Source organism: Gymnodraco acuticeps, unplaced genomic scaffold (assembly GCF_902827175.1).
Source record: "Gymnodraco acuticeps unplaced genomic scaffold, fGymAcu1.1, whole genome shotgun sequence".
Classification (NCBI taxonomy): domain Eukaryota; kingdom Metazoa; phylum Chordata; class Actinopteri; order Perciformes; family Bathydraconidae; genus Gymnodraco; species Gymnodraco acuticeps.
The window spans coordinates 1,249,462-1,321,550 of NW_022990622.1; the positions used below are offsets into that span (position 1 = coordinate 1,249,462).

Below are 72,089 nucleotides of genomic sequence, written 5' to 3' on the forward strand. Positions count from 1 at the left end.
TCCCAAACTTAGCTGAGTGGCCTGAATAAAATATAATACAGGAGGTTTCAAGACTTTTCAACAGAATTTCAATGGATAAGTTCGATGAATTGTAATATACACCAGTAACTCTGGCACTAGACTGTCTTGTCTGTTTCTGCTTACCTGGAGAGTCTGCTCTCATATCTCCTGCAACTGTGACCTTTCCCCCCTGGTGGTGTAGTTGCTGGAAAATCTTCAGCTGATCAGTTTTCCACTTGTGGATAATAGCAGGCTCCAGATAATGCCTAGCATGCCTCCTGAAGGTCTCATACTGGAAGATCTCCAGCTGCATGGCTCTGCATATCTATGAATAAATAGAAAAACAGGACAAGTATTTGAAAAAGTCCACTTCTGTCATTTTTCATATGCTATGGATGTAAGATGGTAAAATACCTTTTTTAGTTGGAAGAAGGAAGCACCAGTGAAGTATGTAGCAGCAGATAATTGTAAGTTGCCAACCGGGGTACTTCCAATGATGGGCTGGCTCTCCCATTGTCTGAAGTAAGTGCAGTTTGGACAACGCTGTTTGAACGCCACAAAAGTCCCATTTTTTCGTTTTTGGACATCACAGTCTGTCTTACAAAACGGACATTTTTCAAACAGCTGTCCGAGGCAGCTTTCAAACACAATGTACTTTGCGTCACTGTGCGTGGATCGTGTCTGAAGTCTAATGTAACAAAACAAAATTAACAATACATGTTAGATGTCAACTCTGAACAACAGTAATAGTAATGTGTACCAAATATACCAAACTTACGATACGTCAGATTCTTCTACAGTATCATCAGGGTGGTAACTCGAATCCAGAGTCTCTTCAAATTCAATCGAAGTCTCTCCTTGTTCCTGCTCCTACTCTAGTCGAGGTCTCTTGCTAGGTCCCAATCCTGGGCCCTTTATTGGTGTAGAGGACAAGGGGATTTCTGTGTAGGTGGAAGTTTTAGTGCCAACACTTTTGAAAGACACCGTGGCCTGGATGCCTGTTAATAAAAAGGGAAAAGTGCATAAATACTATGTACATTAGATAAGACACTAATACATTGTAAAAGGCCAACAACTTGTGTACATCTGACAGATTAATTCATGAAAAATGTACAAACTACAAACAGCACTGTATTTCTTGTAGTCAACATAACAGTATTTCTGTGATATACAATAATATCAAATAAGGTTTTATTTATAGAGCACATTTGAAAAAGATGTTTGGTCGAGCCCAAGTGCTGTACATGTAATAAAAGCACAATTAAGGTAATGTATCTGTGATTTGTCAGTGTTATAGTCTACCTTTGCTTCTCACGTGTGCCGATTTCAGTGTTCCCCGGGCCAACTGTGTAGCAACAGAAATGGCGGACACTTTACATTCCACTGTCTGTGTTCCCACAGACCGTGTCTTACACCCTCTGAGTTCCCACACAAACAGTCTGTGGACGGTCTGTTTGACATCCGACTGTACTGGAGCAGTTGGTATTGTGTTCCTGCTGTGATGTACTCTAAGAAAGATACACATAGTATTCATACAATTCATTTTGTATCCGAGGAAAACAGTCAATTTCATAAAAGCAACACTTTTACAATTACAATGTTCTACAGATCTGCTACGTTCGGTCATTCATTGTAGCTGGCATGAAAACAATGTTTTTCATAACATCTCTAGGTTAGAGCTTCTAGCTTAGCTTATTAATGGTAGCTAGGTAGAATACACGAACTACTGACCGTACGGTTAAATCACCCGGAGTATACTGTCTATGAGTATTTCGTGTGTGTTTGCAGTTATTCTCCTGCTATGAGATATATGTAAGGCCATGTGCTAACATCGGTGTTGAGGTCTGGGAATGCTAGGTAGCCCTCGTGTTTACCTCGGTAGCATAGCATTAGCATAGCATAGCATAGCATTTACACAGTCGTGGTAGATACATTGTTTGTTTTAAACAGAATAAATACACAAACCACAATGAATACTTACAGGTTGTGTACCCGAATCTCCCGCTGGTCCAAACAAAGTAGGAACAGCATCGTCCTCCAATATCAGCTTTGTAAGTCCGAAGCTAAACATTGTTAAGTTTTTAAAGCTTTGGTCCGTGAAATGCCGCGCACACACAACAGTACCGGCTGGTAAATCAGCTGGAACAGTGTTAAAAAGGAATGTCAACCACTGACTTCGTCGTGGTTCTGCCTTCGGTACTGCAAACATTGTGGATTTCTCCACACAATACAGGCAACAGACCCTCCGCGACATGACTGGATAGAGCTTTGAAAATAAGCAGGTTTTACGAAAATTAATATGGTCGGCTGGCAGAGGAAGTGACGTCACGCGGTGCAGCTACGTCACGCGGGGCAGGAAGTAAACAATGGAAACTGAGAAATCTCCAACGAGGCTTTTGGGGGAGGTATTTTCTGTGTTAGAGTTTACTCGCTACAGGGTGTACTTTGAGGGTTTTGACTTTGCAGACTGTTTACATGCATAAAAACCTTCATAACACACAAGGGGACGGGCAATAACCGGAAAAGCATGACATGGGACCTTTAATGGAATTCTTTGTATGTGGAACTCAAAGTTAGAAGTTTTTAAACGTATGAAAGATACATTTTCCAAACCAAAGATAATAAGTTAGCACAACCTTTACTTATTTAAAATGTTAAGTATGCAGAACTCAAAACTTGAAGTTGTACAAAATTTGAATGAGTTGTCTCGACAAAATATAATTAGTTTACTCAATTGAAAAGAGAAACTTAGAAATGTTAGATGGCCTCAAAACTTAAAAATCGTGTGCAGCCTGTTGCCTTGACATTTTGAGTTGTCCTAACTTTTTTTTTTACAGTGTCCTAACTCCCAATAATGTTCTGGAAGTTGCCAGTGAAGGGTGACAATGTGTGAGGTGGTGTCAATTTGCTCCTTTTTCTTTACCCCTAAACCGGAGCGCGTGTGAAGTTCATTACAACTTCTCACTGTTCCGTCCACCGGGATCAGCTCACTGTCTTTTGTGAACTTTCACCCTCACCCAATCACCTGGCCGAACAGGAGTCTCGTCTGGTGTCTCGTCTGGTATCTCTGTGGTATTCCTAGCCTGTGTAGACAAAACTTGGATAATATTACTCAGAGTTCTGACATATTCATTACTTTTATTTGTCTAATATCTAAAACTGGACCACTCCCTCCTTGGAGGAGGCCCAAGCGTCGGCATACCTTTTGTCGTTATGAGACCTATTATTAACTACATGTTATTATTTATTAACTACAACGTCACTGAAATCAATATATCTGTATAATCATGACACTCCCTCCTTTGAGCAGAACATGCTCAATTAATATTGCAATGATTACCCTATTCTGAACAGGACATGTAAAACCCATAACGTTGCACTAAATAAATATAACTTCTCCGTGTACCCATAAGGCGTACAAAATATCGTATGATGTATGGTTTTCTGATGGTATAAAAACATATTCACTAAAATCTGTCATTAGCACAAAAAATGGTTTACTTGTTGCAATAATGGCTTTTGTCCTGGTATTATGCATCATTGTTGCTACGAAAAACAATACCCCTGGTGTCGCTAATGCGTCTCAATAATTCTAGGATTAGAGGATTGTTTGATACTGCTGAACAAAGATATGATAAAATAATATTTCTCTAAACTAGAGAGAAAATACGAACTATTCTCACCGAGGGTGACATGCATGAAGGGCTGGTGGCCCTCACTCAAAATGAGATATTGCCTTACGCACTACATAATAAATCAGTAAAATTACTCAAGAATAAATAAATAAAAACGGATTCTTGAAACTGTTGTAAAAACCCTACAACTTCTTCATCCAAGCTCTCAATCAGTGTTATGTTATTTAATCTGCAGCTCATTGCCTTAAAACAGATACTTGGCTGATTATAAAATGTTGTTTATGAGAAAAATGTAATCTGACTCCATAAATCACATAATTGTTTGACTAAAAAACTACACTTCCACTAACAATAAATGAAGTTCCCCTTTAAACACAGCCTCGGTCTTCTGACGGGGTCTATCTATGTACTGGCTGGAAAATGTTGTGCCAGTCTCTGTCGCTCTGTCACTGTTCTCCCGCTAACAGTCACTCTCTAGTTCTGCTGGGTTCTTGTTGACTTCTTCACTGGTTTGAGACAAGCGACCCTATCGGACACCTCCCTTTGTAGCCAGACTTCACCACAGCAGAAGCAAGTTTGTTTTTTAGGTCTCAACAGCTCCACGTCAGGTGTATTGCCGCCCCTTGAACTGCAGTCGGTATAAACAGGAGGATTTGGTAAGGATCCTCCGTCTTGGGCGAGTACGAGGTTTCCGTCTTCATATTTTTGGGTGGAAACCCCATCGTCTTGGCCTCCCTAGCTGTGTGGACACAATAGTTTTCTGTGTGGGGGAACAACATCACTCGTAATGTCTTTTCCTTCTCATAATTACAAAAATAGTCTGCTAAATGTTCTACTATGTTTTAATCTTCTACTACTCTGTGGATGCTTTATGTGTAAATGCAATATGCTACTCACTAGATACAGTATGGCTCAATGTAGCTGGCTTTCAAAACACCCTTGTGCTGAAGATGCATCACCTGGTGGTCTGGCCCTCTGAGCTTCCTCATTGTTGTGGTTGATACCAGGCTGTCAGTGGCATTTGGTTCATGTTTGGCAATGCTGTTCGTCTTTGACATCCCTGAGACCCCCTGCTTCTGTCATAATCATGGAAACCTCCCCCAGGGTAACTACATGGAGGGCGGTTGTTTGGTGCATGTGGTGGGTGTTGCCTTAGTAGTTGCGGGCAATCTCTGGTCCAATGGTCCATTTGGTTGCAATGGTAACATCCCTCAAACCGTAAACGTCTTCTGCCTGTGCCTCCTTGGAAACCTCCTGGTTGTTGGTTCTGCATCTGATTCTCTGGCACTATCTGAGATTTAACTGTTTGAGGTGTCTGCTCTGCATTCTCTGGTTCTTCCTGAGCTTGAATTGTTGGAGGTGTCTGCCATGCCTTCTCTGGAAGTTTCCCCTCCCTTCTCCTTGTCTTGTTCCTACAAGCTATGGTGTCTTTTGGTGACATGTTTCTTAAATAGGTGAATGGAATTATTAAGTTATCAAAGATGAAGCACCAATCCTCTGACTAGCACCTTCGTTCCTGATACATAATATCCTATGTCATCGGAATTGTAAAATCTTTTATTTTTTTTTTATTTTTTTTTTTTATGATAAATAAATAACTATGGGGGTTATTCCCTATCTTTATTCAAGAGCGTGGTATTTAAATTTGAGAGCATACTTTATGTATTTATTTCCCTCAAACCCTGTCCTGTTATGTTATAAAGCCGTGGAGGGCGGGAGTTTATAAACCAAAGAGTAACCGCCCTTACGGGACGCTGTAATAAGTAAAGCGAACGCACCCGCAAGGACACCTGGCCTCCTATTGGTTGAGGGATTTTGACAGGATTGTTGCACAAAAGTTTCGAGCGAGCACAGAATAAATCTGAGAGCAGAAAAAATCTGTAAGCAGCAATATATCTGAGTGCAAGCGTACAGTTTGAGCAGAAGCAGAGCAAATCTAAGTGCAAGCAGGCACTATTTGAGTGTGAGGACAGGGTTTGAGGGAAATAAATCAATAAAGTATGCTCTCAAATTTAAATACCACGCTCTTGAATAAAGATAGGGAATAACCCCCATAAATAACCCCCATACAAGTTGCGCAACTGATGTGGTATTGCGCTAAACGGAAATTATTTTGAACGGACACTTTGACCGGAGAGATTTAGATTTGCCGGTCTTCAGCATATTTTACCGGTCGTAGTCCGGTAATTACCGGCTAACGGGAACTCTGACTGACACACTGCAGTTTTTGGGTTATTTCGGAAAAGAAAATCCCTAAATGACCATATTTAAAAAACAAAACAGAAATAGTAAAACCACAAATGCTGCATATATATATATATTAAAACCACACATTTACACAAAAATGTCAAGTTCAAAAAAAGAGATGGACTGACTGAAAATATCTAGCTTCTACACGTTACACCTAATTCATTTTATAAATACTGCTGCTGCTACTGCTACTTTTCTACCCAAATGTATACTTTGCAAATTCTAGTATTTTAATTTGAAATCGTGCATGCCCTTTCTCTGATAGTATTCTCTTTTTGTCTCTATCTTTATTTTTGCTGTAACAATGTAAAAGTCCCCTCTGTGACAAACAAAGGAGTTCTGATTCTGAACAATATAGCACCACTATTATATATTGAAAATATGAAGGCAATCAAAACCAAAAGTGTAATTTGTGTTATTTGATCACAATTGTATATTTAGTTTGGTACCCTGTAGCCTTTGTACCTACAGTATGTACCCCTTATGTCAAGGTTTTGTTTCTATTATAATGTGTGTAGAGAGAGAGAGAGAGAGAGAGAGAGAGAGAGAGAGAGAGAGAGAGAGAGAGAGGAGAGAGAGAGAGAGAGAGAGAGAGAGAGAGAGAGAGAGAGAGAGAGAGAGAGAGAGAGAGAGAGAGAGAGAGAGAGAGAGAAAAAAACACGGGGGGGGGCTCTTTTGAACGCGCCTCCTCGCGATGCGCTTGCGACGCTCACTAATCCGCGGAGGCTCCAGGTCGGTGGCAGTTTCCAGAAGAGAGAGGGTGAAACACACAGAGAAACTCGCGAGGCTCTGTGTATCTTACCTTACCTCTTACCGGTCTGTGAGCCCCGGGCAGAGGCAGTCCTCCCTGCGGCCCCTGCTGCAGCCTCTCCCGCGCAGAGAGCGGGATGTGCTGGGTGCTGGAGCGGAGCCCTGAGAGCAGCGGGCTGGGGATGGAGAGCCGCGGGAAGTTCGCTCTCTACTTCCAGACGACGCTCAGTGCTGATTAACGGAGCTATTGCTTTTACTGGAGGGTTGAATAACTTATTACATATTTTCGCTGTAGAATTACTGTAGTTCCTTTTGTTTCTGAGCTGAATTATGGTTTAAAAATGCTCTGGCTCACCCCCGGAGTGTTCCTGCTGCCTGGCTGAGCCGCTGCCTCTGGATCTGTGGTCATATCTGGAGTTATTTATATTTTATTTGACTTGACATTAACAGGACTCAATACATCCAGGTCCAATGACCGTCTAATGTCCGTGCTGAGTGTGACCAGTCTTGTTGTGACATGGAAAAAACGCGACTCTACAGCCTGCTTTACTACTTCATCCTCAATTCGCCATTTATGATTTGTGCAAATGGTAAGTGAGTCCCCGCTGATGAAGCAAATGGAGAAGGGAAGAAATTATTTGACGTCGGAAATAGACAGTGGCTTTAAAAAGCTTTAAATTAAAACAAATGCCACCTGTCTGCAGCATTAAAAATACCCTGCTAGTTTTAAACTAAGCCAGTTGTTTTCTTTCTCTACAATTATTTAATACTTGAGAATTGTAACAATAAATCAACCTGAAAACCACAGAATGACCCAGCTGTGCCCCCATCACAGCATCATGGAACAGATTGCTCTCCATTATTTGATCAAATAAAGCCTGAGGCACATTGCTATGTCTGATGTGCTCTCATAAATCCATGTTAGTCTATAAATCACAGCTAATGGGGACTATTGGAGGAGATCCTAAAAATAGAGGAAGTCTGCATGATGGCAGGGTAATGGATTACCAAACTCTGGATTGTTAGGCTTATGTTTTACACAGCATCTCCACCATGCCATCCCACTCATATTAATGTGCTTCTGGTGTCTTGTGTGTCTCCTCACCCATCATATACCAAAGCTGCATTTACTGAAGTCCCTAAAGATGTGAGTGTGGGGGAGGGAGAGGACGTGGAGATGCCCTGTGCCTTCAAGGCTGTCAGTGCGGCCCCCATGTCTCTGGAGATCCAGTGGTGGTACCTGAAGGAGGACGTGCCTGGAGATCTGCATCACGAGCTGCAGATCAGTGCTCCGGCCCACAGAGCCAAGGTAACTGCACAAGCACCTGAACTCAAGTGTGTGAGTGTGCGTGCGTGTGCGTGCGTGTGCTGTTAGTGCCACAGTGTATATTGTGCTACATCTTTAAAGCAGATCTTACCCAGCAGTGGATGATGTCAGATGCACTTCCACCACACTGAACACACTTCAACGTTGACTTAGATATATAATGTCAACTCATTTCACATGAAAGTAATAATATAAGTTGAACCTTATTTAAACTTAATATTATTGCTTTCAACCAACCTAATGCAGTTATGTGAAATCTGTTGACAACACATTTCATTAAAGTAAACTTTTCAGTTTTTTCAGTGCATGTTTATCTGTCAGCGATCAGCATTGTGCACTATGCATACATGCATTTACAGTGGCCTGTAAAGGTAAATCAAAAGGCTGCACATATTTGGAGATCCTTTGCTATCCTGGCTCCAAAATGGTGGAATGAGCTCCCCATTGACATCAGGACAGCAGAAAGCTTACACACCTTCCGGCGCAAACTGAAAACTCATCTCTTTCGACTCCACTTCGAGCGATAGAATTACTAACAAAGCACTTATATACTAATAAAGGACTGTTACCTAAAGCCAGTTGAGTAGCACTTGAAATGTTTGGCTCTATGAAACCTGATGTACTTATATGATTCTGTTTTCTTCAAGGTTGTGTCTTCCTGGTCGAATGCACTTATTGTAAGTCGCTTTGGATAAAAGCGTCAGCTATATGCAATGTAATGGAGAGTTTTTATATTCATTGGCCTGTTGCAGACAGTTTCTTTAATCTTTTGAGTTTCCTATTTTTTTAAGTAAGGATCCCAGTGTTTGAAAGCGATGCATTCTGAGCATTCCCTCTGTGGTGATGGCTCTCTGGCTGCTGAAAGGGCACTTGTTGGTTATCAACACCATTACATTCCTCTCAGGTCCGCTGCATTAAACCGCCATGATAGAATATTGTGGCAGGGGGAATTTCTTTTCCCTCCAGCATCACAAATCAGTCTTTCTCAGTTGTCAGAGGAGTCAGGTACAATCACATCCGCAGCGTTTTCCTCTGCGGTTTAAGCACATTAAGACATTCAGCGGGGGTAGGAAGAGAGAGAGAGAGAGGTTATCAATGGCGTCTTTGAGAAATGTACGCAGCCAGCTCTACTCACGCTGTATGTATGCTCTCTGCACTAAATGAAAAACACATCACATGTTAATGTTGCTAATAATGTGAATCTTATACTTACTAATGCCACAGCTTTGATTGGTGGACCTGTTTCAATACATGTGATTTACAATGCTTTCTTGTTTCAGGTCGTTCCAAGGGAAGCCACAAAAATAAGTGTAAGTGTCCTCTCTCCTGACTGCACACACTCAAGTGTTTTTTCAAGGACTATGATTGGATAAATGATGTTCATATTAATTCATATATGTTCAGGCTAAATCCCATTCTGAGGGTAGTAGCTCTGACTTTTGTGTTCTCTTTAATGAGAAATATACATCTAAGCATTCCTGTTAATGAAATATATATATATCTTGTCGTATCAGAAGTTAAAGAGATGATTATTATGCATATTTTGCTAATTCTTTTTTGTGACTATTCACCCAGCGTCAGCCTTTCTTAAGGTCAGGATTATGTCAACAGGCTGTGGCAGGCTCAGCTTTGGTTACGTGTTTTGGTGCAGTGATGACGTAGTTTGTAGGCCAACTCTAAAGTTAGCACCACAGGGCTCCCTTTACCAAAAGTAATGGGATTTTCCCATTGGATTTCAGAATATTGCTTAAAAAAATAAGCTCTGTGGGAAACACGTTTATGATACTTAGATGTTTTGTTCAGCAGGATAAGCCAAGAGCAAGGGGCCGACAGATCAGGGTTATTCTCCCAAATATTGAAATAAACCATTATTATTGTGGTGTTTAAAAATAACCATGACGTTATTTTCTATGCAGTATTTCAGGTCTGAAATGACCTAATTGATTTGAGTTATTTCAACCAGATACACTTTTCTGTAAAAAAAAATCCCTTAATGACAATATTTTTCTAAAGGTTTATTTTACTCAAACACATAGTTCTGCCTATAAATAATGAACCCACAGAAGCTGCATCAATATATTTAAATCTCCACATATTGTATGATTTTTTAAGCATAAATGCAATCGCCAGAAGTAAAAAGCTAGCGTTGGACATGAATATAGCTGACGTTGCCACATTTCAGTGTTTCCTTCTTCCTCTGCCTGTATCCAGACTGTGCGTGTCCAGGGCAGCGCCATCTCCCACCGCCTCAGCCTGTCCAAGGTAAAGAAGGAGGAGGAGGGGGTGTACGAGTGCCGCGTGTCCGACCTGTGGGCGGACGAGTCTCAGGATTTTACGGTTCACGCCATGCTGCACGTGTCGCTGGGGGACGGCATGGTGGCCGAGGAGGCGGTGTCACACATCCAGAACCGCTGGCCGCTGAGGAACACCAACACGGCGCTGGGGGGGGGCGCAGGGGGGAGGGCCACCTCGGAGCCTGAACAGGGGCTGGCAGGGGGTCAGAGGGCAGGGCAGGGGAGGCAGCGGGTGCCTCAGCAGGCCCAGCCCGGCCTCCTCCCCTCCATCTCCTCCACCACCATCTCCTCAGTGGCCAAGTCATCCGCTTCCCCCCTGCAGAGGAACGCAGCCATCCTCCGCCAGCAGCTGGGAGCGGGTGAGTGGGAGGTGGAGTAAAGCCACAGTGACCCCTAGTGGGGGCAGGATAGAGGAAGCTGGTGATTTAGGCAGACAGATCAGACATCTGTCTCACTAACTCACCTCTGAGCTCATGTGCTGCTTCAGTCAGACAAACTGTTTCTCTTTGTCTCGTTGTTGTGGACGCTGTTGAAGCCATTTTGCATATTTATAAGATGTGTTGCAGCTGTGGCATTCAGAGGCTCCTCACAGGGACCAGTATGTGCAGCCTTTTATTAGAGATGTCTTGACAGAGTTTAGATGAGATGAGATTAGATACACACTATTGAATTGAAATTATTGTTGGAATTATTTTGCCACAGCAGCATGGTTACAAGGCATTGCAAATGACTTAATATATAATACAATTAAAAATAAAAACAACCATAAAGAAGAAGAAGAAGAAGATTTAAACAGTAAATATATACATATCAACATACAAATACAAATCTGTTGATTATTTTTTGAATCAGAAACACTTTACTAACCCCAGGGGGAAATTGGTTTGTGTGACAGTTTCTTCATTATAGAATAAATAAAAGTTAAAATGATTATAATTTGATGTTAAAGGATGTTTTAGATTTCCCTGTGTATCTATGAATTATAGTGACTGTAGGTGTGGTTTTGGCCCTATACTTTAGGACAGGTGAACTGTACACACCGAATGGAAGGGCAAACAACATTCAACCAAGGGCTTCAAATATTTTGTTAAAAGTTGTTGTACTTTGTGCTTCGTTTTTCTTGAAAGTGGACCTATCATGCTATATTTTAATAATATATTGTAGGGCCATAATGTCTGCAACGTTTTAAAAAAAAATACCAAACAGATCCTGCATTTTAGCCATGCCTCATTTCGCTCTATTTGCTCTTTTTTAGCCCTGTTTTTGCAAGGGCTGATTCTGAGAAGTCTTCTTCGCTGCTTTTGTGGCAGACTACAGCGCCACTTACAGGCCTGGCATATGTACTACAGCGTCTCCAGCGCTTTCGAACGGCAATGGCCGTGGCTGTCTCCTCCTGATAAGTGGAGAGTTGCCCATATAGGCGGAGCTCCTCGTTTCTGAAGTCAGAGAATTTTCAAATCTGTATCAGTCTGTATCAGATCCGTTGCAGCCCCGTTTTTAGAGATTTGGGTATGGAGGAAAAGAGTGAGGGTTGTGTTTTCTGACACTTGGTGAGTTCCCTGACACACCGGGGACACATATTCATGTATAAAAGACGTACAAGAGTGCATTTTGCATGATAGGTCCCCTTTAATTACCGAACGGACCGGATGTGCACTTGGCTCGAAGCAAATCATATCCCCTCCAAATGAATCTCTGAACCTTAAGACAATCATTAGGATCTTCTCAGGCAGAATTCACGACTACGAGGTCAGATACAGTGATTCCTCCAGCATTACATGTATATATTCCCTGACACACCGGGGACACATATTCATGTATAAAAGACGTACAAAAGTGCATTTTGCATGATAGGTCTCCTTTAAATAAACGGACGACAATGGATCATTAAGATGGATGCACGTTGATGTTCTGACAGCTCATAACAGAAGGTGTGAATTACACTGTGGAGGTTTCTGATCAATGGACCTGTTTCTATGTTTTCAAGTGTGTACGGTTAGGGCTGTATACTGTCCATGGTTTAATCGACACTGAATACCTCTTGATAGTATCATCCGTTCATTCAAATATTCTAGAATTACTCTGAGTTCACTGCAGTGTGTTTCATTCAGACATCTTTGAAAAAAGAGAGAGATAGCTATATACTGTAGGAGGCCTTTAAGTTGCCTGCAATATACCCAGCTAGAAATGTTTGGTTCTAAAAACATTCTGAGAATGTTACATTCATTGTTCTAGGAATGTTTTCAGCGGGAAGTTTTATTTTGGTTCCCAGAATGTTCTTCTGAAAGGTAGGGTAACTTTCTCTAAAAACATTCTTAAAATGCTTTAAAACGTTTTCAGCTGCAAGTTAGAGTTTTTTATTAGAATGTTAATATTTTAGAGTATGATAACGTGCTTTATCGCTCCGATTTATCAGAAGTATTTTCTTTTTTTTATAAATGCGACCAGCAGCTAGTACAAGTCACTGTCAGTGTCACATGTACTGGAGGGGACCCAGTATCAGACTCGGAATCAGCTGGTGAAAGTAACATTTGTTTATTAGAAAAGGGGAGCTGGGAGTGGAGGTTGGTTATGGCGGCAGTGGGAAACAGTTGTTCCAGGGTGGGTAGAGAGGCCTGGCTGGTCTTAGGAGTGTGGAAGGCCTTGGGGGGGAGAGACTAACAGGGGTTTCAGGGACGGGCAGTGACAGTCGGTCCGTTCTTCTATATGGCTGTCGGTCTCAAATCTAAAGGGTGCAATAACGATTTTTATCCAATATGCATAAACAGCGGACACTGTTTATACGCAGCCCTCACAAACCACATACGGCCAGATAGCTTATCTACCAGTTAGAACCTACATACGAGACACAACCTTTATAGTCAGAAAAAAGTTGGATTATTTTCGGATATTTTACACACATGATATTATGAATACTGTGGCCCTACATACCTTAGTGTGATTATAAGTGCATGTGAGTGAATATATTGGCATGCATAAATTCGTTTTTATACGTCCTATTCATTGTCTCAATGTGCTCATACATCTTAAGAAAGTTATCACCAAAAATGTTAAGAATGTTTTTAGAGAACGTTACAGGGTTCGTACGGTCATTGAAAACCTGGAAAAGACCAGGGGCCTCATTTATAACGCCGTGCGTAGGATTCACGTGGGAAGGTTGCTTACGTAGTAGAAATCCAAAAAATAGGTACAGAAATGTTCCGACATTTTTCGATTCACCAAACATTGCGTACCGGCGAGGAAAGTGCGTATGGCACTTCCTACGTCTGTTTCCCTTTATAAATCACAATCGACTCGAAATGCGGTGCAGCTTTTGCGGGCTTCACGTAACGCCCATATTTGCCTATAAATAGTCAAAGAAACGCCCATTCATCCATTCATTCATTCTGACTGACTGCATGAAGAAGATCGCAGGAAATGACAACAGAACAGCTAAAAAAGACATCTCACACCGTGTCAGATTTTGGTTATTTTAGGGAGGTCGAGATAAATCATATTGTTTGGTGGATGCAGTTTGAACCAGAGTAGCAGCATGGAGGTCGGATCGTCACCTAAATAAATAAATAAATGGTCCGAAAAAGGTTAATGACAAAATAAATACTCATAGCCTAACCTTCCTCAGGCAGTGTGTTTGTACCGAGGACAGGAGACACCCCCTTGATGAGAAACTGTAAGAAATGATCGGGGAATCCCTCCGGAGTGGAGTCATGACGACTGGATCTGAATTATGTTTTTGTATTTGGTGGTTTGCGTCCCAGCTGTCGATCAGCTGTGCGCAGCGTCTCCACTGCAGCCTGTGCATCTCAACCCCCTCTGCCCGCAGCAACTCTATATCCACCAGTTAAAGGAAATACAACCAATGTGTTGTGTTATATTAGCTGTACAATTTACCACATCTGGTGTTCTTAGCTTCCATACCTCCTGTGTTTTACGAGCGACTTATCAAGTCTTGGCAAACGGCATAAAACACGATTAAACGTTATAGTATATAAAACCATGCTCGTATCTACCAGTGACGTGCGGTGAGGTTCATGGCTGGTGAGGCACTGACTCTTTCAGAGTCAGATTTACAAATATTATATTTTGACCTTAATCGAAATATTCGGTTATTTTCAAAAGCTTTTTTAGTCTGATGCTTCGATTCATTTTAAACAGACGGTTCAACAAAAGGATACCCAAAAATCTAAATATTGGATTGTTCTTTCTTAGTAAGATCCCATGTTCATTACAATTGTGGTCTTACCTTGACTTGAAGATGAAGTCCATGCTCTCCTTCTGGACAACAATCTCTTATTACTTTTTTGTAAAAGTCCTCCTTATCTTCCTCTAGTTTCAAAAGTCTAGTTTGTTGTTTGTGTACCGTTTCTGCGTAGAATAACAGTAGCAATAATAACCTGTGGGCTCACTTCAGTGCGGCAGAGGTTATGGCTGCCTCCACTGGTGCTTTTTTCATTGCCGTTGTACGATGAGACCAGCGAGCCTAAATATCATATATACATGAAATAAGTTATTTAGAGACTATGGATGGCGAGGATAAATGTAATAAAGGGATCTACAAACATTACAGTGAGATGGTGCAGGCATGCGCTTAGGGCCCGCTTTCCAGACAGTTTCTGTGGGGTGACGCATTCTGAGGTGAGGCAGATCTCATCTGTGCCTCACCTCACCCCACAGTAACTGGCTTGAGCGCGCTCACAAAATAAGTGCCCACGTTAAATTAGTGCCCGCGCTCCAGCCAGTTACTGTGGGCTTACGAGAGGCAGAGCTCGTCCCTGCCTCACTTCTCATCGCTACCCGTAGTTGTAGCGGAGCTCGGCAAATTTACTGATTTTGACTATAAAAAGCGATTGGAATCATACATAAATCACATTTACAACACAGATCAGTGGAGACATTTTTATTATTATTACTATTTCGTTTTTCTTTAGTTGTTTTTCCGTTACATTGGAGTATGACAGGTGAGGCCCTGCCTCCCCTGACTGCACGTCGCTGGTATCTACAACCTATAGAAATGCAACACGGCGTCAGTTTAGACTTAATTCTGTCCTCCTGCTTACCGCATCATTTATGAGAAAACATTTCATAACATTAACACAACATATTCGAGGTGGTTTTAAATAACATATCCGTATTTATTTATTTCTCCAAGTTATGTTTTTGTGTGCACTGAGGAGTCGCAAACAGGCGTTTGTTTAATCATTTTAAGATTGGCTTTAATCAATGTTTGAAAATGAATTCTTCATATATGATAAATGAGAGGTAACATTTTATTTATGGTATTATTTCCACATATTTCTCTCCATTCTTCCTTCTGCCAACGCGGTGTCGCAGTTTCTCGTCTCTCCCGTGTTTGTGCTTAGTGCGTACGCATGGGTTAGAGTTTGCGTGGAGGACCGCACATTTTCCCGTCAAGTTAGTATTTTATAAATCGCAAACATTGCGTAGAAACTGGCGTACGCCATTTTTTGAGCGTATATCCCTTTATAAATGAGGCCCCAGGACCTGGAAAAGTTATGGAAAACAATATTTTTCCCAAAGATTTGGAAAAGTCATGGAAATGTAACTAAAGTTGCGTCAAATATAATTTACATTTTATCTAATCGCCTAAATAATCTGCCATCATGACGCGCATGGTGTTATTTTTTAATATATGAAGCGCGAGCTGTGTGCTCGAGTCTTCCTGTCTGTCGGGCCGGCTGAACTCTGCTGCTCCGGGATGAGGGTCAGCTACATTATCTACGGTGCGTTCGTTAACTGTGCGGAGTGACTGTGGCACAGACTGAGCCGCTGGTGAACAGCTGTTAGAACGGGCCGTTCAGGTGTTCAGAGCAGAGCGGCAGAACGTGATGTGCACTGAAACGTTTTTCTGTCGCAATATCATTTAAGGAATCGTTGAGCTAGCTAGCTAGCATACATTGTCACTATCTGCTAACGTTAGCTTTAGCCTTCGTTTTCTAATAGTTTTTTTCATAGGCTATAAACAGAGGTGGTATAAGTATAGATATTGTACTAGAGTACAAGTAGAAGTACTCAGATCTTGTACTTTAGTAGAAGTACTCAGATCTTGTACTTGAGTAAAAGTAGAAGTACTCAGATCGTGTACTTGAGTAAAAGTAGAAGTACTCAGACCTTGTACTTGAGTAAAAGTAGAAGTACTCAGATCTTGTACTTGAGTAAAAGTAGAAGTACTCAGATCTTGTGCTTGAGTAAAAGTAGAAGTACTCAGATCTTGTACTTGAGTAAAAGTAGAAGTACCAGAGAATAGGAATACTCTGTTACAGTAAAAGTTCTGCTTTCAAAATGTTCCTCAAGTGAAAGTAGAAAAGTATTCTCATCAAAATATAGTGAAAGTAGCGACAGTAAAAGTAGTCATTGTGCAGATTGGTTGATTTCAGAATAATATATATGATATGTTTTATAATGATTGATCATGAAAGTGTTCTCAAAGCTGGTAAAGGTGCAGCTAGTTTGAATGACTTTGTATACTGCAGGGTAGCTTGTGAATTTACTCCAGGTGGAACTAAAGTCTGATTTAACACTTGGTTATATTTCACATCATTCATCCACATCTGTGAAGTAACTAAAGGGATTAAATACATGTAGTGGAGGAGAAGTACACCTTTTACCTCTGAGTTGTAGAGGAGTAGAAGTACACAGTAGCAAAACATTGAAATACTTAAATAAAGTACAAGTATCTCAAAATTGTACCCACGTATAGTACTTGTTGAGTTTATGAACTTAGTTACTTTACACCAGTGGCTATAAAGATAGAAAGACTAAGCCTTGCACAGAGGCATGAAAATACATTTTCAAAATGCTCAACAGTGCTGCCAGAATTACAAACTGACTACTACACAATTTAAATAAATGCTTTTATATATTTATATTAGATGTGACTCTTTAGCGTTTCTGTTATTATTAACACTGCTGCTTTAGTTGTTCTGACTGCTAAAATCCTGTTATTCCTCATTTTAAAGCCGATATTCTGTGGGGTCGGGGGCTCGGACCCTTGTCACCTTTTTCATACCTGATGACTTTGCCTCTCTGACTGCAGTTGCTTCAGCGAGTAGAAGGTAGTAAGCCTACTATTTGATTTGTTTTAGATAGGCACAACATGTTTCATATTCAGACCTTATTTTCCTGTTCCATGTTCAAATAAACCATTTTCAGTGGTCATTTTTTTTTGTCATGGAAAATTAGGTAAAGGTCATTGAAAATCATTGGTGAAAAAGTGTATGAACCCTGACGTTATCCTACCTTTCAGAAGAACATTCTGGGAACCAAAATAAAACGTCCCGCTGAAAACGTTTTAAGAACTGTTGTGGCGATCCAGCATAACGCAACAGGAAATAATGAAACAGAGAGGAATCAATAAAACACAGACATAGCTGAACAGTAATTATTATTTAGTTGTTGCAACAAACAAACAACAATGGGAAGTACATCACCTGCTGCCACAGCAGCCAATCGCAGAAATTAATAACAGACTGTTCTCTCTCCTACCTTCTGGGAGGAGATACAGGAGCTTCAAGTCACGGACAAACAGACTCAAAAACTGTTTCTACCCCTGGGCCGTCAGGCTGCTCAACCACCACACATAATGCAATAACTGTAACCATTCTCACACATACACACACTTTTAAATGCACTTTATATACTATTTTTTATATCAATATTTTTAACTATTTATTCCCCTGTATGATTGTATATTGTCTGTCCTATTGCCGTGTTTTTTAGTGTTATGTATTTGTTTGTATTTTTTGCACACCGGGACAGAGTTGCACTCTGAATCTTGTTATACTCTGTGTATAATGACAATAAAAGGCTCTAGAAATGCCCCCCAATAGTAGCAACAATCATACAGCATATAGCCACTGTAATGAACACACACACATTTTCCCTAAGCATGTTTAACGCACACACATTTTATCATGCAGCCTACCACACAAATGTCACATGTTTATCTCTCTGAAAGCTATACTTGTATATGTTTAAACGTCATCATCTCATGACATCTTTAGGAGTAGTTAACTAACAAAGGTTAACAGTTTTTATAACCTGAGGCCTTAATACATCTATTGATAATTCAGAACGACCATTGTTTCTCTAACTGTGTGTGACCCAACTCAGTAACACACATCATATGGAATACCATCTTTAATGAATATCAGAAATACGCTGTATTAAACATTCTGCTATAACAGAACAGTAGGGTATAATGTTCTAACAATGTTATCAACAAACATTTCAAGAATGTTTTTAAAGAACGTTATCCTACCTTTCAGAAGAACATTCTGGGAACCAAAATAAAACGTCCCGCTGAAAACATTCCTAGAACAACGAATGGTAACAAACATTTCTAGCTGGAACTCACGCATGCCACCGCAAACATGCAATATCTGCTTACAGCTTATCATGAATTACGTATTTGTTTTTTTCAAAAGGAAAATATGGTGGCATCAGATTGTTTTTAAAACATCCTTTTCAAACAAATGCAACAAGTTTGTTTTTTAAAGCGCTCTAGAAATAAATCTGACGTTGACCATGACCGTGTTAATATTTGCCATCACAGGAACGTTTTATAAAAAAAGAATAACATCCTGAAAACATTTTCAGAATGTTTCTTGGAGAATGTTCTTCATTTGTTATCATGTAACATTGAGGGAACGTTTTATAAAGAACATCTTTAATGTGTTACCCAACAACGTCCAAAACACATCCTTAGAATGTTGCAGGCAAAACGTTCCACCTTTGTTAACATATCACATTAAAGGAATGTTGTATAAAAAAACGTTCCAATCTCAGGCCTTAATAACATCCTCTGAATGTTGCAGTTAAAACGTTATGTCTTAGTTAACCTTAAACCTTATAGGAACATTATTTGAAAAAATAAACATCCTAAAAAGGTTCTTTGAACATCAGATTAAAACGTTTCTTTAAAACCTTATTAGAACCCATAGGTAACGTTAGCCAAAGTTGTGAGAACGTTCCCCGCTAGCTGGGTTATGTCCATATTTAAATATGTTGACACCTGTAGTGAGTACTGACACATTTAACATATATGCTTTTTATGACAGCATATATTATCACTTATCCTAAAAGATACATTCCTTCATACAGATGTTGTATTGAGAGAGCATGTGTATCAAGGATCATGTGACATCACCCATCTCAGAGATCTCCATCATCTCCTCGCATGACCCAGCCACACCTCTGGCACAGTTTCCAAATGTCTTCTAATCAGGCAGATGGCACAGGGACGGGACGGGACAGGGGGGTTGAATGCATCTTTGTTATCTACCTCCCCATAGCTCTTCAACCTGCCCCAGTTCTGTTCAATTAAGCACACGTGAATAATTAAAACTCATGGAGGTCTGGAGGACTCCTGTCAGCCGCTGTGTTAATGCACACCTCACACACACTGAGAGCCTTCATACCGGCATGAGCCGGCTTCAGAGAGCAGTCTGAGTGTTGGGAGTAGAGACACTACATACTGATATACACCTGAACATCAGCAGGAGAGGACTCTTTAAAGTAGAGACACTACATACTGATATACACCTGAACATCAGCAGGAGAGGACTCTTTAAAGTAGAGACACTACATACTGATATACACCTGAACATCAGCAGGAGAGGACTCTTTAAAGTAGAGACACTACATACTGATTTACATCTGAACATCAGCAGGAGAGGACTCTTTAAAGTAGAGACACTACATACTGATATACACCTGAACATCAGCAGGGAGAGGACTCTTTAAAGTAGAGACACTACATACCCTGAACATCAGCAGGAGAGGACTCTTTAAAGTAGAGAAACTACATACTGATATACACCTGAACATCAGCAGGAGAGGACTCTTTAAAGTAGAGACACTACAATACTGATATACACCTGAACATCAGCAGGAGAGGACTCTTTAAAGTAGAGACACTACATACTGATATACACCTGAAACATCAGCAGGAGAGGACTCTTTAAAGTAGAGACACTACATACTGATATACACCTGAACATCAGCAGGACAGGACTCTTTAAAGTAGAGACACTACATACTGATATACACCTGAACATCAGCAGGAGAAGGACTCTTTAAAGTAGAGACACTACATACTGATATACACCTACATCAGCAGGAGAGGACTCTTTAAAGTAGAGACACTACATACTGATATACAACCTGAACATCAGCAGGAGAGGACCTTTAAGTAGAGACACTACATACTGATATACACCTGAACATCAGCAGGAGAGGACTCTTTAAAGTAGAGACACTACATACTGATATACAACCTGAACATCACAGGAGAGGACTCTTAAAGTAGAAGACCAACTACCATACTGATATTACACCTGAACATCAGCAGGGAGAGGACTCTTTACAGTAGAGACCGACAGAACTGATATACACCTGAACATCAGCAGGAGAGGAACTCTTATAAAGTAGAGACACTACTACACTGATATACACCTGAACATCAGCAGGAGAGACTCTTTAAAGTAGAGACACTACATACTGATATAACACCTGAACATCAGCAGGAGAGGACTCTTTAAAGTAGAGACACTACATACTGATATACACCTGAACATCAGCAGGAGAGGACTCTTTAAAGTAGAGACACGACATACTGATATACACCTGAACATCAGCAGGACAGGACTCTTTAAAGTAGAGACACTACACTGTAAAACTTAATAAGTTGTGGTAACTTAGAAAAAGTATGCAAACTCGTTGCCTCACAATAAGTAAGTTAACTTAACTTAGAATGGTGAGTATGAACAACTTGTGTATTCTAAGTGTGCTTCAATTAATTTTGAGAAGTACAGCTGACACAAACCTTTTAAGTTATGTAAACTTATGTAAACTAAGTTATGTAAACGTATGTAAACTAAGTTATGTAAACTTAAAAGGCATGCTTTGCATTAACCTATTTTTTTTTATTTGTGTGAACTCAATGAATAAATTAAACCCTACTTAAATATACAAATCACCAGAACTTAACCCTTTTAAATTCTACTAACTCGTAATTTCTAAGGTTTACTATTAAATTAAACAAACTAATTCCTGCTAACTAAGATAATTGTACTACAACAAATCTCTAAACACGTTGTGTAAACTCCAACAATCTCCAAAAATAATGCATTAAAAACACAAATTGATTCAATTGCAATATAACATTTATTTTCAAGTGCCAACAAACAGTGCTTTTTAAGTACTCAAAACCCTTATCTTAATAAAAACAGCAGTGCACAACACACCAATTGTAAAAATAAAAAATATATAATGACCACTATGAAGAAGAGTACATTGTACTTTGCTCTCAACAATTGACAGAGTTATAACAGTTTCCCCAGAGTAACAAACTTTTGTCATAACATTTAACGGTGCAACTTTTTTAAGTGCCAAGTTCTATCTGATAGCTGATGACTATCTTGACTAAGGTCTAATCCAGTAGAGCGTTTATCAAAGTTAATAGTTTAGGTGAGAGAGCTTTGGTTCCCAGTCCAAGCATCACTGTTTGAACGAACCTCAGAGTATTTGCCATGCATTTTGGGTGATCTAAATGCAAAGCCTATATCAGGCCAAATAACAGGCCTGTGGAAAGTTTTTGATCTTTTCCATGACAATACCTCCCTCAAGCACAATGTCAGTGGAGATGGGCTCGAGTTGCATTGAGCTCGGACCCTCGTGAGGACTGTCTTCGCTGAGAACAGTCAGCACACCAACAGTGACGGATGATATGGCCTCATCTCTCGTTGTATCCTGCAAAGAAAAACACGTTATTTAGACTATCATCGCTACCTATTAGAGTAGGTCTTCCTATGAAAACATTCATGTTGCATTTGCATTAAAGTCTTTGCTAAAAAATGTAGCTGGAGTACACACTCAAACTGCGTTGTAACATTATATCCAAAAAGGTTCTGTAAATGTGGTATGAGGAAACTAATGCTATGGATGCAAATACAGCTTGGAACGTGCATTTATTTTACACCTCATCTAGACTCCTGGTCATGGAATTTAGTGTACAGTATTTTGAACACACCAAATTAAATCTTTTGGTTGCAAGTTTGTGTAAATAGGGGATATGACTTTTCAATAAATGCAAACCAAACAGTTTTTTTTGTGTTCAAGTACTTACAAAGCATGTCTTGAAGAAATCCTTGGAGTCGTCGCCAAGAACAATCGGAATGCCTTTGAGGACAACAGAGCGCTGTTCAGTCACATCCGGTATCTAATGATAGAGATAAAGAAGATAAAGGTTAAATGACAAACTCACAAGATGAAACATTTTGGCCTTTTCCATCTTTTGGAGGGGTTGTTTTAATTATTTTAGTAGGCTTTTGAAGTAGTACCATATCGTCGTGACAAAAAGTTGCTAAGTTATATTACTTACCGGCCAGTTGATGCTCTGCAGTTTCTGTCCCACCGATCCTTTTTTTGACTTGAACAGTTGGATGAAACGTGGGGTGTGCTGGCCCAGAGCCTCAAAGAATTCTGCCTCGAGGTTCCGACTGGTAATCCGATTAAATTCGGCAAATACCTGAAAAAGTAGAGAAGGGGGTGGGGTAGGAGATGGAAAACCAGCACATTAGGAAGACATGACATTAGTTTAAATCATAACAATTGTGCAAGCAGGCAACCACTATGGCTTAGATAGAAAGGCAGGGTACACGTCTAGCCCACAACAATATACTATTGTATGCTGAGATTTCAGGCCTCTATAATTAATATAATATTGTTTTGATTTATTGCTGCAACGTTTTGTTAACTAATTGATTAGTCGATCAAAAAATTAGAACAATAATATTTGCCAAATGTTATGATAATGAAAAATGAGCAGAACTTACAGGTCCACTGCATCGAAGGTTTTCGATCTGCTTGGCAAATCTGAAAATCAAGAACGACAAACCAATACAAAATAATCAAACATCACATATACAGCAATTTAGAAACGACAGTGTTGTATTTACCTGATTTAGAATGCAAAACGTGTATTATGAAATAAGTGAAAGTGAGAAGAGGACTAAATTGCATCCATGCTATTGTTGTGATCAAATTCTAGTGATGTTAAAGGGCCCATGTCATGGCCATTTCCACAGATCATAATTCCATTGTTGAGATCTACTAGAATAGATTTATATTGTGCAATGTTCCAAAATCACATTGGTTTCTCATACAGCATCTCTAAACTACGTGTATTCACTGAATTTCACTCTGTCCTAAACGCCTTGTTGGAGCTCCCCCCCCCTCCCTGTGAGCCCAGTGTGCTCTGATTGGTCGGGACGTTGAGAAGCTCCCCAGCTGCAGTCTGAGCTGCAGTGTGCGCTCCGTGGCGGTGTGGTTTTCTGATTGGCGATACACACCTAAACACAGCCAAACTCATCCTGAGCACACAAACACTCACAGCCGAAGTAAAAACAATAAGTGTGGCTTGATATTGAGTAAGAAAAAGGTTGATAAACGCTGTGAGATTCCAACTCGTCTGTCAGCGCTCACGGAGCTCTATGCACGTCAAGGCTCTGGGTGGGGCAACTGGGTGTTCACACGTCATAACGGCCAGGAAGAAAAAATTGGAAAATTAGAAATCTCCAACGAGGCGTTTTGGGGAGGTATTTTCAGTGTTAGAGTTTTACTCGCTACAGGGTGTACTTTAAGGGTTTGTGACTCTGCAGACCGTTTACATGCAGAAAAATCTTCATAACACACAAGGGGACGGGTAAGAACCGGAAAAGCATGACATGGGTCCTTTAACATAAAGCTCTTACGCCGCTGCTCATAGAAAAAGTACAAACGATCAGAGGAATTGTGTAGTGTGTAAAAATACCTTTTACTGCTGTGATCATGGAATGTGTGGAGTTGCCACCATCTGTTAAAGCCTGAATGGGGAAGAATAAAACATTTGAAAGCAGATATTTCTAACAAAAACATAGACATTTAATCGATTATAGCAAAGATTGCAAACATGACAAATCATCACCACATTTTTTTAATATGGAATAGCCTTTAAATCACAAAGACCTGGATATTACAACCATCAAATACATATTATTCAACTGAGTATGCCAGCCAACATCTTCACTATTATAACAGATTATGGTTACATTGAATGTAAACACTATACTCTTTTTAAATGTAGACTAATATCAGTTAGCTTTTAAACTGCTAATTTAAGGCGAGACACGGCAGGCAAAAACATCGTTTTTCAAGTACTGGTCAATTTTGAGATTTTGTGCTATTTTGATTCCATAACATGTTTTCTTTCAGGCTTTTGGAAGGAAAACGTACAAAATACACATTTAAGTGTTTATTTTACTATAGTTTGTCTATTTGCGTCATAAAGTAACATAAAGTACCGCGACCGCTGTGTGCACCATGTCATCAGAGGTATCGCTGGAAAGCTGTGTCTCTCCTGCACAATCTCATCAGATCCAAATATGGTCATTGCCTTTGTATCAGCAACCAATCGTGAAAGCACAAAGAGGTCTTAAACCAAGAAACAAAATCTCATTGGCTGGTGTCAATTTCTGACAACGTGATTGGATCAGATGCGTCACGTGGTGTGCTAAAACCCTTCCTGGTTAGCTTTCAGCTAGAAATTGAAATCTCAAAATGCCAAAAGAACGGCGAAAAAAAACGTTCACAGAGAAGACGACAACAATTGTCACTTGCACGAAGCAAGGTTATACAAAAAACAAATGACCCCGAACATGAAATACCTTCACGGAGTGCGTCGATGCGCAAGCTGTCATCCAGAGAACAGGAGGGTTTAGCTAGCGCCTCACTGCAATCTTTAAAGGTAGTTTTCTCAAAATGAGTTTTTTCTCCTACTCTGAGTTCGAAATTTCAACTTCAGTAGCACGTACATACACCAAACCTTCCAGTTATATTCCTATCAATATTATGAAGGCTTTTACAGAAGGGTTTGTTCATATATCATTCATAGCCTGAATTATACAACATTGTATACCTAAAAACATGGCGAAAATGGATATTTTAGGGCTGTTGACAGTATTTTCTGATTTATGGAGTGATAAAAAGAGATATCCAATATCCCTTCTGTAAAAGCCTTAGATACTAATATGACTACAAAATGAAACTGAAGATAGCATTAGCTAACATTAGCTAACGTTAGCTAATGTTATCTTAACTAGCAAGCATATAAACCTTGAGATGAAATACAACAAGACAGCAAAACGGTTGGGATGTTAATATATACTCACCAAAGCAGTGTGCAAAGCACAAGATTCACTGTAATGCGACAATGACAATGACCATAGCGGCTAGCCATTGAGGAAACGTCCATCTGCTGCAGGGCATGTTCGTAAATGTTCCAGAAAGTTCCAGAACGTAACTTTGAGCGCCAAGTGGTCAAGGAGTGATCTGTCACAATGTTCCCCATTTCCACTAACTTAGTGTTTCTAAATTAGCTCACATCAATTACATTGAGTTAGTTAGGTTTTTCGACCCCGCATTACAGCTTAATTATTTAAACTGAGTGTTATTAACAAGTTAATAAAACATAAGTAAGGCTTACTTATTCATTCTTATTTAACACGATGTTAGGTTTTACAGTGTACATACTGATATACACCTGAACATCAGCAGGAGAGGACTCTTTAAAGTAGAGACACTACATACTGATATACACCTGAACATCAGCAGGAGAGGACTCTTTTAAAGTAGAGACACTACATACTGATATACACCTGAACATCAGCAGGAGAGGACTCTTTAAAGTAGAGACACTACATACTGATATACACCTGAACATCAGCAGGAGAGGACTCTTTAAAGTAGAGACACTACATACTGATATACACCTGAACATCAGCAGGAGAGGACTCTTTAAAGTAGAGACACTACATACTGATATACACCTGAACATCAGCAGGAGAGCACTCTTTAAAGTAGAGACACTACATACTGATATACACCTGAACATCAGCAGGAGAGGACTCTTTAAAGTAGAGACACTACATACTGATATACACCTGAACATCAGCAGGAGAGGAGGCGGTATGTTTAATATGGAACTCCACACTTAATTTTCTATTTTAACTACACACACAAGAACATACTAGCTGCATGCTACTGTGAAGCTGGAATGCTAACAACAGGAAACCGGAACACCAAGTGTAGCATATCCCTCCGAAAGATGGTCGTGCACTTGACTGATGATTTCAAATGTATTGAAAACTCAAAAAATCTACGTAAGAGCTATACAAAGACACAAAACAACAAATAAATGTAAGCTTCATCCATATTCGCATCACTTTAGCATACCATTAAACAAGTGAACTGCAAATAGTTAGCAAAGTTGTAAAACAGTATAAACGAATCAGGACACATTTTTATATTACAGTTAACACTAACCTTGTGCCTCTTGGTGCTAATACTTTAATGTAAACTTTTTATTTTGATATCGCTGTATTTAAATGTAGATATCTCCTTTAATGTATTTACTTTATCTCCGCAGAGACGTATTAGAGAGACACTACATAGTAGAGACCAGAGGTGGGAGTAAGTCCTACATGTGCAAGTCATGAGCAAGTCTCAAGTCTTGACCTACAACTATCAAGCAAGTCCCAAGTCACTGTGGTGAGAAGCAAGTCAAGTCAAGTCAAGTCAAGTCAAGTCAAGTCATACAAAAGTCTGATGAATAAGCCCAGTTTCCGCATTTAAATCAGTTCAAAGACAGTGGTTATGAAAATGGATTCAACCCACACTATGATCTTCATTACATACACAGTTAATCATTTGAAATCTAATTTAGACCGATGACAATCATATTAGATTCATATTAACCCTAGAACTGCAGACAATATTGCGAGGACTCAAAAAGCCTGTTCAAAAAGGCAGAATTCCAGGTAAGAAAATCATATATGGCATTTGTCATTACACATATTACATTTCAATTTCTGTTAACACTAGAACCGCCAACAGCGTCGGCACCTACATAGATATCATTTTCAAATCATTTCATTTGTTCCTCTTCATAATTTCCTTATAAACTAAGTAGGACGATTTAAAACTCACTTAATTGGGTTAATTTAGAAATTGCTTCAGTTTATCCTCATAACAGATCAAAAAGTTCAGATTTATTTTACAATAAATCAAGGAATGATGCACTTCTACAAACAAAAACAACATAATTAAAACATTTAAACAAACTACTAAAAGTAGATGAAATACATTATTCAAAAGTTTACAGTAACTTCTGATAAAACAAGGGGAAAATAAACATCTCTCTCTCTCTCTCTCTCTCTCTCTACTCTTCGCTCTCTCTCTTCTCTATCTCTCTTCTCTCTCTCTCTCTCTCTCTCTCTCTCTCTCTCTCTCTCTCTCTCTCTCTCTCTCTCTCTCTCTCTCTCTCTCTCTCTCCCCAAGTCTAACATAGCTTAAACTTAACGTTAGCTTTCTAGCTAACACAACACATGCACGCACCTTTCTCTGTGGTTTTTTTTGTAGTGACGAATGAAGTTGGATGTTGTGGTGGTCGTGTCACTGATCTTTATGCTGCAGACCCTGCATACCGCTGTTTTCTTCTTATTAGCATCATCGACAAAATAATCCTTGAATCCAAACTTCACTATTTGTGGAGTAACGCTAGCCGCTGCCATGTTAACTGACACTCCTGCCTACTAGTGGGTTGCCAGGTTTGCGCGCATGGCACTATAATCACCCAATTACAAAACTAAACGTAATATCTCAATACAAAAACAAATATTTAATTTTAAAAAGTCAAGTCCTTTCAAGTCATCTGTCTCAAGCTTAAGTCAAGTCTCAAGTCATGAATACCAAGTCAAAGTCAAGACTTTTATCAATGTTAGTCAAGCAAGTCTCAAGTCCAAAAATATGCGACTCGAGTCGGACTCGAGTCAAGTCATGTGACTCGAGTCCCCACCTCTGGTAGAGACACTACATACTGATATACACCTGAACATCAGCAGAATAGGGCCCCTTTAAGAGCACAGTGTGCGTGACTGACCTGGGCATAATTCTCTGCAGATAAATGTGGCAAGTTCTTCTACACTTGAGCTGAACTAATGTGTTCTTTCCTGTCAGTGATTGCAGACACTTGGAAACAGTGAAGTGTTCAGTTTAATCAGGACAGGTACAAATAAAGCAGATGGCGGCTTCTGCTCCAAGCATGGCAGTTATAATGAGGAAACCCCTCTGGTGGATCCAGACATGTGGTGGTGCAGTGAAATTAAAACAGACAGATTGTACTGTTACAGCAGCTTAGCAAAAAGACTATTTCATACTATTTATAAGAGCTTAAATAAAGGAGAGAAGTTTACTTGTACACATATACATGAGATGAGGTGGTCATTTTATAGGTATTGCTACCCTAATGCCAACTGCTCCAGCAGAGAGGATTGAAGTTGCCACTAGAGACTGATCACACTGCAACATGTGATGAAAAACAGCCTCAGCGTTAGATTTCCAGTCCAGTCTGTTGTCAAGGTGAACTCCATCCAGATACTCATCCTGCACCTCTCCCAGAACGCTAATGAGGTCAGCAGCAGTCATTCAGAATACAATGACCATATCCTTGGTTTGGTCACGATCAGCAGTATGTGACATTCCTTTGCTGCCACTCCTGTACCCCTTATATACACCTAACAACTGCAGAGGCATGCAAGAATTCCAGGTTGCTACTTTGTAATAAAAAAAACAACCTGATTATAGTTAATGCTGCAACATGTTTGCAATTGCCAAACGTTCAATACAAAGTGATGAACCGTAATGAATCCAGAGCTGTTTCTTTTACTGCACACAGATTTCATCCTCTTCTATCCATGCCATTTTCTGTAAGCCCAAACCAATGATTAACAAAGTATTTGTATTTACTGTTCATTTATGTAACCTACATCTGTTAGTGCTGTTCTGGATGATCACTGACACAGCACACACACACACAGCTCACAGTCAGAAGCTTACACACGGCGGCGTGCGTTGCCGCTTCAACTAGTGCTGGGGGGAAACGATTATTTTTAAAACGATTAATCGGGCGATTATTTGATCGATTAGTCGACTAATCTAACGATTATTTTTCTGTTGTTCAATTCATAAAAAACGTAATGTAAAAAAAAAAATTTTCACGATACTGTGTCTCAGGGGATCTTAATATTTAAGAACCTATTAATGTGTTATACCAGATTAACGGAAATAATCTCAGCTAACTGACGATACAAACCATGTTTACCAACACAAAACAAAACACAAGTCTCATAAGAAGCAAACTAAAATGCTATCTAAATGACCCCTGAGCGAAAAATGCTAACGGAATTGGCACAGAACTCAAGATAAAAGTACCCTTATTACTTATCGTAGCTGCACATACAAGATATCCGATTAAAGCTGAGACTCCACAGATTATGTAGGTACATAGTATCATCACTGAGTGATCCGGACTCGCGACAGGGGAAGCAAATAGAGTCATCACAACACGTACCTTCACAGAGCTTCTAGGGAGATCGTCTCACCGCCGTAGCTGTCAATCTGATCAAAATACGTGTTCAATGGCATTAAAATGAGAAAAAACGCGGCTGAATCGGTTAATCCATAGGTTTTTAACGTCTTTGTATAAACAAATTATTGAATTTATAATCCATAATTCCATTTTTATGTAAAAATCGGAGAGCAAATGCTAGCTGCTAATGGTTGCCACCACAGCTAGCTGCTGCTTCCGGTCAAGCAGCAGTCTCAGTGAGATATAAATATATAAATATCTTTGCGTTTTGGACTAACTTTAAAATATCACCTACCGGGATACAAACCGGAGGAGCCAGGCATGGAGGGAGGTTGCAGAGATAGTGGGTGAAACTGGTAGGTGTTCGCCTGTTTGGGGTGTTTATATCCAGTGTACTTCGTTTGAATGGACAGCTAGCAGACATAGACAGTATTTAGCCAGCATGGAATGTTGCGTAAAATAGCACCATTGACATTAATGTCATAAATGTTCATCATGTAAAGTGTGACCAGTGTGCGAAAAAGTACACGTCCCACCGTCCGGGACGTGTTATTTACAATATCGGACAAGTAGATCTTTCAATTGACTTGTCCGGCGGACAAGTGACGTTTTTCAGCCTGATTTATTGACAAATTATTGATACATTCAGTTTACAAAAGGCAGAACTCATTCGCAAATTGTACGTGTCCGCCATTGTTCGTTTAGAAGTGTTAGTTTCGGTTCTGCTTGTCGATTCCTAAGGAAATGCATCTCGCCGCTTTCTGTACAGTTAGGCGGGGCGGGGCGGGAAGTGTAGCACAGTGGCAGGGTTGGGAAGCAAAACACGGTTCCGAGTAGGAACAAATAACAATTGTCCGGTGCAGCTCTCTCTATGCTCCGTATCAGCTGATCGCTGCACGGTGCAGCTCAGCGTCTCTCTCTCTCTCTCTACACACAGCGGATCCGCTGCCCGTTTAACAGCCTCATCTTTGTCAAACTTTCTTATGTTCTTTCTCTAACACGTAATGAAGGTTATTAAGCGTTTTAACTCCTATGTTGTTAATATTGACCACCATTTCCTTTATGAAGTAAAGCAACCTCCCTGTCTGTGTCCTCGCGCTGTCCTCACATCCCCGGACCCCCAGACTCAGAGGAGCACAGGGATGTCAGTATTGTTTATGAAGCAGGGTATAGAAAGTACATTATTGAAATGAAAATACTATTTATTTACTTTTACAAACAGTGAGCAGCTGGGCAGCTGCAGCATGTGTATTGCAGGACATGTGTAAGCGTATTTGAGTTGTAGAAAAGCGCTAGGCCTATAGGCTATAAATATAATGTATTATTATTATTAGGCCTATGTGTTGGACTTGTGTGGTTAGACTCTGTCTCACAGGCAGGTTGCAGTGTAACATCAGAGGAGACTGGGCCAATTGTACATTCTCAAACTGCACCACTTAGAACTAACTAAACAATGTAGAGATTATTTTTATATAATTGTATTCAATAACCGTAAGAAATTCAACAGTATGAAGTGATTTGTAAATAGGAATACAGATTTGACTTATTTTTACCCTCTCAAAGAACCGGAATTGAGAACCGAAAATAACCGGAATCGAAAAGCAGAACCAGAATCGTTCAAATCCAAACGATACCCAACCCTATGTGTGATGCAGTAAAATCTTACCGCTCACTTACGTTAGCGGTGTCGTAAAAACCGTGGGAAAATGTAAAATACGATGACGAAGAAGAAGATTCCAGTGGCTCCAGTGAAAAATGTATTCGGACAAGTACATTGCCAAACTCACTTGTCCATGGACAAGTACTCTCTAAAAACTTTTTCTCACACTGGTGACATGTAAAACCTTTTATGCAATCGACAGGAGAGATTCATGTGATTGGTTGTTGGTCGCATTGCTCGCGTAAACTCCCCAAGCTCAAGACACGCCCACTGCCAAGCGGCAACGCACGCCGTCGTGTGTAGGGGCCGTAAGGGACTCTCAAGCGTGACCCCTTCAAGGCTTGTCTTGTTTCGTTCAATTCAACTCAGTGACAGTGCTGATACACTGCTCACGTGTGCCTGTTACAACAAGGCTGAACATTTCTGAAAATATTAAGAGCCTATAATCTTTTATTTCATCGGTGAGGGGGGCATTTCTGCTATAACCATACTGACACTGCATTCTGTTACATACAAAGTAAGCAATCAAGAAGAAGCTGTTTCCTTGAAAGAGTGTCCATGTAGCTGTCTTGTTGTTCCCAGCCTGTCGTCTTACAGCCGGTCACAGTTGCTCTTGACAGAAACAATAAGTTTCTTAATGTCACACCTATATTTCTCATTATCAAAAACCTTAACAGTAAGCCTCTCAAAATGTCATTTCAAATTGTAGTGAAGTTCCAAATGGTGTTCAGTGAATCTCAATATGAAAGGGTGGAGCTGAAGCCATAACAACTTATAATCAACATATACACAAAAAACCTACAAATATACAAAATATATGAATCCCTCCCCAGCAGTGTCAGCTCAGCGCTCCACACTCATCTCCTATTTTTGCTCTAAATGTTTAAATGTATTTGTTCAGCATCTGTGATAAAAATATCACATTTCCCCACAGAGAAAGAGAAAATGTTTGTTGTGTTCACAAGTCACTCATGATATCCTCTCCCTGATTGGCTGCTGATGGATCTGTCACAGTGGGTTCCAGTAGGAGGATAAACCGGCGTCTGGTTCAAATTCAGTTCAGCCAACTTCCCTCACATTGAGTTGGGCGTAACAGCAGCCAACACGAGCCACACTGTCCTCAATCTCCTGCACCGCTGCTACATTATATACACTGTTGGATGAAACGCAGCCAACCATTTTGTTATCAAGCCTTAAGCTAAATTAATGAAATGTCATTTTCATTTACAAACACAGGCCTCACTGTGGAGAGATGTCAGAGTGACGTGGCTGCTGCAGCACAGCGCCCTGAGCAGGACCATGATGCTCTTTGGCGCCTCAGCAGTGCTCTGGCAGAGCAAGTGTTACCAGCCGAGCTATGACCAGTTATCCTACTTTAATTAAAGGTTGCATAACTATTGTGTAATTTAAGTCCCTAAAATCTTAAAAAATGATCTGTGGAACTTGGATTTATAATCTGGCGGTATGATGATAGGTCTTTTTATGACATAAGTTGTTTATTACTTTAATTGCAATTCACTTTTATACAAATGCTTACGTTGTTGTCTAATGTTACATTTACCCAAGGCAATGTATTATTCATTATTGTTGTTTTAAAAGAAGCATTAAATACATTGAGTATATACAACAAGTGCAGATTTGAATCTAAAACTGCTCCTGATTAATATTTCAGTGGGAGCTGATATTTTCATATACGAGACCTTAAGTGAAATGTCGGCCAGACTACTAATGTCTGTTACACCTTTAACTAATAATGTTTAAGCTGTTAATGTTTAAGCGGTTTGCTGACATTTCACTATTGACTGAAAACCCGGAGGAATCTGTCTCTGGCAGTTTGTCCTCCCTGTTCCCCTCCAAGTTGAGCTGCACTCAGTATTTGACAACAGATGAAGGTTAGGAAGTCTGGCAAAATTAAAGATTACTTCAGCTCGCTCTAGGCTCCGCTGCCTTATCCTCTCTAACACCAGCCAATGGTGTGAGAAATAAATGCAGGCATCTGTCACTTTCTGTCAGTCATCTCACTGAGTGGCAGAAACAATTAATAAGGGAGGCAGGGAGGGGGGCAGTGGTTGTGGCTGGTGGGGGGGTGGGAGAGATAAGCTGTCAGGTGCCTTAAATGTACTCTCATATTCTCGTTTTTCATCTGTGGTCCGGGGTCTGACTTAGTCACTAATAAGCTCTTCAGCTGCTAAACACTTCTCTATGTTTACTAGCCAGACTCTAAGTGTGTTGCTGCTGAGCAGGTAGTGGAAAGCAGGTCAGCTGAAAACTGCACATCAAACCACGTGTGATCTGAAAATATGAGGCCCTTGGTCTGAGTTGACAGTGTCGTCCCTTCCACAATGTCTGACTCAGCATAGTAAGCATTACTCAACCACAACATCATCACAGATGCGAGCATTGACCTTCAATGCTTAACTGCATGGCAACATCAGCATGACTTTGTGATTCTAAATTAGGCCACAGCCCCAGGCTTTGTGTACATACACCAGGCCATGGGTCGTGGTGTTGACATCATTAGGCCTGTCGCGATAATCGATAAATTGATGCAAAAAAATTAACGCCACAAATTATTTTAACGCGATTAACGCATGTGTATTTTTTGTCCTCGGCCGCCCCGTAGTTTCAGAGCGCATCGAGTTTAAAATACCATCCACGCTCACCGGCAGGCACCGACTGGCCATCGGGAGGACCGGGAGGGTGTGTGTATGTGTGGCACGAGCGAGCGAGAGAGAGACCTTACGTGTATTGTTGTTGTTAGCATCTGGTGCTAGCTAGCTGCGCTAACGGATATAAGGAGCTGTTTAAATGAAAACAGAGGAGCGACATTTCGCCGACAACTGCGCCGAGCACTTGACTTTATGCAGGTAGCCAGACAGTGGGACATTGTACGAACAGTCAGCACGGATAGTGCACGCAACATGATTGCAGCGTCCAGGCAGCTCCCGTTCGAGCATATGCCTTGAGTTGCACATAGCTCCAACGATCCATCACAGTGTCTCTACACACACACACACACAAGGATATGGCCGAGGCGGTGCCATTCACGTTCGCCATTCCTTCCGGGTCCGGCGTCCATGGAAGTCCACCGCCCAGGGCTGTACTCTCCCTGGATGATGATCATGGCGTCGGGTGTGTGGGCTACTCACTCATTGCTAGAGATGCCCCCGCCTCACCAGGTCAGAGCGATTATTGGGCCGCAAGGCCGAATAAGTAGCTTGGTCCACGGGCCTTGCCCCAGGCCCGGTTCCCCCGGGGACCGGTGCTCGGTGGCTTCACATGATATAGGGTCGACCCTACTTCATCACAGGTCGTCGCCGCTGCCCGCCGTGTGATGTCCCTGGGATATCACGCCGCGTGGCACTTTCCAAAGAGGACTGTGTTGATCTCCTGGGAGCCCCCGTGTTTACGGAAGAGCTCTTTGGATCAATCTCCTTAGTCACGGGATAAGGAGTAATCGCAGCATGGCTGCTTCTTGCCCATCCCCAGAGGAAGAAACACTGTCCTACACTCCCCGCCCCTGCTGTAAACCCTAGTAAAGGGAGCCAGCAGGTGGGCGTGTGCACGTGAGTGGAATAAACCGAGTGCTGTCAAAGCACTGTGCGGGTTCAAGAGACGCTATTGCCGGCGTGCTGTTGTCAGAGAACACACCTAGCCTGGAATAATAGCTCCGATTAATGCATTTCACCATTGAATGGGAAATACAGCGTTAATACGTGGGCGCGCGGCCCTCGTGAGAGTGGCCGCGGTGCGTTCAGGGACCTCCGCAGGGGAACGGTGGTTTACGTTTGTAAACTCTAGTTCTAGAGAAGTGTTTCTCAAACTTTTTTATACCAAGGACCACTTAACCAATAAAAAAACACTCGCGGACCACCTAACTCCACAAATATAAAAAAACACATGGTTTTTCTAGAACAGATTACAAATCGCCTGAAAATTGTACAAACAGGTGGCAACATGTGTGACGAAGGTGTTGCACTGGGCTGTATCATGCAATCGAAAGTGAAACTTAAACTCGCTCCATTGCGGAGATATTCCCGCGAGAGTGCGGAAACTTAAATTTATTTATTTATTTCAAATGTGAAATGTTACCAATATACTCAAGGACAACTAGGGGGCGCTCACGGACCACCAGTGGTCCGCGGACCACACTTTGAGAAGCACTGTTCTAGAGTGATGTGTGTGTGGGGAAAATGCATTCAGTAAAAACGATTGAATTTATCCCAAAGTAAGAGTCATCTCTCCACAATTCCACTTTTCCCCATAATGTCCGTTTCAAAGAGACGGTATTGTGATGACGCGTGCGGCCCCCCTCCCCCGAGGGCGGGCCACGGTGCGTTCAAAGACCTCAGTAGAGAGAAGAGTCACCGCAGCGCGCGCTCCTCCTCCACAGGCTTTCCTGCAGACGAGGGAGCGCAGCGCGACGGTGAGACGAAGGGAAAGGTGCCGGCACGGAGATCCCGTGCCCGCGGCGCCCTCCACCTCTTCGGCCCACCCCGTTGAACCGGCGTGCCGGCACTCACGGGGGCGGGCTGCCGGTCTTTACGGATCTGACTGGCGGGGGGAGAAAATCTCTCCGCCCGGGACGAGAGGGCGAATCCCGCCTCCTAATGCACAGATCACTACGTTTTCTAATAAGAATGAGGTTGATCTGTATCCAAATCTAAGTGTCTTTTGTTTCCACAAATGCTACACTTACACACAATGTTAACCGTACAAATTCCCCATTCGCTGCCCCAGCTGTAGCTCCTGTAAAGGAGGTGGCTAGTGGGCATGCGCAGATGAGAGGGATGAACCGCAGGGTGTGCTATCTAAAGGAGAGTGCTATGCGGGTACAGGGACATTATGGCCGGCGTATTGCTGTCAGAGAACACACTACGCCTAGAGCAAAGACTCCAATTAATGCAGTTTACCGTAGTGGTAAAGGCTGCATTATGGCGGAGCCCGCACTCACACAAGAGCGTATGGTGGTGCATTCAGGGACCTTAGTAAAACACACTACTCCTATAAAGACTCCGATTAATGCTGTTTACCGTAGTGGTGAGAACAGCATTATGGTGGAGCGCGCGCTCACACAAGAGTGCGCGTTCAGGGTCCTCAGTAAATAATCGGCCCTTTCTGTCTCGACCCTCCATGGGCAAATCTTCCCTTCACGGGGAGTTTTGCGGCGGAACGGGTCACCAGAGAGTATCACAGCTTCATAGCTGCGGCCCCACAGCTTTCCCATTAACACAATGTTATGGGGAATGGAAACTCAGCTGTGTGCTAACAAGGTGGATGGACATGCCGCTGAAACGGGGCTATTTACTCCAATTTTGCAGCGTCCCACTGTACCACATGTCTGTATACTGTATCACATGGACCACTGTCGTTCGGGTGTCCCACTGGAGGAGAGGGGTTTCCTCTCAGCGGAGATTCAGGCTCTGGTGCAGAAACAGGCTGTGTCTGTTGTGCACCCTCAGCACAGAGAAGAGGGTCTTTATTCCATGTGCTTCCTGGTTCTCAGGAAGACAGGGGAATTCAGACCTATTCTAGATCTCCGCGGCCTGAATCGCCACATTTCCTGCAGGAAATTCTGCATGTTAACTATGAAACAGTTACTGGGGCTTGTGCAGCCAGGCGATTGGTTCACCACCATCGACCTGAAAGATGCGTACTTTCATGTAGAAATTGCTCCAGAGCACAGAAAGTGTCTGCGTTTTGCCTTCCAGGGGATAGCCTACGAGTTCAACAGGCTGCCGTTCGGCTATTCCCTATCCCCACGCACATTCAGCAAATGTGTGGCCACAGCGCTTAAACCGCTGCGCGCCCACGGCATGAGAGTTTTATTTTACTAGACGACCTCATAGTCATGGCTGGGTCCCGGGAACAGGCAATGTTTTGCACGGCACAATTGATCACACACCTAATCGATACCGATTATTAGTAATCAAGGAGACCGATAACCGATATTTGGAACCGATATACATTTGCAGTAAAATCAGAAAATCATTTGCTAGATACATGTTGGCTAGCTAATGAGCTTCACATATCAACCTGAAAAACTGCGAGGCTCCACTCGCAGTTTTTCAGCACAGCTGTTCTTATAGAATCAACCCCTCCCAACTTTAATTATATGAGTCAGGCAAGACTGCATAAGAAAGGGGGTGGAGTAGCTATTTTGTTTAATGACTTATTTCAATGCAAGCAGACTATGTATGGAAACTTTGCTTCTTTTGAATATGTGGCCCTTCAGTTGAAATGCTCCTTTCGAGCTCTTTTCCTAAACATCTACAGACCACCCAAATACTGTGCAAGCTTTTTTTGATGATTTTACCGAGTTGTTGTCTATAGTGTGTATTGACTTTGACCGTTTAATCATTGTTGGCGATTTTAATATCCATGTTGACAACCCTGAGGACAGAGGGGCTAAAGAACTGTTTTGTGTTATCGACAATTTTGGACTGACTCAGCATGTCAAGGTCCGACGCACTATAAGGGGCACACCCTGGACTTAATTGTATCAAAGTGTCTGAACATCTCTAAGCTTGTGGTGACTGATGTTGCGCTCTCCGACCATTCCTGTGTTTTCTTTGAGAGCTCTATTACCGTCCATACAAAAGAAAGAGGTAACCGCTAGACGTCACTAGAGCTCACCAAACTTCCTTTACTCAGTCAGATCCTGGAAAGAGCAGTTGCTGCACAACTATTTCAGCACATGTCAAAACATGAGCTCCAAAAACCCCTTCACACTATAATCAGATTGCATCAGTTTCCTAAAATAAGGATGATGGTGGGTGACGGTTGGCTTGGATGCTTGACTAAGGCCACACGAGGACGATAACGGAATCAGAATCAAGATTGTTGCCGGAAGTCCCCACGGAGAATAACTTTGCGGTTGAACTCTTTTTTATACATCCATGGGTACAACTTCAGATAAAAATGAACACATAATGAAATATGACCCCCAGTTTGATGATTGACAGGTCACAGAACAATGAGAGCTATCTACCCTTACCCACAATTTAAAGTAAGTCACACAGACTATCTCCTCTTTACTCTTCTCGCAGCAAGATGTCAGAACAAAGTGAAAAACAAACAATGGCATAAAATATTATTAACATGTCGGGTAGTAATACATCTATTTATTTTCTTCTCAGAGTGTACCAGAATGCATAGTTTGTTAGTATTTCTAAAAAATCTCCTTGGGGAGAATCCCCCCAGACCCCCCTGCTGGGGTTGGGTTTTCAGCATGTGTGCCTTTTTATATAGTTCAGCTTTGATTCCATCATGATGTCATCAAACCTTTTTTAAAAGCATACTTTAGTTCTGTGAAGGGATATAAGGGATATATGCACTGTTTTTCACTTTTATTAATATTGTATGCTGAAAAGCGTATATATTACAGCACGTTTTTTTGTTGAATAGATTTGAGTGCTTCAAAATGTTGGGTCGCGATGTATTGACCAAGTAAAAAGTGGGTCCCGAGGCCTGACCAGTTGAGAACCACTGATATAGACGGTTCGGCCACACGAGGCCGACATGGAAACGCATAAAACGATAACGGGTCCCAAGATCTGCAAACAAAACGCTCTGGGGGGGCAAACGGCTCTGTGTTTACGCCTATACGATCATTTCCTGATAACGTTAAAGCAATAGAGAACCGCAGTGACGCATCCTAAAACCCGGATGTAAACTCCTTCCGGTTCCTTCGTCAAAAACGCAATGCAATTTCTCCATAGGATTTTGGAAAATAGCTCGAAATAAGGTCTGTGGTTGACACACATTTAAGAGACGGATCACGTTTTGTTCAGCCGGATAATATCCACATGTCTATCCTACTTTTATAATTTTAGAAGCATAAATCTAGTCGCAAGAAGCAAAATGCTAACGTTATGCTATAAAGGAACTACAGCAGGGTCGCTGCTTCAACGTCACGCCAACTTAGGATCCATATTCAAACATACATATTGTAAATGGTACAAGTTAAAGTGTTTGTTTGAACAGTTTGCAGAAGGCAGGTACTTGCTTTCAAGCAGAACAGGGCAAACAAACTTAGCGGGAGTGTTTTACGTGTTCGGTATAATGACGTAAAACGGCCAGGACAACTTCTGTAGTCCTATTCAGCCACTTGTTAACAACCATCGTTTTTCAGACACGTAAACTCTTCAAAAATCACCAGCGGGGTCACTGCTGATGTATTTAATGTCGTAGAACAAAACGTGATCTGTCTCTTCAATTTGTGTCAAACACAGACCTTATTTGGAGCTATTTTCCAAAATCCTATGGAGAAATTGCATTGCTTTTTATCGAAGGAACCGGACGTGGTAAAAATGCTAACTTACCTCCGGGTTTTAGGATGCGTCACTGCGGTTCTCTATAGCCCCGCCTCTCCCACCTCTCCTGCTCAGAGATCAATCAATCAATTTTTATATATATAGCACAATATCACAAATGTTACATTTGTCTCAGTGGACTTCACAGTTTGTACAGAATATCAGTATGACAATACGACACCCTCTGTCCTTAGACCCTCACATCGTACAAGGAAAAACTTCCGGAGAAAACCCACAGTTTAAAGAGAAAAATGGGAGAAACCGCAGGGAGAGCAACAGAGGAGGGATCCCTCTACTAGGACGGACAGACATGCAATAGATGCCGTGTGTAAATTGAAAAGATAATACATTTGCAACATAGGTAGTCCAAATGTTTGGAAATACATGTGTGTATAATAGGAAGATGAATCCACGAGGATATCCATTCAGGACCTATGATCCAGGACCACAGCCACGACTTAAGATCCAGGGCTCGCGATCCAGGACACAGGACCGCAGCAACAGGATCATCCATGACTCTGGATCCAGGCGTATATAGACACCAAAAATAAATAAATTTGGGGAAGCTGGGTTAATCGGAACATGAGAGTACACAGGTATAGACAGAGAGAAGTAAGATGTCCCCTGACAAACTAAGCCTATATCAGCAAAACTAGGGGCTGAATCTAATCAGAAGCTTTATCAAAAAGGAAGGTCTTAAGTGCACTCTTAAAAACGGATAGGGTGTCTGCCGCCCGAACACAAACTGGAAGCTGATTCCACAAATGTGGAGCTTGATAAGAAAAGGCTCTGGCTCCCATTGTACTTTTAGAGACTCTAGGAACAACCAACAACCCTGCATTATTGGAACGCAATGCCCTAGTAGGACAGTAGGGTATAATGAGTTATTTAAGGTAAGATGGCGCCTGCCCATTAAGGGATTTGTAGGTGAGAAGAAGAATTTTAAATTCTATCCTGTGTTCTATAGGGAGCCAGTGTAAGGCAGCCAGAACAGGAGTAATATGGTCCCTTTTCCTAACTCTGGTTAGCACACGAGCTGAACATTTTGAATCAGCTGAAGCGACTTGCCTGACTTCTTGGTACACCCTGATAATAAGGAGTTACAATAATCCAGACTTGAAGTAAGAAATGCATGGACTAGTTTCTCTGCATCGTTTTGAGGCAAGATATGCCTGAGTTTTGCAATGTTACGTAGATGGAAGTAGGCGGTCCTTGAAATTGATTTTATGTGGGCGTTAAAGGATAAATCCTGATCAAATATAACACCAAGATTCCTTACAGTCTCACTGGAGGCCAAATTAATGCCATCCATAGTTAGTATATCTTTAGATAATTTGTTTCGTAGATTCTTTGGGCCAAGTACAATAACTTCAGTTTTGGTCGTGTTTAACATCAAAAAGTTTAAGGTCATCCATGTTTTTAAGTCCTCGAGGCAGTCTTGAATTTTATTTATATGATTAATTTCATCAGGCTTGATTGATAAATATAGTTGAGTATCATCCGCATAACAATGAAAATGTACAGAATGATTCCTTATAATATTGCCTAATGGAAGCATATATAATGTGAACAAAATAGGTCCGAGTACTGAGCCCTGTGGCACTCCATGGCTAACTTTGGTTTGCGTGGAAGATTCATCGTTGACACGTACAAACTGAGAGCGTTCAGATAGATAGGACCTGAACCAGCCTAAAGCAGTTCCCTCTATGCCAACCAAGTGCTCTAGTCTTTGCAATAAGATATCATGGTCAATAGTATCAAATGCAGCACTGAGATCGAGCAAAACAAGAATAGAGACACGTCCCTTGTCAGAGGCTATTAGAATGTCATTTGTGACTTTAACCAGAGCTGTCTCTGTGCTATGATGTGTTCTAAAGCCAGACTGAACATCTTCGAATAAATCATTGTTTTTTAAGTAATCACACAACTGTTTTGCGACTGCTTTCTCAAGAATTTTTGAGAGGAACGGAAGATTAGAAATAGGTCTATAGTTGGCTAAAACCTCTGGATCGAGGTTGTGCTTTTTAAGAAGCGGTTTTATCACTGCTACTTTGAATGATTGTGGAACATAGCCTGATAATAAAGACATATTCATAATATTTAATAAATTAGTGCTAATTAATGGAAAAACTTCCTTCAACAGCTTAGTTGGAATTGGGTCTAACATACACGTTGATGGTTTAGAAGAGAGAATCATTGAATTTAATTGTTCAAGGTTTATGGCTGAAAAGCATTCTAGTTTGCTATCTAGTGTAATATTAGAACTTACGTTTCCGGGAGCTGTTGATAACTGGTCAAAGGCAAGAGGTCGTTAATTTTGTTTCTAAGAGTAACAATTGTATCGTTAAAAAAGCACATCAAATCATTACTACTGAGTGCTATGGGAATAGAAGGCTCAATCGAGCTGTGGCTCTCTGTCAGCCTGGCTACAGTGCTGAAAAGAAATCTTGCATTATTCTTATTCTCATCTATTAATATAGAGTAGTAGGCTGCTCTCGCTTGACCTAGTGCTTTCTTATATTCATTGAGAGTAATATGCCAAATTAAACGAGATTCAAGTTTAGTGGAACGCCATATCCTTTCAAGTTGTCTCGACTTTTGCTTTATTTTGCGGGTTTCGGCATTATGCCATGGAGCTAATCTATGTTGTTTTATTTTTTTCTTTTTCAAAGGAGCAACCGAGTCTAATTTTGTCCGGAAGATTTCAACTTTAACGGACATGTTGACCGGCGAAAAATAATCTAACTGAAACTCTGCCGCACGGTCAGGAGCAGAGGTTGCGTTAACCGGATATTTTCCGTCCATGACGGATTTTTTTAACAACGATGGAAAAATCTGAAAGCAGTCCGTCATTTTGACAGATTAGAACAAACTCGGAACAGCGCCAAAGCTTCCCTGCAGCAAGGCTCAGGTGTTATGCCGTTTTATGCATGCCCGCCAAAAAGGAAATGATACCGTTTCCAAACCGAACTTTGCCTTACAAATCATTGAAATGTCTGCGAGTTTTTGCTGTGCGCACGCTGTGTGCAGTGGGCATGCATAACACGGCGCTAACAGTTCACGAGCGTGCGCCCACCCCCCGTTGACAGTTCACGAGCGTGCTAGAAAAGATTCCTATTGGACCTTTATTTGAGTTCCCTGCTTAAGTGGCCTGCAGTATGTGTAGTGATCTATTATATTATGTAGTTGACACATCCTACCTTTTCATCCTTAATAAAATGATTTTATGTTTAGGTGTAGGTGTATTATACTCCTACACTGTGGGAAAGACGCAATACAAATATTTCACTGACAGTAACATTGCCTTTTGTTTCCTACTAACCTTTACAAATAACATTTCATTTCATTCAGTAATGTTGTGGAGGGATTAACATGGCGAAATTATGATAGATATATTCAAAACGTAGTCTGCCAGGGTCACATGACGTCTGGTATTATCTCCTCATTCTGGGTCTGTTTTCTGAAACACCTTAGCTTACCTTAAAAATAAAATGTAGGACAGTTGATTCTAACACAAAGGGGACAGGAAGTGTAATCAGGTGCAATCTGAACATTTTGGGGTCAAGGCCAAAAACATGTTTATGGGAAATTTGCTCTACTTTTACCGCGATAAGACTGTCTCTGTGAGATCTGCTGTTTTAAATGTAAAGACCATTGGTGACGTTGTTCCCACCATAGTCTCATTGTTAGTCATGCTAGCTGCAGCTAAAGTAATAACTGTTAATGCTGTATTTCATTTTTTCAAATCAAATCAAGTTTTATTTATATAGCACATTTATAAACGATTTTGGGTCGAGCCAAAGTGCTGTACATATAATAAAAATAGCCTACAGTAGAGACACTTTTTTGTGTTTTTTGTGCAAACAGCTGTGAGCGTGGTTGCTCCAGTAAACATAGCACTATACATTACATGTTATACATATGTATTTTTTTTCCCGCCATTTAAGTAAGTACCACAAAACTGGTCTTGAAAATAAGCCACCAATTGTTACATCATGTTATTTTTTTAGCAGTCTGTAATTATTTGGTACTGGCAGCGATAATTTCTAGCTAGCTTGCTATGTAAGGGATAATGTGCAGTCGGGCTCTCTGATCAGCCTGTCGGGTGTTCTTTTCCCCATAATGACCAAGTCGCTGCACATTATCCCGCTTATTACTGTACATGGCCACATTCTCAACAAAGTAACGACATGAGTCCCAATATTAATTGAAATGCTTTTATTGATTTATAAAATGTTTTTAATGATTAAAAACATAGTTTAACTGATTTAAAATGACATTCATCTGCTACGAAAAATAGTCCGTTGTTGATGTTTGAACAAAGGCTGTTGCAACGGCAGGAACTGCTTCGATAGCAACTAACTCTGTTCATGTTAGCATTTGAGCCTTAGCTGTAATTATCATTGACCTGAACGTTTCCATTAATGGTACAATGTGACATGGTGAAATCTTTAGGGATATTCAGATCGACGTTTCTGTCCTCGATCCTCTCTCCTTGCGGGGGTTTCGCAGATGACACATCTGAAAGCACAATTCCCAACATGTAAAAAAACGGGAAACAATATTGCTACAGTTGTATCGCTACCGCTAATGTGTGTGTAAGGACAGACAACAAGGAAAGGCACTGACCCGATGTGGTGGTATTTCCTGGGTTGGAGGACAGGATGTTGCTCCATTTCTCCCTTTCGGTTATTGTCAGAGCCCAGTAACTCTTCAGGCTGCCCTCGCACCTGTGCCCAGTCACAGACATGATCTCTTTTGATCCAAGCGTGAGAGAGAAGTTGTACAGCTGTGCTTCTCAGGCTATGGTTAGTGTAGCACTTTGAAAGCTGGGCTGCCTGGCTTATTGTGGGTAGCATTTGCCCAAGGAAATGATGTCCCATGGGCTCACGTGAATACCACACTGATTCACCGTTGAGAAGCTGTTTTTAGTGGGTGAAAGTAGAAGGCTTTGGCGTCAGATGGGCACAGGGAAACATACTTTTTGAAGCTGGCAAGGGGGCAATTTTGGTTGTCAGGCTCGGCGAAAATAAAACCTCTGTCATTCTCTTTATTTGTGTCTTTTGGATCTTTATGATTTTTGGTATCGGCGTTATGGGCAAGAGATATGTATTCGCATTCGTGATCATCAAGTTTCAAAACAAAAGGGCTTTGATTCAAATGTCGATTTCCCTCTCTGCCTCGTCTGGCAAGATGCAGTTGGACATCCATCCACACTTTCCGGACCAGTCCGCCGGCTGTGTCCACAGACAGCGCCTGTGAAGCCCTGAGCAGCCGCAAATCCGCAGCTGAGATAGGCAGGTGGTGCTGGCTGACGTCTTTTCCGTTTTTGCGGAGCTTCTTTACAACAGATGTGAAAACATCGTTGCTTGCTTTAAACGTAGCGCAGTTCATGATGTCAAACCGTGGAAAGTGTCTTGATATCCCTGCCCTAATGCTGAAGTAACTGGCGATTGTTAACAGTGTTGGTTATTCTCGCGTCCAGGAGAGAAGCTTTAAAAGGAGACTAAATGGAGTCTCTGAGATGTTTTCAAATTGGTACTTTAATTAAAAATAAAGGCGCGGGTATGTTTACAAGCAGAATATTGTTCATCCAGGAGAGAAAGACTGCAGCTTCCTCTCCCAGGTGCCGGCCGTGCAGAAGAGAGCTTACAAGCATTCGTCCTTCCCGCTTGCTCGCTGTGAGCTGTAGTGACGTAGGAGACTTCCCCCCCTCGTTCGTCTGTGTCCGATATCGCGTTAAACAGAGGATTTCGACATTTTACATTCATTGCTTACTTCCACATGCCTTTTCTCCTCCTTATCTCTTTCATAACTTTATATGTAATACATGTTAACGGAGTCAATAGCCACTTTAATTATACTAATGGGCGGTAGTCCCAGATGTCGTCATGAAAGATTTTCAGAATAAAAGCTTAACAACTGGTTGTGCACAAGAACTTCTGGTTTTTCAGTATAAAACAGCATTTAAACTGACGGTATGTTTAAGGTACATTATGCTATCAAAACATTGATTTTAATTTCTAACAGTCCCTCCTTACACACCTAAAAGGTGTGTATAATACTGAAATCAATGAGTTATTCATCTAAACTCTGCATAGTACATAACTCATATATCAAAAACATACAATCAAAATGAAATTGTTCGAATATCCTCAACTTTACAAAAATACTTTGACTGTATTCAAACATAAAAGTTTTCCCTTGTGCATAACTTCTAATGTTAACATTCAATATGGTTCTTCAAAATAGCAGCAATGGCTTGGTATTAGAACATTTCTTCCTCCCTCCTTTCACAGAAACCGTTCTCATAATACGCTCAGTGTTAAGGCACTTGTTTTTACAAAGTGAAAACAAACGACCCATTTTAGAATAGCAATGATTTATAAAACATGGGATCCATCATATTAGAACAGTATAAAATAATAAAGAATACAATAAAATATCCTGGATTGGTGTAAAGTAAATTGGTAAATAAAAATATACCATCTTGGAATAGTATATTATAAATTGAAATGGATTCACTCCATTTTAGCATTTTATTTTTGCTCACTTCTTCACATGATATAATTTAAAGAATCACATTGGCTGGACATTCATTGAACAATCTCATCTCTGAACATCGATATCATTTAACATTATTCAAACTAACTCATCATTTTCCTCCTCATCTGTATATGGGGTTGGGTCGTCTTGTTCTACTAGCATTTGTAACTGTCTCCCATGAGAAATGTACCCTCCCTCCTTTCATACCATTTAAGGTATGAAAGTAATATGTTCTCTGGAAGAGGCCGTCGTGATCAATCGGTTTTTTAGGACAGGGAATTAATGCAACATCTAGGCCTCCCCTATGCTATCCTTGTACCCTGGAGCCTAAACTCCCCCTGGGACTGGTCTCTTAGCCCTACTGGCTTTGGGGTGTTTCGCCCTATTGATTAACTGCATAAAAAACATCACTGGCTGTGCTAGTGCACAGGTCCCAGTCCAATCCTGTGACAAGACTGAGTACAAGGTTTTAGTTCCACGATATCACCAAACATCTACTCTGGGGTACGGCATTCTAGACAGTCATTTCTGGGAGAAGATTTTGGGTCAGTTACAACAGTTGTAGAATTTCATCACTTAAAAGTTCCTACTTGGTGGCTTTGGGTGGTCTGTTCTAATGCAGTGATAAAGTCCCTGAAATGGTGTGAAAACCGGTGGAATATCAATAACTCATTATACTAATTTATTTTCCATTCTGGTCTACTTAAATAACTATGCTCACCCCTTTTAACAGTGTGTGGAACCTTGGGTGCCCGAGAATGTGATAATTACTCCCTCCTTTAACAAGGACTTTAAAAACAGAAGTCATTTCATTAATGGTTTGTAGTTCAATTCAGGAATTTTCACTCATGGCAGATATGTTTCTCCTTTTAAATAACATCTCTAAATGTCAGGTCATCACTGATTAAATGGATGAGCATTAGGAGGTGGTGGCACTTGTCTTTTAAAACTCATACTCTGGTGCCGTGCACTCCCTCTGAAGCTGCAAGTAAGATTTAAAACATCTGCAGGGTGGGTTGAGCAACCCCTTCTCCCTGAACAACATTTGTTGTCGAAATTATGCACCATTAAAATGAGTGATCCAAGTATTACATGTATGTATTACTCCCAATTATACTAGTTTTTCAAAATTAAAATGTTCAATCGCTCTTTGCCTAGTGTCTTTTTAAAACTCTACATCTTGGACGACAAACAAATGTTGTTTCCACCTTAACAGTTCTCCTATGGTAATAACCATGCTACAATGGTGAAATCAATACTCTAGATTGGAATACTTTCTTTGGCTTGGTTCCAGCTCTACCTTTAACATTTTCCATTCAAATAAAGATTTGCCTGCTATCTATATTGTAACAAATTAAATCTTCCCCAAATTCTCACATGAATAAGAATCTCTATAAGAATAATTTGTTTATTATGATGAAAAGATTGAATAATATGTTCTACCCTCAGTGTGTTTTTAGGATTATTTTCTAATAAGTGTGTTTATGTGTAAACTCACTCACTCCCTCCCGTGTTCCTTCTCTCCCCTTCTGGTTGTCAAGCCACGACCCCCTCACGTTCTGCTGGCCCATGCCAACTCCTCTGGTTCTGTCCTCTCCTCAGTCCATCCGCTCTTGGATCCTCCCGCTGTAACTCTTTTCAGTGGCCCAACTGCTTTGCATTTCATCTCCTCCTTTTCAGTCTCTACGCTGTTGCATGGAGGGCGTATTCCGCTCTCATGTCCCACACTCTGCTCTAGTGCCAAATCTCGTGGCTCAGTTTGGAACTTCATGTCCTGTCTGAGGGACCGATGAGAGTTTGCCTCTTTGTCAGCATAATGGTTTGGTTCTGGATACCTCAGGTGGAGATGGTTCTGGATGCCTCAGGTCGTTGTTGGTTCAGCTCGGGTTCTCTGTCTGTTCGATGGAGGAGGAGGAGTCTCCTGTGGTGAGGTCATTTGTCTGAAGATGGGGTCGTAGCGTTCTGACAGGCAGAGAGAGAGAGAGAGAGATCTCGGGCCCGCATTACCTATAGTTAATTCTAACACACTGAGGTAAAACATATCCAATCCTTTCCACTCTATTTTCCTAATCTTACTATCTGTCTTAGATGTTAAATGTCATCTAAACCCAATTAATGTCTACTAATGGTTGTGCCATATCCCTAAACATTGTTTCCACCCACTGTAACATGGCTACTCCAAATAACTCTTTCAGGAAACCATTTTCTTCTATAAATTAAAAATACCTACATGTTTCAAGCACCACATATTTCACACACTATAAAATAACGTCCCCATATTTTCTCCATCACTTTAAATCGCACTGTTATTTAGAACATAAGTAACTTTTGTGACTGGACATATCTGCGATGTCGCCACAATCTGCTGGGGAATTTTGTTCATAGAGTTTGTACGTACAAAGCCGTACTTGTGGGTTAGTAGCCTGTTTCTACTGTAATTATTTTCAATAATTGTGCTCCGGTCACCGGTTGGTTGTCCATAAACTTAACAGGGGTGTTTCTGGCACAGACTAAAACATGGATCCAGTGTATTTGGAGATTCCCCTAATCTGTAAATCCCCATCACTGATTATCCCGATCACTTAAACCCATCTCATCATTTGATACAAGAACTGCATATAGGGGGGTGAATCATCTTGATTGTAACCGCCTCACCTTTGGGACCGAGTATTCCTAACTCCTCCTCTTGTTGCTCAGCTGATCTTTTGGCTCTGGGGATAAGTGAAAGTCTCTGAAACACAGCTGGAGTTTTGTTAGTGATGTGGGCATTATTGTCACGGTGTGTGAAGCAGGTAGGACCCAAATGCAGATTAAAGTGAAAGTTCCTTTATTTCAAGGCTAGGTGATAACAGACAGAACAGAACACTCACCGACGAACTAGTCATGACAAAAGACGAACCGACAAAGACAGACAGAAAAACCAGAACTTAAATACACACAAGACTAATCACACAAACAAGACACAGGTGAGGAGGGAGGAGAAAACACAGGTGAACACAATTGGGTAATCAGACACACCAGGGAAACTAACGACAGGGAACCACAGACAAATCCAAACAAGACACAACGCAGACAGAAACAGGCAAGACAGGAGGTGAAGACCTTACAAAATAAAACATGAAACAAGACAAGACAAAACACCATAAAGTCAGATCGTGACAATTATCTATGAGTGGACTAATGGATCCATGTCTTAATTTATATTGTACTCCCCATCCAACCAGAAAGGTGCCAAGTGTAATGAGCACAATCAACAATGCTATTCTGACTCTTATCCCTAGGGGACCCCACAATTGGTTTGGCTTTGTTCTTGACATCATCTCTATTTTCTCCCTTGGTGTCAGATACATAATTTAAATAATGAGTACTATAATAACATATACAAAAATGTGACTCTTTTTCAGATGTAAAGCAAAAATAGGTTTTCACTTTAGTGTACAATCTATAAAAATCTATAGACAATTCGTCTTTTGAGCTGTTTCTATCTTTATCTTATTTATTGTTTTGTTCCAGCTCTGCCAAATCAGTCCTAACTCCCAATAATGTTCTGGAAGTTGCCAGTGAAAGGTGACAATGTGTGAGGTGGTGTCAATTTGCTCCTTTGTCTTTACCTTTAAACCGGAGCGCGTGTGAAGTTCATTACAACTTCTCACTGTTCCGTCCACCGGGATCAGCTCACTGTCTTTTGTGAACTTTCACCCTCACCCAATCACCTGGCCGAACAGGAGTCTCTTCTGGTGTCTCGTCTGGTATCTCTGTAGCTTTCCTAGCCTGTGTAGACAAAACTTGGATAATATTACTCAGAGTTCTGACATATTCATTATTTGTATTCGTTTAATATCTAAAACTGGACCAGGCCCAAGCTTCGGCATACCTTGTGTCATTATGAGACCTATTATTAACTACATGTTATTATTTATTAACTACAACGTCACTGAAATCAATATATCTGTATAATCATGACACTCCCTCCTTTGAGCAGAATATGCTCAATTAATATTGCAATGATTACCCTATTCTGAACAGGACATGTAAAACCCATAACGTTGCATTAAATAAACATAACTTCTCCGTGTACCCATAAGGCGTACAAAATATCGTATGATGTATGGCTTTCTGATGGTATAAAAACATATTCACTCAAATCTGCCATTAGCACAAAATATTGTTTACTTGTTGCAATAATGGCTTTTGTCCTGGTATTATGCATCATTGTTGCTACGAAAAACAATACCCCTGGTGTCGCTAATGCGTCTCAATAATTCTAGGATTAGAGGATTGTTTGATACTGCTGAACAAAGATGATAAAATAATATTTCTCTAAACTAGAGAGAAAATACGAACTATTCTCACCGAGGGTGACATGCATGAAGGGCTGGTGCCCCTCACTCAAAATTAGATATTGCCTTACGCACTACATTATAAATCAGTAAAATTACTCAAAAATAAATAAAAACTGATTCTTGAAACTGTTGTTAAAACCCTACAACTTCTTCATCCAAGCTCTCAATCAGTGTTATGTTATTTAATCTGCAGCTCATTGCCTTAAAACAGATACTTGGCTGATTATAAAATGTTGTTTATGAGAAAGAAATGTAATCTGACTCCATAAATCACATAATTATTTGACTAAAAAACTACACTTCCACTAACAATAAATGAAGTTCCCCTTTAAACACAGCCCCGGTCTTCTGACGGGGTCTATCTATGTACTGGCTGGAAAATGTTGTGCCAGTCTCTTTCGCTCTGTCACTGTTCTCCCGCTAACAGTCACTCTCTAGTTCTGCTGGGTTCTTGTTGACTTCTTCACTGGTTTGAGACAAGCGACCCTATCGGACACCTCCCTTTGTAGCCAGACTTCACCACAGCAGAATCGAGTTTCTGTTTTTAGGTCTCAACAGCTCCACGTCAGGTGTATCGCCGCCCCTTGAACTGCAGTCGGTGTAAACAGGAGGACTTGGTATGGATCCTCCGTCTTGGGCGAGTACTAGGTTTCCGTCTTCATATTTTGGGTGGAACTCCATCGTCTTGACCTCACTAGCTGTGTGGACACAATAGTTTTCTGTGTGGGGGAACAACATCACTCGTAATCTCTATCCTTCTCATAATTACAAAAATAGTCTGCTAAATGTTCTATGTTTTAATCTTCTACTAATCTGTGGATGCTTTATGTGTATGCAATATGCTACTCTCGATTTTGTTTTACATTAAACATTAAACCTCTCCCTCCTGTGGTGACAGACATGGCTTAATGTAGCTGGATTTCAAAATACCCTTGTGCTGAAGATGCATCACCTGGTGGTCTGGCCCTCTGAGCTTCCTCATTGTTGTGGTTGATACCAGGCTGTCAGTGGCATTTGGGTCATGTTTGGCGATGCTGTTCGTCTTTGACATCTTTGGGACCCCCTGCTTCTGTCGTCATCATTGAAACCTCCCTTGGGTTAATGCATGGAGGGCCGTTGTTTGGGGCATGTGGTGGGTGTTGCCTTAGTAGTTGCGGGCAATCTCTGGTCCAATGGCCCATTTGGCTGCAATGGTAACATCCCTCAAACCGTAAACGTCTTCTGCCTGTGCCTCCTCGGAAACCTCCTGGTTGTTGGTTCTGCTTCTGATTCTCTGGCACTATCTGAGATTTAACTGTTTGAGGTGTCTGCCCTGCATTCTCTGGTTCTTCCTGAGCTTGAATTGTTGGAGGTGTCTGCCCTGCATTCTCTGGTTCTTCCTGAGCTTGAATTGTTGGAGGTGTCTGCCCTGCCTTCTCTGGAAGTTTCCCCTCCCTTCTCCTTGTCTTGTTCCTACAAGCTACGGTGTCTTTTGTTTTTTCTGCTATGTCTTCCCTCACTGGCAGGTCTGCTACTCGGACCACATTTATGCTGTGTGCCAATAGGCTGGCATATTCCAGATGGAGTATGAGACTTGTAACTCTTATAAATCGTTCTTCAGCTTCCCTCCATATAGTTAGCTGTTGTAGGCATTGTTCGTGCTCATAGTCGAGTACTGCTCTTCTATGGGCTTTTGTTGGTCCAGGTTGATCATCTGCTGGAATCAGTCCTCTTGTTTGCCACTGTTCCAACAGTTTCTCTATTTGGTTCCATGTCTTCTGTCTTTTAATTGGAAAGGTTAAAGCATCTGATCTGATTTTTACCCTTTCCTTGATATCTGCAGTTGAGCCTGGCTCTGCGTCTGGTCTCAACTTAGTTTATTTCGGTGACATGCTCTCTTCCTATTCGAATGAATATTATTAAGTTATCAAAGATTGAAACACTAATCCTCCGACTAGCACCTTTGTTCCTGATAAATAATATCCTTTTTTTTTTTTTTTTTTTAAAGTTATAGATTTTTTTTTTTTTTATGAGAACGTTTTTTGTAAAATATTAATAAAGTAAATTAAAAGATACAAATTATGCAAATTTTAAAATCTGAAATGTTAAACTAAAAATTGTACAGTGTATGGTTTTGACCTTGAGATATGAAAATAGAAATCTGGTGTAAATCTACTGTGTACAGTGCAGACCGCAATGTATGGAATTATGCAAATGTCATAATTTGTGTTAGCTTCAATAAATTGGTGTTTGAATATTCTACAGTCTAGTTTGAAAGTCTATTATGTAAAGTTTCTCATCTTTTAATTAGAAACCACTTTGCAATTCTATCCTGGCGATTGGCACTTAAAATCAAGCTTCAAAATGTTATAGTATCTTTGTAATAATTCTGTATTACCAGCAGAGTGCGCTGTTGTAATTTCCAGCTCAATCCACTAGGGATAGCTGTTGCAAAACTGACCTCTTTTTAACAAGAAGAATCTTATTTCCTTAAAAATGGGAAGAAAATTAGAATATGGTTAAACAACACAGCACATAACCGCCAAAACACATTTGCAAACAAGAATATTCAAAAAACCGCTAATACGCACTTGCAAACAAGAATATCTCCAAAACCAGACTCCTACAAATACCAAACTTCCCACGGTAAGATAACCTGTCTATTTTATAGTTCCAACTCTGCCAAGAGATATGGTTTGTCCTTCTCAATATGGAGTGCCTAGCCTCATGTGAGTGCGACTGAGTGTGTAAAAACAAACAGAGTACTTTCAATTAGCATTTCACGAAATGGCGACTGCCGTGTGGCTTATTTTCAGCATGAGGGCAAGACAAGATGGCAACTGATTTTCCAACCTTTGACCTGAAGAACAAAGGGATTTGAAAACACCTCGTGGCTCTCACAGGGGAGTTTAAATAATGGCGGGGTGCAATCTTGTCAAGAAAATTCAACACAAAACAACACTGCAGTTTAAAATAACATTTATATCTAGTTTACTATGAAAAAATGGGCTTTATCTTATTGATATCATCACTTAAAGTTAGGAACCCTTACGCATAAGCTATAAACCTATCTGCGTAATATTTGACTTCATAGTCCTCTATTGGTCAACTGCTGCCATTTAGACACGTTAGGTGGGAGTAATATGGAAACCTATCAGCGACTATTAAATGACCGTCGTCAATTTAACGTAATGCTGCTGAAACCCCAAATACCGTATTCCACCTGCAATATCTTGGTTGAAAATAGAACAGTTATGACCACTGATAAAGGCTTACACCTTAATCAAGCCTTTCCTCAAAAAGGACTTTTTTAAAACAGTTCTCAACTGTTTTCAACTAGCACTGACTTCAGTTACTCAACCCTAAGTTGATTCGCTATGCCTTGTTGGTTTTCAATTACTTGGTCCTTAACCAATTCGCTATGTCCCATAGATCTTAACAATAATCGTTAAATGGACTTATATATCCTTACGTCATAGGCTAACTAACGTAACAGGAGACACCTACATGAAAACACAACAAGACACCTACCCGAAGTACAATGGCCACACACATTTATATTTTAAAATACAACACACACAAATTAATAGCATGCAGGGTTAAATAGAAGAACAAAAGAAAGTGTGAACTCACCCTGCAGAGCAGCGTCACGAGGTTTAGGATGCTTATATTTATCAATTTTGGTTGTTTTATCATTAAATGCACAGCTATTTTCAGGATCCGCTGGCCTCCGTCAAACACAAACCTATTTTGTACTGCATAAACTATGAAGAATTTGATATAACAGGCTTCTTCTTACCGATTTGTTTGAGCTCTTTGTGTGTCGAACGGGATTGCCAGCGGCTCCGGGCAACAGCTGGTTGTTAATCTCTCCCGGTCCAACGAAAATCACGTCTTCAGGGTTACCAGATTGTTAACAGTGTTGGTTATTCTCGCGTCCAGGAGAGAAGCTTTAAAAGGAGACTAAATGGAGTCTCTGAGATGTTTTCAAATTGGTACTTTAATTAAAAATAAAGGCGCGGGTATGTTTACAAGCAGAATATTGTTCATCCAGGAGAGAAAGACTGCAGCTTCCTCTCCCAGGTGCCGGCCGTGCAGAAGAGAGCTTACAAGCATTCGTCCTTCCCGCTTGCTCGCTGTTCGCTCCTCCTCTCTGTGAGCTGTAGTGACGTAGGAGACTTCCCCCCTCGTTCGTCTGTGTCCGATATCGCGTTAAACAGAGGATTTCGACATTTTACATTCATTGCTTACTTCCACATGCCTTTTCTCCTCCTTATCTCTTTCATAACTTTATATGTAATACATGTTAACGGCGTCAATAGCCACTTTAATTATACTAATGGGCGGTAGTCCCGGATGTCGTCATGAAAGATTTTCAGACTAAAAGCTTAACAACTGGTTGTGCACAAGAACTTCTGGTTTTTCAGTATAAAACAGCATTTAAACTGACGGTATGTTTAAGGTACATTATGCTATCAAAACATTGATTTTAATTTCTAACACAACTGAATATGTTTTGCCGTTTGAGGTCTGGACCGTTGCGTAAAAGGACCGCAGCTGCGTGTTGAAGGTTTCTGCTCCATAGCTGTCAAACTCCGTTGGTTCTTTTTTTTCAATCAACCAGTCTTTAAATAGTTTCATCGCCCATAATGTGTTCCGTTTTGTATTCAATTCATGCCGGTCCTCTTCAATTTGGTCGATTTCTCTGTCATTCAAATCTCGGTGTCTTTTCGCCTCTCTTACTTCTCTGCTTTTTTCTTGTCCCTCTTGTCTTTTTATTTTCTTCACTGGGGACTCATCAGCCACTAACCATTCCTTCAAATTACTGTGCTCTCCAAATATATTAAAATTAATGTTAAAATCCTCCATGTTGCTATCACACGACAGCGGAAAACTAAAGACAATCAGACAGTTTGCTTGGTTTTCAAACTGTTACATTTGAAAAACAGTTAGAGCGTCTCTTGTCAGTTTGAAAAGCCAACGGTAGGAACTGCTTGCGTTTTTGAGCAGCTTTTTGATTACAGATTTGAAAACATCGCTCCTTGCTTTAAAAGTAGCACAATTCATTATGTCAAACCTTGGAAAGTATCTAGATATCCCTGCCCTAATGACAAAGTAACTGGCAACTGAATATGTGTCGCCGTTTGATGTCTATGTCTGGACCGTTGCGTAAAAAGGAGGATTTCTGCCCCGTTACTTCTCCGCTGTTTTTCTTGTCCCAGTTCGAAAAGCAAACTGCATGCAGTTTGCTTTTCGGCCCAACTGTATACAGTTAAATCGACCGGACTTCTTTCTGAAGATGTGAGCGTCCTTAACAACGTGTCACGTGTCACGTGTTCTGAATTGACCAATCAGAATTGAGTATTCAACTAAGCCATGTCATAACAGTGGTTATCGTTACAAGGCAGCACTGCGGGTTTGAGACACAACTACACGGTCCATGCACTGAGCATGTATCCGATTGTAGTCGTAGCATAGGAGGATTACCCTGGTAAACATTACACGTCCATAACAACACAGAATGTTAGCATGATGATGCTACAGCAAGGTGCAGGCATTGGCTCTTAAGAAACATTATTAGAGATGATCAGTGTGATATTCAGAACAGTGTCATTTAGTGTAATTTGTAATATTCTTATTTCTCTCTCTTTCATCCAGGCTGCCGTCTGATGAGCTCCATGGACCCCCTCTTCTGCATCTCTCTCCTGTTCCTGCATAAACTTCTCCCCTTCCTGTTGGCCCACTGAAGAGACTTCAACCAAAATAATGTCGACCTGCAACGTTCTCACTTTCTATACCAAAAACCAAACAGCAACAAGCAGCAGTCAGAGGGGAGGAAGGGTCACAATAAAGCAATGTATACCGTTGCAACAAATCACTGCAGGGAGGTGAAGCAGAGCGAAAAGGACTGAGGAGTCGGACAGAGGACACTGAAGGAAGCGCAGCAGAAGGACGCTCCTCAGAGTCCAAACAGACATGGAAGCTACATGACTGTCGGCCCAGCAGAGTGTGGAGAGGAGAAATGTGCTCCTGGTGAATGATGGGAGCATCACCACTGATCCACACAGCCTCACATAGAGGCCACATGCAGCCTGTATTCTGCACCGCCTCATACACTCCTTTCTGTTGCAGCATTTCCATAATCACTTCAATGTGAGTCCTACTGCTGACATGTGTTATATGGAGACATGTGACTATTATTTCTTTAATCAGCTGATCATTTTTCTGTAGCCATGTGAAGCTTCTTCATTATTCTGAACATCCTCCAGTGTGTCGGTCTGCTGTGTGTTCACCCCCTCCCGCACAAAAACACTCACTTTTGTTCTCATCGCTGTGTTCTAAAATGTGAACAACAAATAATAAGTATAAATAGCTGATATATTTTGATTAAGATAAGTCACATCTTACCATTGTTGTTGTTAATCACCTCTAATAATGTTTATTTTTATTAAATATATGGTGATCAAATTAAGACATTTAATTTCCATGAGACAAAAGGGATTTATTGGTGACTTGCCAACAGCCATTGAGATGAAGGTATATTGTTTTTGTAATAAAACGTAGATTTCAAAAGAGATGCATGGTGGAGGCTTTCTTTCATCACAGAGGGATATTCACAATCACACAGAGTAATAATAGTAAGTAAAAGTACACACTATGAAGGTAAAGTCGGTGTGATGGACTGAAGGGATGAAGCTGCCAAATAAATGACAGAACAATATTCACAGAGGTGGAAAGTACTCAGATCTTGTACTTGAGTAAAAGTACCAGAGGGTAGGAATACTCTGTTACAAGTAAAAGTCCTGCATTCAAAATGTTACTTAAGTAAAAGTCAGTGGCGGCTGGTGGAAAATATTTTTGGTGGGGCTGTTGATATAGTGAGTAAAAAAAAATGTTTTGGGAGAAATGACCCCTTAAATTAGGACTTCTGGTGATGTAATGGCGCGTTTCCAGTGCAGCGCGGAGCTCGCTTTAATGCTGCGTTCAGACCGGACGCGATGCGAATATTCGCTTCGCTCTAAACGCTCGAGTTTCACCGCGGCTGCCAGCTGTGTTTACTCGCATCATTCAAACAAGACGCACTCGGGAGCTACAACTACAACAAAATGAACATATTTTACCGTGATTAAATTGTAATACACGTTTCTAAATGATGCCGACGTAACAACATACTGATACCGGTTAGTAAAAACCATGAATTAATGCTTTGACAAGTCTGCAGACAGACGGCAGGCGAAAAACCTTTTAGAATGCTTGTTTTCTGAATGGAGATTGGGTCGACCAGGCTAAGCTAACGTTGTATATGCTCACTCCACACTCATAACAACGGCCTACAGACATAAATAAACCAGCAACTGTATTCGCCATGACACAGACAGTGCCGAGCCGTGCGGGGCCCGTTTTTGGTTGCGTTTCCACTTGGCCTAGTACCGGCTAGCGGGTCCTAATTCACAGTTTTTCTGGCCCCATAAAATTGTGGTTCTAGGGCCAGGAACAACCAGGCTGAGTCGGGCTGAGTATGCTAAACTAGAGAGAGAATCGCTGGCAAGGGGGCTACAACTACAACAAGATGAACATATTTTACCGTGATTTAATTGTAATCCACGTTTTAAAATGATGCCGAAGTAACAACATACTGATACCGGTTAGTAAAAACCATGAATTAATGCTTTGACAAGTCTTCAGACAGACGGCAGGCGAAAAACCCTTTTAAAATGCGTGTTTTCTGAATGGAGCTTGGCTAAGCTAACGTTATATATGCTCCGACCGTCCACACTCACAACAACGGACTATACAGACATAAATAAACCAGCGACTGTATTCTCCATGACACAGACAGTCTGTGGTTTGTACTTGTTTAACTTTTGTCTAGTTTCTGAACAGATCGTATCTGTCTCTGGCTGTTTGAAGAGCAAGCATGGGAAACAAAATACATCATTTACCTGTTTGCATCCAGCTAGCTATGCCTTTCTGGTGTACCAGCTACGTGAGAAGCCTCGTTAATACGTTTTGTCTTTTTCACGAGCTTGCTGCGATATATACAAATCGGCTTGGTCCGGTCCAAGGTCTTTAAGCAACAGTTTATCTCCCAAACTTCTCCTTTCGAAACGATTGGAGATTAGCTCTTGAATGGAATTGGGCGGGGACCGAGGTCCGGCGACTCCACCTGCACACGAAGCCATTCTCATCCAACTACTGCGTCACCTTGGTCACTCACAAGTCTAAAAAACAACTCACGTCAACGCACGTAAGCAACGTGGGCGCCAACGTGAGCGCCCTCGTGACCAAAATATTTGACGGCGCTGATTGGCTGAAATTATGTTTCGGCGGCACAGTATACTATTGAGACTTTTGCAACGTGCTGGTTGCTGCTGTTTGGCTCGGGGGCTCCTTGCACGGCGCCCGGTAATGATAAACTAATGCCACGGGCAAGACCAGGCAGGAAACATGTGACTTATCAGTAACTTTAGACATCGTAACACAATTTTAAACGAGATTTTATAGTAGATTATACATTTTACTGATACCAATTGTATGCTATTTACCTTGTTCATTAAAAATAAAAATAAAATTTTTTTTTAAAACATTTTTTATTTTTTATTTATTTAATTTATTTTTTTGTATGTGGGAAGAGGTGGGGCGGCGCCCCTAGCGCCCCTATGGGCCGGCCGCCACTGGTAAAAGTACAAGTATTCAGATCAAAAATCTTTGAATTACGTTTCTACAATGCATAACCAGGGTTTGTCATTTAGAAATGTAAAGGAAAATGTATGCATATACAAATGAAACAACGGTTTGTACTGGTTATATGTACAAAGGGGAAAATACAGAACAATGGAAAACAAACAGTGTGCCTCATACAGACGAATATTCACCAGAATTATCGTTAAATGGATATATATGTGCATGTAATACATATGCATAAACATACATGCAACATACACAGATACACATCTACTGTATTCATACACACATACATATGCTGCAGATAAGCAATACCAATAACGGATAATTTCACAGTGTGTAATGTATTTCAAATAGGTCCCCAGGCTTCCTGAAATGTCCTGTTTGAGTGTAGAAATTAATATCTGATCTTTTCCAGTTTCATGCAGGAGATTACGTCCATCAACCACTGTCAATGAGTGGTCGGGACACTGTCTCTCCACTCAAGCAGAATGACTCGACGAGCTAGGAAGAGAGCAAAGGACAGAGATCAGCGCCGTTCTGCAGTTAAATGCATCTCCTTTCCTATAACCCCAAATATGGCAGCCAGAGGATTTGGATCCAGTTCAGTACTGAACACCTGGGATAAAGTTTGAAAGATCTTCTTCCAGTACATTCAAAGGCGAGGGCAGGACCAGTATATATGAATGAGAGAGGATTTTCGCATTTGTCACAGTAGGGACTAACATCAGGGTCCATTTTGGATAGTTGGACTTTTGAAATAGGAGCTCTATGTACCACTTTGAACTGAATTAAGCAGCAATGCACATAGATCATTTGAATTAACCCGTTTAAGTACAGAAGTCCATGTATCTACTGGAAGAGAAAAGCCCATATCCACATCCCATATGGGCTCAGAACAGTCTCATAATACACACATGCACACAAAAGGATTCACACTTGTATTTCATGATCCGCAAAAGGATTCACACTTGTGTTTTTCAATGCACACACAAATGTGTTCCGTTTCATATACATGTAAATAAAATACAAATACAGAAAAAAGTTTTACATATGTATTTTTGATCCTCACATATTTGTTTTCCGTTTAAAACCTCTGAACCTGCAAACACAACCCGCTTTCTGTGCACGGTTCGCTGTGCATTCGTGTGTGGGTTTTTTGAGACTCCCCTGATGGTCAGCCGATTCGTACTTGTAATTTTTTCTATCTACAGCCAATCAGATGTCTCCTCAATTCCAAGCCAATCACATGAGCACGCCCCCACGAGGGTAGATAAAAATAAATAAAATAAATCCAACCTTTTCCACTCTATTTTTCTCATCATACTATCTGTTTTAGTTTGTTAAATGCCATCTAAACACAATTAATGTCTACTAATAATTGTACTATATCCCTAAACATTGTTTTCACCCACTGTAACATGTTTACTCCAAATAACTCTTTCAGGAAACCATTTTTTGTGTAGCGGGCTGAGGCGGTCAGGCAGAACCCCACAAACTTGATGGCTGGAACGGCGAATGTGCACTTTTCCCCATTGAGTGTGATGTTGTGACTGGCGGGGCATTCTTCCTGTCTTCCCGCGGCTACTATGAACGTTTCGAAGGATTCAAGCCAGCGAACCCATGGAATCGGCGGTTCGCCAGGCAGTGCGAGGAACGGGCATACTTGCCAACCCTCCCGATTTTCGCGGGAGACTCCCGATTTCATTGCCCTCTCCCGGGGTCATATTTCTCCCGCATTTCTCCCGATTTCTGACAAAATCAGATTTACTCCTGACTGTTTCCACTCTGACTTTAATACAGCTACACCATTGTTTGGTTTCTATGGTAGCGCGTCTCTTTAGTAGAGCGCGCAACTGGAAGTCTGAGAGGGTGAGGAAGATAGTCACAAGAATCGACAACTCTACTCTACTCTACCCTCAGCTCACTCCTTTCCTGTTTCCAGCCCACATATATGCTCCATCAAGGATGGTGCTACAGGCCGCAAGGCAGTGCACTTACAACTACAATACGCATGTTAATGTTAATCTAACAGCTCTGGCGATCCACTTGTACAAACAAGATACAAATAAAAGTCTTTACTGAAAAAATAGTGATATTGTGAGCTCTCCGTAGAGGTAACAGGTTTCGATAACAAAAAAACACTCTTACGAGGAAAAGGTTAACATAGTATCAAAAGTCAAAAAGATAAAGTAAATTCCAAAACCTCGGTTCTTAGCTCTTAGCAGATAACATGGACTTCACGCTGGCAGTCAGGCACATGGGACGAAACAAACTGGCAACAAGACAAGGGAGACAAACTATATATAGGCAGGCTAAGGGGGAACAGGTGCAGACAATTAGGGCGGAGTCCACAATCACAGTGGAGGGAAAACACACAAAGGGAGGAAGTGAGGTAATCTGCAACAAGAAGGAAAGGTTACTACAAAATAAAACAGGATACAAGACTGAACTTAAAACATTAACTTAACAGATTTTACGAGATATTACAGTACCCCCCCTTCTAGGGACGGGTCCTGACGGCCCAGGCACTTGTGGATGGCGTCGGTAGAAATCGTCAAAAAGATCCTGACCCACAACAAAACTTGATGGAACCCATGAGCATTCTTCATGGATTATTATCGGATAGGGTAATAACTTCACAATTAACATAATTAAGCGAGTTGCGGGCATATTCAACCCAAGTAAGGCATCTGCTTCAGAACGAAGGGTTCTGAGCAACCAAACAACGAAGGCACGTCTCCAACTCCTGGTTCAGGCGTTCTGTTTGGCCATTGGACTCTGGATGGTATCCGGACGAGAGGCTGACTGTGGCTCCGATCAGGTTACAGAACTCCTTCCAGAACCGATATAAACTGTGGTCCTCTGTCTGAAACAATGTCTTTTGGAAAACCATGAACACGAAAAACGTTAGTCATCATTACTTCAGCCGTCTCTTTGGCTGATGGAAGCTTGGGCAAGGCAATAAAATGTACCATCTTCGAGAAACGGTCCACCACCGTGAGTATGGTGGTGTTACCTTTAGACTCCAGTAAACCCGTGACGAAGTCCACATAGATCTCAGACCATGGCCGGCTGGGAATAGGGAGTGGCCGGCGGCGCCCTGGAGGATGTTTTATTCCGAGCACAGACAGGGCATGCCCCCACATACTCCTGAACTTCTCGCTCCATTGATGGCCACCAGAAACGTTGCTTGATGAAAAACATTGTTCTCTTAACCCCCGGATGGCAAGTGAGCAGCAGGGTGTGAGCCCAATGGATCACCTGTGGACGCATGGTAATGGGCACAAACAGACGATTTTGCGGGCAACCACTAGGTGCAGGGCTCTCACCGTTAGCTTGCTTCACCTCTGTTTCTATCTGCCAAGTCACCGCTACAACCACACGGTTCAGTGGCAGGATGGCTTCAGGCTCTTTGGCAATAGGCTCGGGGTCAAATAGACGTGACAGGGCATCGGGCTTCATGTTCTGGGACATGTTGCCTGTAAGACAAAGTAAAATTAAAGCGGTTGAAAAATAAAGTCCATCTAGCCTGACGAGAGTTCAAACGTTTAGCTTTTCTTATGTATTCCAGATTCTTATGATCCGTCCATACTAAGAATGGAAACTGAGCCCCCTCTAACCAATGTCGCCACTCCTCCAGAGCTATTTTTACAGCCAGTAACTCACGGTTTCCCACATCGTGGTTCTGCTCAGACGGCGAGAGTTATCTGGAGAGGAAAGCACAGGGGTGCATCTTGTTGTCCTTCTCCGACCGCTGCGACAGGACAGCACCTAGATTGGAGGCATCCATCTCCACCACAAACTGACGGCTTGGGTCAGGAACAGTTAGAATGGGGGCAGAGGTGAACATACTTTTGAGCCGAGTGAAAGCCTCCTCGGCCTGAGTAGACCACACAAACGGAACCTGAGGGGATGTAAGAGCATGAAGTGGTAGTGCAATAGTGCTGAAGTTTCTAATAAATCTTCGATAGAAGTTAGAAAACCCCAAAAACTGCTGGACCTTCTTTCTGCTGTCAAGAGTCTTCCACTGGGCTACTGCACTAACCTTAGCAGGATCAATTTGAATAAGACCCGGGGATATGATGAAACCAAGGAATGAAACAGTAGTGGCATGGAAATCACATTTTTCAGCCTTGACAAATAACTGATTCCTGAGGAGAAGCTGGAGAACCTGGCGTACATGATGGATGTGGGAGTCTTTGTCGGGTGAGTATATCAGAATGTCGTTGAGGTAGACAAAAACAAACCGATTCAAGCTGTCTCTTAAAACGTCATTGACAAGGGCTCGAAAAACTGCAGGAGCATTGGTGAGACCAAAAGGCATAACTAAATACTCATAATGGCCAGTGGGGGTGTTGAAACCAGTCTTCCATTCATCACCTTCGCGAATTCTGACCAGATGATATGCATTCCTAAAATCTAATTTGGTGAAGATCTTGGCATCTTGAAGCTGCTCGAAAGCTGAAACCATGAGTGGGAGAGAATAAGTATTCTTGACTGTGATGTTGTTTAACGGGGAATAGTCAATACAGGGCCTAAGGGAACAGTCCTTTTTCCCCACAAAGAAAACCCCCGCCCCAGCAGGGGAGGATGAGGGACGAATAAGCCCTGACTTTAGCGAAGCGTCTATATATTCCTTCATGGAATCTCTTTCAGGACCAGAGATTGAGTAAAGTCTCCCTTTAGGTATAGGCGCTCCTGGGATCAAATCAATGGCACAATCATAAGGTCTATGAGGAGGAAGAGTCATGGCTTTAGCCAAGGTCATGATAGCAGGTAGGTACTAATCCCAAGTCTGGAGGTTCAGGTTTCTGGTCAATGTCTGGCGACGCAGTCCTTACACTATTCCAAGAAGCCCCTCCAACAGTTATCTTTTCTCCCTGTCTGAGACAATCAGTAGTGCATTCCTCCCCCCACCCTTTAATCTTACCAGAACGCCAATCAATGTTTGGATTGTGTTTCCTCAACCAGGGAAAACCCAATATGATGGGGTGTTGAGCTGAGTTAAACAAGTGAAAGGATAGGAGTTCCCTATGATTATCAATGACAATTTCTAAGGGTTCAGTCTTATGAGTTATCTTGAAAAGCAATCTGCCGTCCAAGGCGCTGGCCTGTAGAGGCTGGGTCAACAGTTCGGTCTTGACTTTTAACTCATTAGCTAACCCCCAGGCCATCAGACTCTCATCTGCCCCTGAATCAATTAATACCCCTTGAGTTAATGTTATAGTAGCAGAATGTACCTGGGCGCTGGTCAGGACGCAAGAAGGGAAACCAGAGGCAGAAAGTCGGCTCACCAGCGCCCTCCTCTTCCCTGGTGAGCCTGCTCTTTTAGTGGACAGGCTGGTAGCATGTGACCCCGTTGTCCGCAGTAGAAACACAGCTCCTCTAGAAGACGCCGACGCCGCTCCTCAGCTGACAGCTTGGCACGTCCCAGCTGCATGGGTTCCTCCGATGAGCTGGGGGATGCAGTCCTCTGTGATGACGGTGAGGCTTGACGAGGGAAGAATCTCTCAGATGAGGAAGGCGAGGTGGAGTGCCCTCTGTGGTAGACGTTGGCGGAAAAAGCTCCGAGTTTCTCCTTTCTTCTCTCAGTAAGGCGATTATCAATCCTGATAGCCATGGCAATTACCGAGTCTAGATCAGGGGGTAGGTCTAGTGGAGCCAACTGATCTTTAACAGGGTCAGAGAGTCCATTGAGGAAAGCATCAAAAAGAGCTAATGAGTTCCAGCCGCTATCTGTGGCGATGGTGCGGAATTCAATGGCATAGTCTGCAACACTGTGATTACCTTGTTTAAGCTTTGATAGAACTCGGGCTGCCTCTCTGCCAGGAGAAGTGTGGTCATAAATCCTTCTTTACGAATCAGTGAACATCTGAAGAGAACCACAGACTTGCGAGTCCCTTGACCACTCGGCCGTTGCCCATGCTGCCGCCCGTCCAGTAAGGTGAGAGACCAGGAAAGCAACCTTAGACCGCTCCGTGGGGAATGCCGCAGGCTGGTGTTGAAAGTGTAGGTCACATTGCACCAGGAAGGGACGACAACCATCAGATTCCCCAGAAAACTTCTCTGGAGGAGCCAGACGGATTGAAGAGGCGACCAGGGCTGCAGAAGAAGCTGGGGACCCTACAGAGGCCACTGGAGGCTGGGGTGAAGGTGCTGTCCCGAGGTGAGTAAGCATACGATAGATCTGCTCGGCCAGGTGATTAACTTGTGTGGTTACGGAGGACTCGAAACCCTTTTGGTTACCAACAAGATCCTTAACTCCATACTGAATGGCAGACATCTTCTCCTCCTGTTCGTTCATACGTCTCCCCTGAAAGCGAAGGGCAGCTTGCAGCTGTTCTGAGTCGGCTGGGTCCATTTTACTGGCCAGTTCGTACTGGCTAGGCAAACCAGTATGAACACAAAAGTACGACTCGACAAACAAGGTACAAATAAAAGTCTTTACTGAAACAATTGTGACATTGTGAGCTTTCCGTAGAGGTAACAGGTTTCGATAACAAAAAACACTCTTACGAGGAAAAGGTTAACATAGTATCAAAAAGATAAAGTAAATTCCAAAACCTTGGTTCTTAGCTCTTAGCAGATAACATGGACTTCACGCTGGCAGTCAGGCACATGGGACGAAACGAACTGGCAACAAGACAAGGGAGACAGAAACTATATATAGGCAGGCTAAGGGGGAACAGGTGCAGACAATTCGGGCGGAGTCGACAATCACAGTGGAGGGAAAACACACAAAGGGAGGAAGTGAGGTAATCTGCAACAAGAAGGAAAGGTTACTACAAAATAAAACTGGATACAAGACTGAACTTATAACATTAACTTAACAGATTTTACGAGATATTACATGGAGTCATGACGACTGGATATGAATTATTTTTTTGTATTTGTTGGTTTGTGTTCCAGCTGTCGATCAGCAACTATATATCCATAATCCACCAGTTAAAGGACATACAATTAATGTGTTGTGTTATATTAAGTGTACAATTGACCACATATGGTGTTCTTAGTTTCCATACCTCCTGTGTTTTACGAGCAACTTATCAAGTCTTGGCAAATGGCATAAAACATGATTAAACATGATAGTATATAAAACCATGCTCGTATCTACAACCTATAGAAATGCAAAACGGCGTCAGTTTAGACGTTATTCTGTCCTTCTGCTTACCGCATCATTTATGAGAAAACATTTCATAACATTAACACAACATATTCAAGGTGGTTTTAAATAACATATCCGTATTTATTTATTTCTCCAAGTTATGTTTGTGTGCACTGAGGAGTCTCAAACAGGCGTTTGTTTAATCATTTTAAGATTGGCTTTAATCATTGTTTGAAAATAAATTCTTCATATATGATACATTTATTTATGGTATTCTTTCCACATATTTCTCTCCATTCTTCCTTCTGCCAACGCGGTGTCGCAGTTTCTCGTCTCTCCCGTGTTTGTGCTTAGTGCGTACGCATGGGTTAGAGTTTGCGTGGAGGACCGCACATTTCCCCGTCAAGTTAGTATTTTATAAATCGCAAACATTGCATAGAAACTGGCGTACGCCATTTTTTGAGTGTATATCGCTTTATAAATGAGGCCCCTGGTGATTAACCTCCCACTAATGAGACTAATAGTTGAACCGCTGCAAATATTGTTCGTCATCGTTCAAAGAATGCATGATGTCATCAGGGTGAGGTGCTTGGGATCCACTTCCTTGACAGAAATGTAAACAAACGGAGTCTGAAGCAGTGAGTATGATACTGGTGTTTCTGTAGGGGATGTTGAGGGCTTCCAAAATATACATCTGTGGTTGTTACATATGATGCATTGGACAAAAAATAAATCTGTTGTTTTAATTGTTGGAGAGGTAAATATACTTTTAGAAGCCTTGCCACAGAAGTAAAAAAGCACACAAATAAAGGGTTTATTCTACCCTAACCCTCCAATAATTAGTAGGTTATTTCAAACGAAGTACAATGACTCTGATTGTGATGCAGGAATGTGCTTTTTAAAAACTCCTACTGCTTTCGCACAAGGTCTGTAAATCAACAGGCAGAGCTTAGTCGAGAAATGTATATGTAGTAAATATACCCATCCATAATCTGGCTCCCTTCAAGTACATTTCTCCCAGAAGCCTCTCCTCCCCCCGTCCGTTGTTGATAACAACTCACACAGACATTTGAAACAGACATTCCAGAAAATAATAAAGGCTAAATAACCAGTAGAATAAAAGGCCTTAAGGCTTTCACATCCTGTAAACTATATCCAGTGGTGGACAAAGTACTCATCTTTATTAGCAATACTACAGTGCATAAATACTTTATCAAATTCATCCCTGTCGCTGCTTGGAGATTAAGATGGAGGTGGGGATTTTCTGGTGTACAGCCCGAGAGAGTTGTTAAAGATCTCAGCTGGGAGATATAAAGATATCAGACAAATCACAACAGAGCATTCTCTGATCCAGCTCTCGTTTAGTATTATGTGAGACTCAACTCAACAGTGGTGTAAAGTCAATCAATTAATGTATATTTATATAGCCCAATATGACAAATGTTACATTTGTCTCAGTGGACTTTACAGTTTGTACAGAATATGAATATAACACCCTCCGTTCTTGGACCCTCACATCGGACAAGAAAAAACATCCAAAGAAACCCGACAGTTAATGGGAGAACCCCCCCAGGACAGACGTGCAATAGATGCCGTGTGTAAATTGAACATAGGTAGTCCAAATGCTAGAAAATGCATGTGTCTATAATAATAAGATTCATCCAGGTGGTTTTCAACAATCCTGTAGGAGCCATCAGATAAGTAGTATGGTGAGAATCTATACACACTGTTGCATTCACAGAGAACAGCTGGCTGTGAACAAAATGCCACCATGCCTCAATCATTACTGGACCAGTTAGTGAAAATTGTGAATTCAATCAAAACCAAAGCACTGAACACACGTCTTTTTAAAGCTCTGTGTGATGAAATGGGAAGTGAACACAGGGCTCTCTTCCCAAATCTTTTAGAGAAGCTTGCATCACTTTAATTGCCAACAAAGGGTAGGACCCAACCGAATGTCCCTTTTACAGGCCCCTCTCTCTCTTAAAGGGCCGATGTCATGGCCATTTCTACTGATCATAATTCCATTGTTGACGTCTACTAAAATAGATTTATACTGTGCAATTTTCCAAACTCATACAGCATCTCTGTATAGTCTGTGTATTCACTCTGTGTATTCACTCTCTGTCCTACACGGCTTGTTGGAGCTCCTGCCCCCCCCCTCCCTGTGAGCCCAGTGTGCTCTGATTGGTCAGCTCGGCCACTCTGTTCTGATTAGTCAACCACCAGAGAGGCTCCGCCCATGTCTAACACAGTGCTTTTTTTTGGCTCTGAGCGGAACATCAACAATGATATGTTATAAGAGCAAATCATTCAGGGAAGAAAGGCTACTATGTCTAGATCCAATCTAGGTCCCTCCCTCCCGAATAATTACAGGCCCATCTCAAAGCTCCCATTTGTGTCAAAAGTTTTAGAAAAAGTTGTTGCTAATCAACTCAATACATTTCTGAATGACAATAAAATCCATGACAAATTCCAATCAGGTTTCAGAAAACACCACTCCACGGAATCAGCTCTCCTCAGGGTCTCCAATGACATCATGATGGCATTGGATGCAAGCTATTGCGTGGTTCTGGTGTTGTTGAACCTGAGTGCAGCGTTTGACACAGTGGACCACGCCATCATGCTGGATAGACTCAGTAGGCTCGTCTCAATTGAATATCTCACCTCCTCCTTTCCCTCACTCGTGTCCCTTCCAGGTATTAATTGGGATGTCCTCGTTCACTCAAACGTCACTCTTAAACGACGTCTGTTAATGATGACATGTGCACAACTGTATCCCCTCTCATCGGGCTTAACTGATTAACCCTTTAGAACCGGCCCATTTGTTGTTAAATATTTATTTAAATGAATGAATCTCTCTTGTTAGTCAAGGAATTCAATGTATGATGGTTGGTCCTGCTTTTGTGTTCCGTTGTGGTGTAAAATGTAGCCTACATTTAAATAAAAATATAATGATAGTAATGTGAAATCCTTTACTCTGAAAATGTGTGTCCTGTAGATCCACATTCACCACAAACCCACATTCAGGACTGTGAATTTTAAATAATTTAACTCCTGAATATTTTAACACAAAACTATACAATTATTGTTTTTATCAAGATCTAGCCATTTATCAAATCAAATCAAGTTTTATTTATATAGCACATTTATAAACGATTTTTGGTCGAGCCAAAGTGCTGTACATATAATAAAAATAGCCTACAGTAGAGACACTTTACAGCAAATACAACAGCACAGATTGTTCAGAATATCAGTATGAGAAAAACGACACCCTCTGTCCTTAGACCCTCACATCGTACAAGGAAAAACTTCCAGAGAAAACCCACAGTTTAAGGGGAAAAAATGGGAGAAACCTCAGGGAGAGCAACAGGAGGGATCCCTCTCCCAGGACGGACATACGTGCAATAGATGCCGTGTGTAAATCGAAGAGATAATACATTTTACAGCATATAGACCGAATGTTAGGAAATGCATGTGTCTGTAATAAGAAGATGAATCCACGAGGATGTCAGCTACAATCCTGTGGAAGCCATCAGGGAAGCAGCATGACGAGACCCAAGGCAGGACCGCAGAGACAGGTTCAGCCACGACCCGAAGTCCACGACTTAATCCAGAACTCAGGATAGAGGATCCAAGACACAGGACCACAGCAAGAGGATCAGCCTCGACTCCGGATCCCGGCGTAGATATAGATACAAAACAAGAAAAAAGATTTGGCTGGGTTAATCGGAACAAGAGAATACACAGACACAGACAGAGAGGGAAAAGGTCATTGGATAAAAGTTATTCTTGATAACCCTCTAGAAAGATCTCATGAACTTCCCCACTCAATCTATCAAGACCAGAGCAGTTCTATTAGATATAGGATAAGAAACAGAGATAGGGAGCACAACAACATTTATGAAATAGCTTTCTTAATAGCTATTTTTTAGTAACGTTAAAGATTATTAAACATGACTTAAATTGTTAGTATAACCTTAAGAAATGAATTGCACATAATAATTCCCACGGAGCTGTGAGCACTTATACATTTATGTGACGCTTTTCCACTCATCTTCCAGTTGTCGGTTTTCCTCTCTTGAAATCGACCAGCTGTGAAGGTGGGGGCGGAGCTTTTATACGGGAGTAGTGAAAACACTTCCACGTAGTCTGCTCTCGTGTATCCTCCCTTTCGTCTCCTCACGCACCCCTCCTCGACTCCTCCGTGTGCATTTCAGCTATTGGGACATCCTTCAAAATGGCGTGTCTTGATCGATTTCCGGGTCAAGTCCCGGAGGAGTCGAAGAGAGGAGTCGAGGAGGGTTATTGAGATGAACCTAGGGAGTGGGTAGGCATCTCAGGGTCTGCCCTCCAGTGGTTTGCCTCGTACCTCAGTGGGAGACGTTTCTCCGTGGCGGTGGGCCCATTCTCATCACATAGCACTCCCCTATCCTGCGGCCTGCCCCAGGGTTCTGTTTTAGCCCCCCTTCTTTTTGCCCTGTACATGCTCCCATTAAGCCGCTTAATTAGCCAATTTGAGGGTGTCTCGTATCACTGCTATGCAGATGATATCCAGATATATTTATCTTTCAAACCCGTCAAAATGGAAAATGGAAACACCCTCATCACATGTCTGTCTGCAATTGAGCAGTGGATGTCAAGCAACTTCCTACAGCTCAATGCATCGAAAACGGAAGTCTTGATCTTAGCGGCTGATAACATCGCCTCTAAGGTAGCAAGCCACCTGGGTTCATTCAGTGGTAACATAAGGGAAAATATCAAAAACCTTGGTGTAACTTTCGATCAGTCTATGCTAGACAAACAACTTCTGACCCGTACCTGTTTTTTCCATCTCAGGAACATTGCCAAGCTCAGGGGGGTTCTATCCAACGCAGAAATGGAGATGGCTATCCATGCCTTTATTTCATCCCGGCTTGATTATTGTAATGCTCTGTTCTCCTGCCTCAACAAAACATCAATAAACCGGTTACAAACAGGTCCAAAATGCTGCAGCCAGATTGCTCACTCATTCCAAAAAAACATGCCACATCACTCCGATTCTTTCTGCCCTGCACTGGCTCCCTGTCCATCTCAGAACCCGATTTAAGGTCCTAGTTTTGACATATAGAGCTGTCCATGGCCAAGCCCCCACCTACATTAATGACCTGGGGCCTCATTTATAATGCCGTGCGTAGGATTCACGTGGGAAGGTTGCCTACGTAGTAGAAATCCAAAAGATAGGTACACAAATGTTCCGACATTTTCCGATTCACAAAACATTGCGTACCGGCGAGGAAAGTGCGTACAGCACTTCCTACGCCGGTTTCCCTTTATAAATCACAATCGACTCGAAATGCGGTGCAGCTCTTGCGGGCTTCACGTAACGCCCATATTTGCCTATAAATAGTCAAAGAAACGCCCATTCATTCATTCATTCATTCTGACTGACTGCATGAAGAAGATCGCAGGAAATGACGACAGAACAGCTAAAAAAGACATCTCACACCGTGTCAGATTTTGGTTATTTTGGGGAGGTTGAGATAAATCATATTGTTTGGTGGATGCAGTTTGAACCAGAGTAGCAGCATGGAGGTCAGATCGTCACCAAAATAAATAAATAAATGGTCCGAAAAAGGTTCATGACAAAATAAATACACATAGCCTAACCTTCCTCAGGCAGTGTGTTTGTACCGGGGACAGGAGACACCCCCTTGATGAGAAACTGTAAGAAA

General features: G+C 41.4%; 1 protein-coding gene across 1 annotated transcript; it reads left to right on the top strand.

Moving 5' to 3' along the window:
- The first annotated feature begins 6,615 nt into the window (after positions 1 to 6,615).
- Positions 6,616 to 57,159, top strand: vstm2b (V-set and transmembrane domain containing 2B). The gene is made up of 5 exons (XM_034229107.1): positions 6,616 to 7,225; positions 7,757 to 7,944; positions 9,243 to 9,272; positions 10,174 to 10,615; positions 56,241 to 57,159. Exons 1-5 carry the CDS (start codon positions 7,153 to 7,155, stop codon positions 56,327 to 56,329), a joined length of 822 nt encoding a protein of 273 aa, XP_034084998.1. The 5' UTR covers positions 6,616 to 7,152; the 3' UTR covers positions 56,330 to 57,159.
- The last annotated feature ends 14,930 nt before the right edge of the window (positions 57,160 to 72,089 follow it).

Bases quoted from the DNA above. Each gene is read 5' to 3' on its own strand.
- vstm2b (XM_034229107.1), top strand. From the start codon at position 7,153: ATGGAAAAAACGCGACTCTACAGCCTGCTTTACTACTTCATCCTCAAT. The intron at 7,226-7,756 runs GTAAGTGAGTCC...CATATACCAAAG, and splicing joins ATTTATGATTTGTGCAAATG to CTGCATTTACTGAAGTCCCT. The intron at 7,945-9,242 runs GTAACTGCACAA...TTCTTGTTTCAG, and splicing joins CTCCGGCCCACAGAGCCAAG to GTCGTTCCAAGGGAAGCCAC.